General features: G+C 38.0%; 4 protein-coding genes and 1 pseudogene across 6 annotated transcripts; all 5 read left to right on the forward strand.

The window, feature by feature from the left end:
* Positions 1 to 5,221: 5,221 nt before the first annotated feature.
* On the forward strand, positions 5,222 to 8,883 carry NUDT8 (nudix hydrolase homolog 8). 2 transcript variants are annotated; one of them, XM_068461564.2, is made up of 10 exons: positions 5,300 to 5,907; positions 6,295 to 6,346; positions 6,443 to 6,590; positions 6,724 to 6,789; positions 7,032 to 7,169; positions 7,520 to 7,597; positions 7,708 to 7,758; positions 7,893 to 7,927; positions 8,175 to 8,283; positions 8,399 to 8,883. In XM_068461564.2, the coding sequence occupies exons 1-10, from the start codon at positions 5,757 to 5,759 to the stop codon at positions 8,603 to 8,605; spliced, it is 1,035 nt and encodes a 344-aa protein (XP_068317665.2). In that variant the 5' UTR covers positions 5,300 to 5,756; the 3' UTR covers positions 8,606 to 8,883. The 2 variants fall into 2 exon arrangements, with proteins under 2 accessions (XP_068317664.2, XP_068317665.2); XM_068461563.2 differs by having other exon boundaries at positions 5,222 to 5,907; positions 6,295 to 6,590.
* Positions 8,884 to 25,283: 16,400 nt separating this feature from the next.
* LOC137723331 (deSI-like protein At4g17486) lies at positions 25,284 to 31,130 on the forward strand. Of its 2 annotated transcripts, none has more exons than XM_068462497.2 (4): positions 25,284 to 25,738; positions 27,195 to 27,482; positions 27,724 to 27,804; positions 30,723 to 31,130. In XM_068462497.2, exons 1-4 carry the CDS (start codon positions 25,567 to 25,569, stop codon positions 30,857 to 30,859), a joined length of 678 nt encoding a protein of 225 aa, XP_068318598.1. In that variant the 5' UTR covers positions 25,284 to 25,566; the 3' UTR covers positions 30,860 to 31,130. The 2 variants fall into 2 exon arrangements, with proteins under 2 accessions (XP_068318598.1, XP_068318597.1); XM_068462496.2 differs by having other exon boundaries at positions 25,347 to 25,738; positions 27,195 to 27,488.
* A 1,173-nt stretch (positions 31,131 to 32,303) lies between these two features.
* On the forward strand, positions 32,304 to 35,374 carry LOC137722254 (phospholipase A1-IIgamma-like). The gene is made up of 5 exons (XM_088693212.1): positions 32,304 to 32,553; positions 33,073 to 33,264; positions 33,378 to 33,423; positions 33,535 to 34,003; positions 34,726 to 35,374. Exons 1-5 carry the CDS (start codon positions 32,304 to 32,306, stop codon positions 35,323 to 35,325), a joined length of 1,557 nt encoding a protein of 518 aa, XP_088549338.1. The 3' UTR covers positions 35,326 to 35,374.
* A 4,122-nt stretch (positions 35,375 to 39,496) lies between these two features.
* On the forward strand, positions 39,497 to 43,069 carry LOC137723474 (putative F-box/FBD/LRR-repeat protein At5g22610). The gene is made up of 4 exons (XM_068462669.2): positions 39,497 to 39,702; positions 40,617 to 41,641; positions 42,150 to 42,323; positions 42,576 to 43,069. Exons 2-4 carry the CDS (start codon positions 40,634 to 40,636, stop codon positions 42,891 to 42,893), a joined length of 1,500 nt encoding a protein of 499 aa, XP_068318770.2. The 5' UTR covers positions 39,497 to 39,702; positions 40,617 to 40,633; the 3' UTR covers positions 42,894 to 43,069.
* A 14,746-nt stretch (positions 43,070 to 57,815) lies between these two features.
* LOC148697339 (cyclin-dependent kinase F-4 pseudogene) lies at positions 57,816 to 58,764 on the forward strand (annotated as a pseudogene).
* The last annotated feature ends 8,857 nt before the right edge of the window (positions 58,765 to 67,621 follow it).

Below are 67,621 nucleotides of genomic sequence, written 5' to 3' on the forward strand. Positions count from 1 at the left end.
TGACATGATAGTAAGCAGGACAACCAAATATGTGTAAGAACTTGTAATCAGTACAAGGTTTACCAGACCATACCTCCATGGGCGTTTTGCCCTCATTCGCAGCAGCTGGCAATCGATTAATGAGATGGCTTGCATAAGTAATTGCCTCAGCCCAAAACGCCTTGCCTAATCCAGCATTAGACAACATACACCGAACTTTCTCAAGCAAAGTACGGTTCATGCGCTCCGCCACCCCATTCTGTTGCGGTGTCTCCCTAACCGTGAAGTGCCTCACAATACCCTCATCTTGACAAACTTTCAAGAAAGGATCAGACTTATATTCACCCCCACTGTCTGATCTGAGAGTCTTGATCTTTCGACCGCTTTGCGTTTCAATCATCTTTTTCCACTTCAGGAATATCTTCAAGACTTCATCTTTACGCTTCATGGTGTACACCCATATTCTTCTAGAGAAGTCATCAACAAAGGAGACAAAATAATGGCTACCTCCCCAAGATGCATTCTTAGAAGGTCCCCAAACATCAGTGTGAACATAATCAAGAATGCCTTTAGTGTGGTGAATAGCAGTGCCAAATTTTACTCTAGTTTGCTTACCCAACACACAATGCTCACAGAATTCCAATTTGCATGCCTTTGCACCTTTCAACAAGCCTTGCTTCACCAATCCTTGCAACGCTTTTTCACCAGCATGCCCAAGACGCATATGCCATAACCTCGTGGTGTCTGTGCTATCTGCGTCAGCAGCTTCGGTGACAGCTGCTTCACCAATAACTGTACTCTCCTTCAAGAAATACAAGTTATTTCGTCTTGTACCTTTCATCACCACCAGTGCCCCATAAACAGCTTTAAGAACTCCACCCATCATGGTGATCTTGAGACCCTTGGATTCCAATGCACCCAGTGAGATAAGATTTTTCTTCATATCCGGTACATACCGAACATCACTTAATTCTCTGACTGTTCCATCATGCATCTTCAAACAGATTTTGCCTATCCCTTGTGTTTTGCAGGCATTATCATTACCCATCAAAACAACTCCACCATCCAGCTCCTCGAAGCTAGAAAACCATTCTCGAATGGGACACATATGATAGGTGCAACCTGAATCCAAAATCCACTCCTTGGAGTGACCATCAGCAGATGAACTAGCCAAAGCAAACTCGAAATCATCATCTCCAGATTTTGCAATATTTGCTTCAGAACCCGCTTTCTCCTTCTCTTTGTTCTTCAATTTGGGGCAGTCTTTCTTCCAATGACCCTTTTGGCGACAAAAGGCACATTCATCTTTAGCAGGAAACTTCCCTCGTGACTTTGAACGAGATTTTCCCCGCTTCACATATTTTCTTTCCTCTGTTCGACCCCTTGCAACAAGTGCCTCGGTTTGTGAATTGTGAGTCTTTAGTTCCTTCTTTCGACACTCATGATTCACCAATGCCGCAGACACCTCATCAAGTTTCACCTCGGATTTTCCATACAACAGAGTAGTTGTCAAATGATCATAATCATCAGGCAATGAATTTAACAAACATAGTGCCTTGTCCTCGTCAGGAATTTTCACATCAAGGTTTGCTAAATCAGCAAGTATTTTATTATAATCATTGAGGTGTTCATGCATAGAAATACCTGGACTATACTGAAAACGGAAGAGTCGCTTCTTCAAGAAGAGCCGATTTTCTGCGCTCTTGGTCATATACTTCTCCTCCAATTTTGTCCATAACTCCTTAGCAGAAGTTTCCTTCATATACGGGTATTTCAACTCCTTATCAAGGAATGATCGAATAGCAGCACAAGCATGAAGATTAATTCGTGTCCACTGCTTGTCATCAATATCTTCTGGTTTATCTTCCAGAACCATATCCAACTCTTGTTGATACAACACATCCATAACTTCACATTGCCACATACCAAAATTATTAGAGCCATTGAATTTATCAACCTCTAACCTTGTAGTAGCAATTTGATGTCTATTGGATGTAGACGCCGACGAAGACGATGCCGACTCCTTCCCCTTCACAGATTCATCTTTATCTCCAGCCATCTACTCAGCACTATTCACGGGACTGTAGCGCCAACAAATTTTTCACTCCCACGAGAACGCCTAGTCGAAACACTAGGCTCTGATACCACTTGTTGTGCGGAAGCGTCAACCAAGTGTGAGTGAAAAATAAACCACAATAACTGACAAAAGATAAATGAAACAATACCAACAAGAACACCAAGATTTATACTGGTTCGGCAATGCCTACATCCAGTTTGGAGACGACGGAGTATTCCACTATAATCAATGAGAACATACAATAGTGTTTATCACTCAATTTCCCAAAGACCCGAATAACCCAAAGCTCACACACTTACAATAGGAAGAGAAAACCAAAAATACAAAGCAAGACAATTTGAGAAAATTCTTCTCTATGCCAAATGGCTTCTTGCTATTTTTCTTTCTTCCTTGTTTCCTTGGTGTTGTATTTGAGTTATGCCTACACCTCCTTTTATAGGCCAAAGGCCTCTCATCAAGTCAAAAGAATTAGGCATAAATGCATCCATTCTTTGACAACAAATTAGGCATAAGACCATCCATTTTATTTCCCACATGTAGCATGCCAACCATCAATTTTGACCACAAAAGTAGCCAACATCATTTGTTGGTTTTAGACTACATTTGGTTTGAGCCAACAATCAACAGCCGCCGCCACCACCACTCCCTCTACTCTCTCAACCATTGCCCTCTGCCCTGCTATTGCGACCACCTATATCTCACTATTATTAACACCCTTATTCTCACCACTACTCCCACCAGCACCACTCTTGTCTCAACCACACCATCCTTAACACCACCCCCACAATTACTACCAAACATAAATTTATACATATAGGACATTTGTTAATTGTCAAATAACACTTATTTTTAGTTGTAAATTTGCTAAGGATGTTTGGGGTCAAATTCGTGACCTTGCAAGTTCTGTTTTGAATAGTTGGTTGAACCAATTAAATACTAGTGAAACTGAAAGCCTTTTAGCCTTAAGCAAAACTTTAGTAATATGCGGGCAGATTTGAATGACATGAACAATTTAGTTTTCAAAGGATTAAGAGCTCATCCAGCTAAAGTACCTATGATTGCTGCTGTTGTTGGACAAGATTTATTTAAAGCCAATTAACATGACAGGAAAAAGGAGACTGTGTTTGGAAGAGAGGACTATTAAGTGGAAAGCTCCAATAGAAGGCACTTTGAAGATCAACTTTGATGGCTCGGTGGCTAGAGGTTCAGCTGCTGGAGGATTTGTCATTCGATACTCTGTTGGAAGGCCAATTGTTGCTAGAACTCACAATCTCGGATCAAATACTATTGCTGTTGTTGAGGCTCTTGCTCTTAGGGATGTTCTTCTTTTTGCAAACAGAGAAATATCAAGGATGTGGTGGTTGAAGGTGACTCCAAATCGGCTATAAATGGGATTCTCGACCGTTGCAAGATCCTTTGGAGGCTCAGAACTATCTTTGAAGACATCAAATGGCTGGGGACCTCCCTTGATTCTATTTAGTGGCAACATGTTTATATAGAATCCAACTTCCTCACAAATGCTATTAAGTCCATTGGTCACAATGTTGACAACATGTGTAGTTGGGATGGGTTGCTTCCTAGTGAGGCTCACCAAGCATTTGAATAACTGTATGGGATCCGGGTGCTCCCAGGGATTCTCTTTATCTTAATAAAGTTTCTTTCGTTGCAAACATTTGGTACTAAACGCGTTATCAATGTTTTCATTCTCTAAAATCATTCTCGAACTAAACTACCAAACGCATTCTCAAATCGCAAAAATGCAAGATCCTATTTGTCCTTTTTGTTTTGCAAAACAATTTTTCAAAAATCATTGTGTAAAACGTTACCAAATGAACCGTTAAATTTGTCCAAAAAAAAAATATATCTTCTGTAGCCTCTCTGTGAAGATATGACATATGTAGTAAAAACATCATTTTTACCCAATCTTCTTCAACCTTAATTTTAGTTACTCACATGTTTGATTGTTTTAGCTAGGGTACGCATATGTAGAACTTAAAGGTTAAGTTTTCTAGTCTGACATTGAGTAGTCGTTATAAATTTGGATTTCCACATTTGCTAATTTGGAACCTTTAAATGACCATTTTATACATTTTTAACAAAAATTATTATTATTATTCAGCAGAGAGAGAGAATTCAAAACTATTACATTAAATTTAGAGAATGGGGAGTTTCGAACTCGGGATACATAGGTAAAAGCTCAACACCCTATCCACTATAATATTGGATATCATGCATAATTTAACACACTTAATAATCAACGCTTAGTATTACGGTCTAATAGTATTCATCTTCACTGATAAGTGCTTAGGTTCGATTCTCACCAAAGGTGAATTTGAACTACATTATTGTTAGCCCATTGTAAGATTAAGATCATCCCTCCCCTTAATGTAGATAATATCGATTGTTAAAAATAATAATAATAATAATAATAATAATAATAATAATCAACCCTGTAAATATATGATATCAAAGTGGAATAAAATTGAGTGGAAAAGAAAAAATTCCAACACCACTTGGGATAAGATAAGATCTTCCTCCTAAATCGACACATTGCCATGTTCAAATTTTCTCCCTCTTTATAGTGTAGATTTTTATTTTAATACAAGTGGTATTGCTACTTTAATTTACACTAAATGAAAATTTTGAACTCGAAACACGATAGGTTAAACACAACTCTAACCATCAGGGCAGTTCATCAATGTGAATTAAAGTAAGGAATTTAGTTGTAGTACCCATATTTTGACATTCACTTTGTAGAAATGATCTTTTTAGTAATGACGACATAATATAACATATCAATATTATATAATAACAACATAATAAACACTAACCAATTATGCAAACAAATGTCAAAATATATTATGATAGCTAATGCGTAATAACATTATCGCTTGTCATCAAGAAAAATAAACGAAGGCATGACCGTTCTGATTTTTCATAGTTCGGTCCCTCAATTATAATGTGCGTGAACCATACACTTGTTTCAAACCATGGGCGTGGGTGACCGGGACCCGTACAGGGGTGCCTACCTGACTATTTCGCTTTCTCACCACACATATAATATATAAAATATATCAATTATACGATTCACATTTCTTTTTTTAATTAATACTTGATATGGTGTCATTTCACACCACAAAATTTAGGAAACACGTCCACGTAGGCACTTTAACCTTGATTTTTTCAGATAAGATTCATGCAATAAACATGGCTTTAATTTATTGGCTGTCCTCACTTTGATTTGTTCCACTTTCAGTCTTCATCTGTTTGTCTCTCTCCTTTGGCAATCCCCTAGTCCTCAACGCGTTTCATGAATTTTCTAATTACTTTTTTGAAATTTTAGTTGCTTCCCTCGTTTTCTCCATTGAAAACCTGGCATAAAATATTTGATATTCTTTTGAGCTGATCATTCTCACATATTTTAAAACGACTACGTTAAAAGATCATGTTTAGTGCTAATGTGCTTGCTTAATTGTCTCTCATTGCCTGTTCTCGCAATCTGTACTCTGCTGTGCAAGCGAACAAATTCTAGTTCACTCCGAGCCGGCGTCGAATCTTATGAAAATTTTTTTTTTTTTTTAATGATTAATTAATGTTGATTAGTCCAGGTTGAAGGTGGTGTTATATTTAAGATCATTTGGTTTTATTGGATGGTACAGCTGTGGTTAGTTTAAGGTCGTTAGGATTTTGGCTATCCCTAATGGAGATGAGTTTGTTTGAATCGAAGTCTATGTCTGTATCTGTATCTGAGACGGTTCAGATGGGAAGAAGATTGTATTTGAACCCGTTTTCGAGTTCCCGGCACATACCAGCTGCTGTTAAATTCTCTCCACACTTGTGTTCTTGCACAGGTAAGTGTTTTCAGACCATAATATGGATACAGGATTAGAAGCTTCTAAAATTTTATTTCGTTCCGCCACATTACTTGAACGGAAGTGATTTCCGCACTCCATTTTCTCTCCTGCAATCTCTCTGTTTCTCTAGCCCTTCGATTGAATAAACGAAAAGATAATCAAGAGACAGAAACAAGGGGAAGAGAGCAGAAGGAGAAAATGGGAGCATGAATATCACTACCCTACTTGGAATTCATTTTCCTTTTAAAAAGAAAGTTGGAAATTTATCTTAGTGCTCGAACTACATTTTAAGTTCATCTGTAGAAAGTTTCTTTCTTTCTGTATCTTTTTTTTTTTTTTTTACTGAATGATTAATTTCTTCTGTTTGCTCCATTTTTTTTCCAGGGTTCGGTCTCAAAGCTTGTTATTCTTCTGAGCCTTCTAGTTCAAGCAATAGGTATCTGTCAGTTAACGCTATTGGTTCAGTTGGTGGAGATAAACTTGCAGCTGATACTCGTTTGTTTCAAATAATTAATGGAACGAATGGCTCAAGACCGAATCTGTATTCTACAGAGATAAGGGTACTTGATGCTTTTGATGATGAGTATGGCGGAGTTATTGTTGATCCAGAACGATTACCAGAAAACGCAAATGCCTTTGCTTGTATCCTACATTCCTCACTCTCTCGTTGGAAAATGGAGGTATTTACAAACTTTAGTCATCGAAGGCCTTTGATTTCGTGATCCCTTCTTTTAAATGATCATTGATCTTCACAATTGATTCAAATTTTCATACTTGTTCATTTCCTGTGAAATAATTTGCATTTGACTGCAGGGAAAGAAGGGAATTTGGCTAAAGCTGCCGGTAGAAAAAGCTGAGCTTGTTCCGGTTGCTGTTAAGGTAACTTTTCTACACATGACTTTGAGATATGGATCTGTTCTTTCTTGAGCTGAACGTGAATGAGAAATGGGATTTAATCCTTTTTCTATCTGGAATGGATTGCACAAAAGTTAACAGAACAAGTAAAACACAGAAAGAATGTCTTAGCATCATCGAGTGCTAAAAATGCTATTTCTTCCTTTTACTTTGATCGTTACTAAGTGTTGCAGTCTGTATCTCTGAGATAAGCCGTTTGGTTGCAGGAAGGCTTCCAATACCACCATGCTGAACGAGGTTATGTGATGTTGACATACTGGATCCCGGAAGGACCTTGCATGCTTCCTGCCAATGCATCACATCAAGTAGGGGTTGGAGGATTCGTCATCAATGACAATAATGAGGTATAACATCCTTTGTTAACAGTAGAAGGATCAAGCTACTTAAATTGTAGCATCAGATATCCTTTTTCAGTTTTGGCTTTCATTATAAAACTGGCCAATTTCCTTGACTTTTATTTCAAAATCATAAAATAGTGTTTTACTTAATTGTATGCCTTCGGTAATCAGAATGCTAAGCAAGAAAACTACATACATAATCTTGTCATAAACAACCTAAATTGGCATCACTTCACCCCAATCTAATATGCGTCTAATATTAATTTGCGCCCCACAAATCCTATAGCTCATCTGCCTTTATAAATTTGCTCAGCTCCTCTGATTGAATCCGGTACTAACAAAATAATGACTTGCAGGTTCTTGTCGTACAAGAGAAATATTGTTCTCCGACATGCGAAGGCTTTTGGAAATTACCTACCGGCTTCATCCTTGAGGTAGGTTATCCAATTTTGGAGTATCTTGACCACAGTTCTTTTAACTTTCACTATGTTCAGCAGAGGCTTTAGTTCTTCGTCAACTTATTTATTTCTTCCCTTGGAATCAGTCAGAGGAGATATTCGCAGGAGCTGTGAGAGAAGTTAAGGAGGAAACCGGGGTAAGAATTTGTCAATTGATATGATGATATCTGTTCTAACATTCTATTCCATCTAGATAGTACTAATTTAGTCTTTTAGAATAGTTTAGAATATTCTTCTAAATAATGCTAGTTGCAATTTGTTTTTATCGCAGATTGATACCGAGTTCGTTGAAGTTATAGCGTTCAGGTAATAGTTATGTGTAATTGCTAATTTTCTGATCAAAGGTGAACAAAACTAGGATCCAACATTTAGTGTCGCTAATTTTTGTATCGCAGTCAGCATTGTTTAGAACGAATGCTGCATATTTCTGAGCGTAAAGTGTTCATAAGTGAAGAAGTTGAAACCAGTGCTATGGGACACTTCATATAAATTCGGATTACTAATTTTCTACAACAGCAAGTATCTAATAGTTTTGTTTAACATTTAACTCCAGGCATGCTCACAATGTAGCTTTTGAAAAGTCAGATTTGTTCTTCATCTGCATGTTACGACCGATATCAACTGAGATTATAGTTGATGATCTTGAAATTCAAGCAGCCAAGGTAAATATTTGCACTCAAAGAATACAAGCTTATGCAGACTCAACTAGGTTTTTTTTTCGCATTGCTGGATTTTACGATTTTCTCTAACTTGTGGCGTCTTCAATTCCTTGTGTAGTGGATGCCCCTAGATGAATTTGTCGAGCAACCACTGATACAAGAAGATTCCATGTTCAAGAAGGTCATTTCTATATGCATTGCGCGGCTGGGGAAGCATTACTGCGGTTTATCTTCTCATCAAGTGGTCTCCAAATTTGATGGCAGGTTGTCTTCCTTGTACTATAACGTTGTTGACACTCAAGATTCCAACTGTTCAACCTGTTGAAAGAAGGCCTGCTCAATCTCAGTACTGCCCAAAAATCTCAGTAATGCAACTAGTTGGGCATCATTATTGTAACAAAGTTTCAAACAAATGCTTCTTCATTTTTTTTCTTTAGTTTTCTGATGTATATAGAAAATGTCTTCTAACTAAATAAAATGCCTAACCCCCAAATGTTACTAAAAAATATTTGTAATTGGTTTTCTTCTTAAGTTCATGTATCTGTAGCGTTTGTATGTGACAAAAACAAATGAAAAAACCCTTCATTTGGTGTTGGGAGACAATTTGTTTTTTTTTTTTAACAAACGATATTATCTACACTAAGAGGGTGGGTGTGATAATCTGTTCCTAACTTTATGATTTTTTTAATTTTTAAATGAGTGAATTGACGAAAATGCCCTAAAGGCTAGATTGTTGACTTTCGTTGACCGCCTTTTGTGACACGTATGAGTTATTATTTTCCCGTACTCTCGAAGTTCTCAACGGGACGATGCTTAAGCGTAATTTGAATCGAAACCGAAGTTACGATAGGGGTTTTATGAAACTACAAATCTGAAAAGTACTTTTGTAAAAATTACTATTTATTATTTTATATATCTCTCATAGTTATTATTGGTTGAGAGAAATGAAGGAAAGGAGAATGATGAACGGAGGAAAGAAGAAAAGTAGGTGCTGCTGCCCAATCAGAGGAGAGAGGAAGAGAGTGAGACCCAATCGGAAAGGAGGAGAGGATGAAAGACCAACCAATCAGAAAGCAAAGAAAGGAAAGAAACTACCCAATCAGAAGAGAGGAAATGAGGGGAAAGGAGGAAGCAAAGAAGGAGAAGAACCAGCCCGGTTCCCTTTGACCCACGACTCGGTTATGACCGGTGAGTTTCTCCAGTCAAACTCATTGTTTTTTTGATGAATTGGGCCGATCCACCACTCCCAATCATCATCTCGGCCCTTCCTCTACCATTTCCACACCAAATTTGAGGAGATTGGGTTCAAAATTGTGGAAAATTGCACCGATGGGTGCGATGGGCTTCGGGGCTGCGATCCATCAAATCCGAAGGTAACTCCGCCAACCACCACCACTAATAGACTCCCTTAAACCCCAGGAACAAAGCCCAAACAACTATAGGGGCGGCGGAGCACCGGAGGTGACAGATTGAAGCTCACCCATTCTAGGGTTCTAGCGGGTTCATGGAAATTTGAGGCGTTTCTCGGCTAAATTGGACTTGTCCATAGTTATAAAACTTGCTCTAATCATTGAGATCTTTATTCTAGTAAAATTTGAGAATTTTTGGAATTAGTTGAATTTTCAGGCGAGTCGAGACGGCTGGCCGCCGCGTGCGGTGGGGCGTGGCGATGGCACATGGGCTGAGACCCCACCTGACCTTTCTAGGCTAATTTGGATGCCCCCATTCCATATTTGACATCCGATTAACAAAATTCCATTGTTTGGGTATAATTTCGCTAAGGTCCACCACTTAAACATTATAACAATTGACAATCCGACCGTTGGATCGGTACCAAACTTTTTTTTTTTTTTTTTGAACACCAGTTACCATATCATAAAAGGCCTACAGAGAGGCAAACATACATACAATAAACAGGCAGTGACAATGGGTAAACCACAAAGACCCCTCCACCAAGTAGAGGTGTCACCCCTAGCACCACCAAAATAACGCATGGATCTTCCCGACTTGGATTTGTAAGTTCATAAAATAAAACATTGACTGCCACTTGAATTGTGATTGGCGGAGATCCGACCGTCGGATCGTGGTAAGGTTTTATTATGTTGTTTTACAAGCATAATGTGGATCTTTGGAAGTTACAGATCAGAAATCTGAGACGTGGATCTTCCGAATCGAGTTACGTAGGGTTGTGGACCCTGTTGATGCAAATTTTTGCCTTCTTCTTCTTGGGAAAATTGCACCTACAAAACAATTAACACCTTAGGTCAAGGCCAAGAGCCTCACGAGCCCACGAAGAAGGGGGGGCTTTGGCCGAAGAACCTCCGTTGTCAAAGTTGGAATTTTGAGAGAAAAGTGTTTGGAGAATTTAGAGAATTTTGCAAGAAGATTGAACCTAGGTTTTTGGAGAAAATGTGATGGTATTTTATAGGGGTGTGGCTGACCCCTTTGGGAGATGGGAACCGACAACTTTAGTGGTTTTTTGGGTGTAATTTACAATTAATTAGCTAATTAATATAATTTAGGAGAAATAATTTGGGAGTTACCTTGTGAGGGATATTTGATGAGGAGGGATGAAATAGGTTTTGAATAAATACCTATTATGATCATTTTTGACCTTGATTAAGCCATGATTGTTCGCTAGTTGCACGTAGAAGCTTCGATGTGCCTCAAGGGTAATTTTGTCTTTTTCACCCTAGAATTCACGTGTTGCCTCCATATTTGTCTCGATTATTTTTGGCTCCATGAATGCCCCCACACCTACTGGGCTGCTCGCAGGTAAGGGCAGCAGATGTAGAGATCTCCAACTTTGATGCAGATTCCCACTTGGACTTGGAATTAGATTCTTCTAGGATAGGGAAATAAATTGCCTCCAAAGCCTAGTTAAGCCTACCTTAAGTAGGGGATTAAATCAACTTCGGAGGGCAATTATTTATCCCTACAAGAAAGAGAGAAAACTAAAGGATATTTGTTCCCCCTCCCCTAGCACTCTTTTTTTCTTGCTTGTGCAAAGAACCGTCTTCCGTTGATTTCTTTGTCTTTTCTATGCCACACCGATGTATGAAAAACTTAATTCTCCATGTCTTCTTCTTGGGTGATGTTGCCACGGGGTAGTCGTTAGGGTGGTACAGCACGTCGGTTAGCAGGGGCCAGGAGTCGGCTTAGCATGGGCTAAGGAGGAGGTGTGGCAGGGGCCATTTGGTTGTGTTACTTGGCTTGATTGAAGCCAAGGATTGGCTAGACATGCGCCGAGGAAGTGGCGTGGCATAGGCCACGGTTTGGGCTGCCACAGTTTAGGTTGCTTGCCAAAAATGAGGAAACTGCTTGAGTTTGATTTCTCAGTTGCCGTAGATGAAGCAGTCAAGGATGGAGCTGCTAAGATCGAAGCTGCTGAAGATGAAGTGTTGAATCAGCAAACTGTTGGGTGTAAAGTGGCTACTGCCCCCTGACCATTTATTTTTTAGTTAGTCTTCAAGCATTCGATCTTTTGAGCTTTGTGGCCTTCTCGCACTGGAGAGCTTACCCAAATGGGTGTCGAGGAATTAGTTTACCCTCTTGTATTGGAGAGTAATTAGTTTACCCTCTCGCACTGGAGAATAATTAGTTTATACTCTCGCACTGGAGAGCAGACCCATATGGGTGTCGGGGAATTAGTTTACCCTATCGCATTAAAGAGCAATTAGTTTATCCCCTCGCACTGGAGAGTAGACCTATATGGGTGTCGAGGAATTAGTTTACCTTTCCGCACTGAAGAACAATTAGTTTATCTTCTTGCACTGGAAAGCTTACCTAGATAGGTGTCGGGGGATTGGTTTACCATCTCGCACTAGAGAGCAATTAGTTTATCCTTTCGCATTGGAGAGCTTACCCATATGGGTATCGAGGGATTGGTTTACCCTCTCGCACTGGAGAGCATGGAAGTCATTGTCGTAAGTGCAGCTGAAGAAAACTGGATTGCTGGACAATTGAAATAATACTCAACTTGCGAGGTCTTGTTTGGCGATTTGCTTGAGGCTTTGAACTACTTGTTCGTGTGCCTTTTTTAGGCTTGGTTGGTGATCAGTTGAAAATCTGAATGGATTGCAAGCTTCTTCATTGCTAAGTATTTCACTAGTAGGGGCTGCTAATAAATCATTGTCTGCTCCGTCGTTGGATGCTTTGAAGTTTGAAGTGTCATGGGCTTGGTCGGCGTGAGCCACATGGCAAGATCGGCACGGTTGGGGGCCGTGGTGTAAGATCAGAATAGTTAGGAGCCATAGTGATAGAGTGTATATTATGATTACACCCAATCCTGTTCATGTCAGAATATCTCTGCAAAAAGTCATGTGTTAGCATGTGTCGATGAGCACCCGATATGATATGTTGCTTATGTGAGATTTTGTGATTTTGAATGTCATGCCCTTATTTACTAGATATTGTGCCGTAATGAATTCTTGAGATTTTGCAGGCTACAGTAAGTATTTTTATACTATACGTAGTAAGTATATTTGGAAACTATATTTGTTTTACAGCGAGGGGTTACAATGTTTTCAGAAAGGTTTTTATAAAACTTTATTTTCTGGCCACTCACCCTTGTTTTTTGTCCCTCCAGGTTTTAGTAGCTAAGCTTTCTTATCGACAATGATTCTTGGCAAATCTTGGTGTAGAAGATTACCTTCAACGGTATAATTCTCACCCTATCTTACTGTACTGTAATTATGCTCTGACATCACGTGTGAAATGGGTTCATTCCTGCTCACAACGCACTCTTATATTTAGGCACTTTTAGGTTTAAATTTATTCTCATATTCCACCACACTACACTTTATGGCTTCATCACCTTCCAGGTGTCGGCCAACACAACTCTATTCGGAATCCAAGTGGATATTCGGGGTCAAGGTATGTCAGTGGGGCAGTGGTTTAAGCCTCACAATGGGCTAGCAATAATGTGGTTCAATTTCACCTTTGGAAAGAATAGAACCTAATAACTCTCATTTACAAGTGAAAAGAAATACCACTAGACCGTAGTACTTAAGTGACTGGTGTTTTGGGACAATTAATTGAAATATTTATACAAGCACCCTATAAAGATGTGTTTTTTCTAAACCATGCCGGAGAGGGAAATTCAAATTTAAATATAAAGAAGCAAGTTCATTTCTATATCTACATCGTATAACACACATATGGACCATTTTGCGTTGTGTTAGTCATCCATATAGTTGGAATAAAAAAGTGGAATAGTAGTTGTCGAATTTGGTGCTGTCAATTGCACAAGCCATTCCCAATGAAAGAATACATTGCTTGTTGGCTAAAAGAAAACTGAAGGACTTTAGGGTTGCTAAGTCAAAATTATTGTCTAAATAATATATCCAGAAGTCAAAGGCAAAAAATAAACAATGTCACGCTGGTGCTCCTATGTTCCTAACTCATTGTTGAAGGTCAAGCTTTGTTGGACGGATTGCAATTTGCCAAAAAGGAATTAGAAGGCTTCGTATTGAAAGTTACTTTAAAATTCTCATCAACTCATCAAAGCAACTTCATTCTACTAAGACAATTACTATTCAGGTTATTGAATTAAAACAATTACTATATTAGTGAACAGTAATTGTCCGAGTGCATTTCTACCACTAATTAAATTGTCCAGGCAATTGGTATTAAAATATTAGTTTTTTTTATAAAATAATTTTATGTTTAATTTTTAACCAATCTTGTCATACCACATGTCATTAGCTAGAAATACAGTTTTTCTGGATAGATTTTCAGTAGATTTTTAACCAATCACGTAGGGCAACAGGTCATGATCTCATAAGAATTTTGTGGATAGATTGATAAGATTTTTAACCAATTCCATCACGTTATGTGTTACTAAGGCGTGCCACATGACATTATCTACAACATTATTCTCCATATTAACCTTACATCTGTAGAGAAGTCAACGATATCATTCTTGATATCTTGCCTTAGTTTAGGAAATAAATTTGTAATTGATTTGTATAGATTTATCTTCCTGTTGTATACCTAGAATGTAGGATAGTTTACTTCTCTGTCAAGAGTTCTTCTTTGTATAAATGTCTTCGTATTAATAGAAGAAAATCACTTCCGCAAAATATATTTTTACTCTATTTTACATGGTATCAAGAGCTAGGCCAAAATCCTAGTTCTTGCCGCTGCCCATTTTTTGCTATTTTTCAATAGCTTTTTCCATCGACTGTCATGGCCATTGACGACCTTTCCAAAGATGCCGCGGCTATGTTTTAAATCCATTGTTTATCCATCATTCAGATCACCTATCTATGATGTTGGTTTTGAAGCCCCTTAATGGGGACAATTCCTCTACCTGGTCACGTGCGATGAGGATCTCCCTAAGTGCCAAAAACAAGCTTGGCTTTGTTAATAGTACTGTCACACAGCCTTCTGAGAAGATCAAACCGAACGACCATTCTATATGGATTGAAGCAAGCATCTCGTCAATGGTTTGCAAAGTTTTCCGAAGCTATTCAATCTGCTGGTTATGTCCAATCAAAGGCTAATTATTCTTTGTTCAAACGTTAGCAAGGCAAGTCTTTTACAACCCTCTTAATTTATGTTGATGATATTTTGATCACTGGCAATGATCCTAATGCAATTGAGGCTCTCAAAACATTCCTTAATAGTCATTTCAAGATCAAGGACCTTGGTGACTTGAAATACTTTTTGGGCATTGAAGTGTCACGTTCAAAGAATGGGGTTTTCATTTCCCAACGTAAGTATGCTTTAGAGATTTTGAAGGATGATGGTCTCTTGGGAGCTCGCCCAGTTGAGTTTCGCATGGAACAAAACATTAAGCTTTCAAACAATGGTGAATTACTTAAAGATCCGGCACAGTATAGGAGGTTGGTGGGCCGATTGATCTATTTAACGATTACTAGGCCGGACATAACATATTCAGTGCACTTGTTAAGTAGATTTATGCATGAACATCGCCGTCCACATATAGAAGCAGCTCTCCGAGTTTTGAAATATACAAAAAGTTCTTCTGGACAAGGTTTGTTTTTCTCTTCTAAATATGACTTGACCTTGAGTGCATATTGTCATTCAGATTGGGCAGGATGCCCTACGACACGAAGATCAACTACAGGGTATTGTGTTTTTTTGGGCTCTTCATTGATTTCTTAGAGATCAAATAGACAAAAGACCGTATCTTTGTCATCAGCTGAGGCCGAATATAGAGCCATGACTGGAACATGTTGTGAACTATCGTGGTTTGATATCTTCTAAGGGACTTGGGTTTGTTGCATCCAAAACCAACCTTATTGCATTATGACAACAAAGCAGCCTCTTAATATTGCTGCTAATCCAGTTTTCATGAACGTACTAGACATATAGAGATGGATTGCCACTTTATTCGAGATAAGATACAAGACGGTTCTGTTGTCACACAATTTGTTACCTCTTCACACCAACTTGCAAATGTATTCACAAAAGCATTGGGGAAGGACACTTTCTCGAGTATTATACATAAGTTAGGAGTTATTGACATCCACTCTCTAACTTGAGGGGGAGTGTAGAGAAGTCAACAATATCATTCCTGATATCTTGGCTTAGTTTAGGAAATAAATTTGTAATTGATTTGTATAGATTTATTTCCTGTTGTATACCTAAAATGTAGGATAGTTTACTTCTCTGTCAAGAGTTCTTCTTCGTTTAAATGTCTTGGTATCAATAGAAGAAAATCACTTTCGCAAAATATATTTTTACTCTATGTTACAACATCCAACCTAAAGTCACATGCCAAATTCAAAATCTCTCTAAATCCTTCTTCATAATTTGTAAATCTTGAATTCTTATATTGTCTTCTTCAAGGAGATTGTTAGAAATCGAAGAGCAAGATAATGAATTGTTCGATCCAGTGCTTACTGGACTTGTAGATAAACATCAATGACATATCAACAACCATATTGACTACATATTGACCCTTAAAGTTCACAATATCAACGTGTGAATGTAATACATGCTTAGGTTGCCACTTAGTACTACGGTCTAGTGGTATTTCTCTTCAGTTGTAAATGAGAGGTCTTAGGTTCAATTCTCGCTAAAGGCGAATTTGAACCACATTATTGCTAGCCAATTGTGAGGCTAAGCCCACCCCCTCCCTTTTAGTGTAGATAATATCGTTTGTTCAAAAAAAAAAAAAAAATATATATATATATATAGGCTTGGGTTGAGACTTTTACCTTTAATGGCAAAGAGAGTTTGCTCCTACTCCAAAATAAAAAGTTTTATTGTGCTATTCATACTGCCACACCTACCAAAAAGAACAGTTTGTACATTGAAATCAAACTGGGTGTATCATTAGCAATACTAGAGGATACTTATCAGTTTAACATAGATCGAAAGGTCACAGATGACCCTTTCAGTGGGGAAATCCCAAAATCAACGATAAATCAAACCTCAAGTTGTATTATTCATGAACCCCTTTGTAACCATTGCCTAAAGATCAAAAGATTTAATATTAACTCATCGTACATCCCTACCAAAATTTGGCTTTAGAATACACTAGTTAGGCATCAAAGAAATAAAAATACGATGGTGTAAGTGATGTAGGCATCAGATTTATAAAAATTGAAATAAAACTAATAACATGCATTAATTAAGAGATTTTTTTTTTTTTTAAAGACGGCATTTTGAATTTCATTTAGAAGCCAACAGGCTAACAATTACAATGGAGTCGATCCTCCTTCACAAGATCATACACAATAATTAGAGGGTGATCAAACCAAGAAACCAAGTACATTCACCATTCGAATGGATGGCAAAGCGAGCTAATCTATGAGCAACAAAGTTGGCTTCGCAGTGGATATGGGAAGCAGTAGCTCCAGTGACCAAAAGAAACAGTGACTTTGTGTCACATCCCAGCCCGGGCCCCCACCACATCCCTGGCTCGACTCCACCGTAGCACGATATTGTCCATTTTGGGCCCCAACCATGTCCTTACGGTTTTGTTTATGGGAACTCACACGAGAACTTCTCAATGGGTCACCTATCCTAGGAATGCTCTCGCACGGAACTTGCTTAACTTCGGAGTTCCAATGGAACCCAAAGCCAGTGAGCTCCCAAAAGGCCTCGTGCTAGGTAGAGATGGGAATATACATATAAGGCTTAGAGGATCGACTCTCCTAGGCGATATGGGATTTTATAATCTACCCCCCTTAAGGGCCCGACGTCCTCATCGGCACACATCTGGCCAGGGATTGGCTCTGATACCAAATTGTCACATCCCGGCCCGAGCCCCCACCACATCCTGGGCTCGACTCCACTGTAGCACGATATTGTCCGCTTTGGGCCCCGACCACGCCCTCACGATTTTGTTTTTGGGAACTCACACAAGAACTTCCCGGTGGGTCACCCATCCTGGGAATGCTCTCACGTGGAACTCGCTTAACTTCGAAGTTCCGATGGATCCCGAACCCAGTGAGCTTTCAAAAGGCCTCGTGCAAGGTAGAGATGGGAATATACATATAAGGCTTAGAAGATCGACTCCCTTGAGCGATGTAGGATATTACACTTTGCATCCTCGATGATTGGCCCAACATGAGACAAATTCACTTAAGACACATTCAAGGCCAAAATGATCTAGTGAGAATCACTCTCAAAGACAATATTATGAATTCCCCTTTCAACCACCAGCTCAAGCCCAGGACGGATGGCCAACGCCTCTACTTGAACAGGTGAAAAGACATCATCAAAATTCCTCATTGTAGCTCCCACAAAGCACCCATTAGAGTCCCTAATCACAATTCATGCACCCCTAATCTTAACATTATGGTTCCACGTACCATCCACGTTAACCTTGTGATATCTTGGAGGTGGACTTGACCATCGTGGAGAGATAATTAGGCAAGTAGGAGCCGGAGGTTTGGATGTGATTTTTAAAAATTCCTACCACCAATTAAAAGCACATCATGTCATGATATTAGGCATAAGATTCAAAATCTCCCCCCATAATTTTGAGTTCCTAGCTAACCAAATAGCCCAAATCTTTATCAGGATCTTATTGAAGTCGACCTAATTCAAAGTTTTGTACCATTCGGAGTGCCCAATCTACTATAGATTTGTCGGCTAGAGGAGATTGGAAAGCACCCATAGGAGAGGAAAACCAAATAGCTCGGGCAAACAGACACTCTAGCAGAAGATGGCACGTAGTCTCACCCTCAGACCACATAAAGTACAATGAGGGTCAACTGGAATGTGTTTGCAAATAAGATTGGATGGTGTTGGAATGATATGAGACATAATTCTGCAGGCTATCATTTTAACTTTAGGTGAAATGTCGGCCTTCCAAAGTTTTTCCCAAAGACCATTGAGGAGACAACTTGGTGCCGATGAAGAAGCAGCCAAAGAGGGCACCAAAATCCAGTTCCTAATAACATGATAAGCATTTTTGACGGCGAATTGCCCTTTCTTGTCATAATGCCAGATGATTCTATCTTCCATTGGGCGCTTGGTCAGAGGCATAAATTGCACTACGTCTACTTCCTCCTTTGAAAGAACCGAAGATAGAAGGTCTACATTCCATTGGAAATCAATCGTGATGAAGTCGTGAACAACAGATATGGGCGTGTTCACAGGCCTTGGTGAAGAAACCTCAAAGGTGGAGGGATAGGGCAACCACTTATCACCCCAGACCTGCGTGCAACTTTCGTCACCAATTTGCCATCTTGGTCCTCGCATAATAATCTTTTGGCCTGCACAAATGCTACACCATACAAACGCGGTATTCAGCCACACCTTTGCATCCAAAAATGAGGAATGCAGGAAATACCGAGCTTTCAGTAGCCTAGCCACCAGAGATTGAGGTTCAACAAGTAATTTCCACGCTTGCTTTGCTAGCAGCCCAAGATTAAAGGCATAGAGGTTACAAAACCAAATGCCACCCTCTGATTTTGGTCGGCAAAGTTTGTTCCACGCCAACCAATGAATCTGTTTAAAATTACTTGTTTCATTCCATCAAAAGAATGCCATAATTTGATGCAAGTCATCGCATAAGTATTTTGGCAGTAGGTGACAGTGCATCGAGTATAGTGGGATTGCTTGGGCAACCATCTTCACTAATAACTCTTTCCCAACTGCACTTAGACATTTCACTTTCTACCCTTGGAGTTTTTTCCAAATTCGCTCCTTTATATGATTAAAGCAAGCCCCTCGGTTTCGACCCATAAAGGTAGGCAACTCAAGGTACTTTTCATGTATGTCTACCCATTCCACCCTAATCAGGTCAACTAGTGAAATCTGATCTCCCCTTCTAATGTTTCTACTGAAGCTCACTGCACTTTTCAATAAATTCACTTGTTGACACAATGCGCGTTCATAAGTGTTAAGAATCGATTTCACCCACAGCTAATCTTCCTAACGAGCTCGCACAAACACAAAGCAATCATCTGCCAATAGAAGGTGATGGATCAACAGGGCATTCTGAAAGATCAAAATTCCTTGGATAACATCGGAGCATTAATACTTTGCAATCATAGCCGAGAGGCCCTCGGCACACAATAAGAAGAGATATGGTGAAATAAGGTCACCTTGTCTCAGACCACGGGATGGCAGCATGTAACCTCTTAGAAAACCATTGACAATAAACGAGTATGACATTGAGGAGACACGCATCATGACCAAATTTCCCTATTTTGTATTAAATCCCAGCTTCAGCATAACACGTTCCAGGCAACTCTAATCGATTTTTTCGTAAGCTTTACACATATCTAGTTTTGGAGCGAAGAATCAAGAGATTAAACCTTAGCGAGAAAATTTAAACCTGGCAAGTTGGTCATATGTAAAGTGTAAACATACATCCATATTAAAACAAAAATAAATATGTCTTTATGAAACCATGAGAATGAATCCAACGTCATCGTCAGTTTCCCACTCAATCAGTTTCAATCTCTCTAGGGCAGTGAAAGAAGGGTTAGTATTTGTCATAAATGTCTTGGACTTTCTTGGCGAAGATGGAGCCGCTCAAGATAGGTCAAGAATGAAGACGAACTAGTAGATCCCACCGACGACGAAATACCTACTAAAGAAGAGAGCGAGAGAGTCCACTGGACTTGGGAAGGAAAATAGGGAAAAGCGAAGAGTTAGTGTGTCATAGCAGCTGGGTGGAGGTGTCACATGAGTAGGAGATAAAGATGATGATGTTTTTTTTCTTTCAATAGGGATTTTTTTTTTTAAGTAATAAAATAAAATATTGATTTTTGATGGTTAATCCACATGACGCAATATGGTTTGATCGATGGGCTTCATCCTTGTGCCACATAAACAAACTAAAATTTCCATGTCCATCGAGCTTTAATAAGAAAATAATTGAATCCATGAGTTTAATGGTGATTTAGAAGGGAAAACATTTTTAACAGGAGTGAATGGAATGAAACTTTTGTTACCAATAATTTCATTGTTCGCTTTATTGTGTTCTACTTATATGAGGTTCATTAAGCAACAAATACATAGTAATGCAAGTGTGAGAGAGTCCTTTTAGGATAGTAAATTTATATAGACAAGGAGAATCCTAGCAGATATCTAGCAATATATATTCTTTCCTTATAGTGTTGTGATTACTTGTGGTACAAGCCAATTCCTAGATTGTAAGAATCTCTAAGAAATAGGAAACTAGTTCATCGGAACAAGCCTCTATGTCTTATGGGGCAAGCATGGGCTCCTTGTCAAGACTTGCAAGCCTAGACAACCATTCCAGAGTCCAACATGGGTGCAGTGGCACCGTTGGTCCCTTTGTACGACCCAACCTAATTGAAGTTGGTTAGTCCATGACGGGACTTAGAAGTCATTTGTATTCTGATTTGCCTTACTCCACCTAAAAAAAAAAAAGAAGAATTCGTGGTCCACACTTATTTGCCTTATCCACATCTAGTGTAAATCGACTCGACTTCCGTTAACCTGTCATGTCTACCTAGTGCAATTTTGCTCCTTGCCGATGGAGTGTATGTGCTCATAGTGGTGGATCTAGGAAATATTATTAGGGTGGTCAATAAGAATAGCACACAGTGTGCAAATTTTTTTTTAACAATAATAGCATGCATATCGCCATTTCTTTGAGTCTTGGTAGGCCTAAAGTCATTTACAAAGGCATCATGTACACCTGTTAATGCCTCCTTTGCATGGGTAACTAACATGTCCAAGGCTGCTCCCATATGAATGCTTAAGAAAGGAACACACTTATCTTGAACACACTAACAAATTGATTGATATCATTGCATCCCATTAATATGTTTGTCCAAGAATGATGATGCTTTGTTCATTCTCTAATATTACCACTTCATTTATTTTGCATTTTTGGATAGTCTTTTACTTGGTTCTTTTTTTTCTTCCTACAACTATAATCATAACCAACAAACAAGCCAAAGGTAAATTATATTAGCACTAGACTGTAAAGGGGCAGCACCTCTCTAATGCATTTTATCAAGCAGTTGGAGGGCATATATGAAGGGCAACTCCAACTTTCAAAAGAGCAGCACTTAAGTCATCCATGGAGATTCACCGGAGTTCAGAAGGTCAGCTGACCCCTCTTGCCCCTAAGTCGATCAACCCATGTGTGCTCGTCCCACCTAATTTCTAACCTAGAATGGGTTTTCAGTTCTATGCAATTCCCTTAATAGTCTGCCGAACAAGTTCAGTTTCTACTACTATTCACAAGTTGGTTAGAGATGGCAAAACCCTTAAGTAAGGGTTTTAAAGGCATCACAAATGCCAATTAAGAAAGGGTATTCTAGTATTTTAAATTAGTTGTTCAAGGATGTTTACGATATTTAATGTAATATCATAACAAATGCCAATTAAGAAAGGGTATTCTAGTATTTTAAATTAGTTGTTCAAGGGTATTTACGATATTTAATGTAATATCATAACAAATGCCAATTAATGAAGGGTATTCTTGTATGGCTAAACCGAACAACCCCTCCCCTTAGTATAAAGGTAGGGAGGAGGTCGGGGAGTTGGGAGGAGAATAATTTTTCTTTTAATTTTTAATTTTATTTCTTTGTTAAATATTTTTAATTTTTAATTTTTAATTTTAACAAAAATTAGACGGAAATGTCTTTAATTGGCTAACAAAGATAAACACAAGGACCAAATTGGCTAAATTGAAAACACAGGGACTAAATTGACCCAACAACTAAAACACAGAGACCATTTTAACATTTAAGCCATAAAAGCTTGAAAAGTTATAGTTTTAATAAAAAAACCATGTTATAAGTTTTGTTTAATGATTAGTACATGACCCATATTAAAGTAGTCCAACTAAAAATGGCCCAACTATAATAAATTATGATTTGTCGATTTTACCCCTAACTTTTTTAGGTTGAGTTCCAGATTTTCGTCATTATTGGAGTTCATCATTGTTTTGCAGACTTTCTTCTTTTTCTTTGAAACAAAAATATAGATCCTCATGCTATTTAATTTATATTTTGTACTATTTCGTTGAAATGTGATCATCGTTATTATTCTTAGTGTATTCGAGGTACTGTTTTTCAATTTTTCATCGTTTGTTTCTCCAGAAAATAAATTTGAGATATGCATGCTATTCAATAATAACGACGAGTCATTATTTTTGGACTGTAAAAATAAACTGTTTCTGGATTTTAAGTAACACTGTTTATGGAATCTAAGTCACTATTTCTAGAATCTAAGTTACTATTTCTGGAATCTAAGTCACTGTTTTCTGGATCGAAATGAAATAGACACGTTGTTTCTTAAATGTAAGCTAGAAAAGAAATAGTGCAATTCACTGTATTTGGATTCAAAGCAAAATAAACACCATGTTTCTTAAATATAATCAACTGGTGCATGAAAGAAAAGAAACAGTCAAAAGTTAAAACATAGATTGTTTCTGGAACTAAGTCACTGTTTCCGGAATTTAAGTCACTGTTTCTGGATTTTGGTTCTTTTCTTTCCAGATACAGTGTTTGTTTGTGCATAGACAAAACAAACATTGTATCTGATTTTTTTTTCTTCCAGAAACAGTGTTATGTTTTGGGTTATCCAGAAACAGTTTTATGTTTTAGTTCTTTTTTTTTTCTTTTTTTTTTCCAGACACTTTTTTGCTGGTTTCTGCCATTAAACTTCTTTGAACTTGTTTCGGCGGCTTTGTTCCGATGAATGCTTCATTTTTCAATTTTGATTTGGTTGTTTTTGAAATGGGGGAATTCTATTTGATAGGAAGACAGAGAGTTATTATGGGGATTTCGTGCTGGATTGAGGTTGGTGAAGAGTCAAGACAATATCAAATCATTTAGGCGTATTTACGGAACTATAGATTTGTAATGAGTTGGGCTTGTAAGTTTGACCCGTGGACAATAGTTTTGGATGGTTTTTTTATTAAACTTTGAGCCCTTCTGGTTAAATAACATTTTGTGATTGTTTTTGGTTAAATATTTGTTGGACCAAGCCCTTTTCATTAAAGCTCCCTAAAAATAATGATGTACTTAACAAGAAAAACCCATGAAGGGTATTCTTATATTTTAAATTAGTTGTTCAAGGGTGTTTACGACATTTAATGTATCTCAGCGAATGGGTGCTTTTGGTATTTCAGTTAGTCATGTAAGAATTGTAGAACACTTAGTGTGCGTTTGTTGCACCAGACTATCTCAGACTGGACTAGCTTTTAGGACTAAACTGGACTGTCTTATAATAGACTAAGCTAGACTAACTTAATGAAGCGTATGATGCAGTGTCAGACTAAGAAGCAGGATAATTAATAAATTCTAATATTATATTAATTTATCTATATCTCTATTAATAGTTTATTCTTAATTCTCTGATTTTTTTTTTCCTTTTTTTTTTCTTTTTTCTAAAGACTCTTCCTCTTCTTCGAAACCCAATCCCACACTTTGAGATCAAATCAAAACCAACTTCCTACAATTGCATATCAAATCAAAACCAACTCCCCGCAATTACAGATCAAATCAAAATCAACTCTCAACAATTTTAAATTCCACAATTTTAGATTAAATCAAAACCAATTCCACATTTTGGCGTCTCAGGTTGCTTACCCCATCTTTATAGCCGGCAATCCCAAGCTGCTGTCGTCCCAATCCAAGACCTTTGCTATTTTCGTCACCGTCGCAAGCCCCGGCGTTTTGGCCTCCAATATTCCTTCATCATCGTCGTGTTCCTCACCCACCACTGGGTTCAGAAAGATCCCATGATTCGGGTTAGAATGGAGACCATCGGCGGTGATCTGTGCCCACGACAGTCGGAGGTGGTGCAGTTATATAGGTCTTGCTGAAGGAGGAAGAGACGGAAGAGAGCAGAGAAGGAAGACGATCTTAGCTAGTCCCCTCCTTTTCGAGGGCTCTCGCTAAGAACTTCTAGCGAGCCTGTTACTCCACAAGAGTCCCCTTTAGTTTCATTAAACATAATCTCAGTATCTAACAAACACTGGACAGTTTAATCCAGTGAGAGTTAAGGAAGCCAAACAAACGCAACCTTACTGGACTGCGCCATTTTGTGTCTGTTCCCAAAAATCAATTAGAAGCCCAAGTGGTAAGATGTTCATTTTCATTCCAAGGCTTGCGAGTGCTGCTTACTGAGTAGTTGTTGATCAATTTTTATTCCAAAGGTGAATAAATAGAAAATATTTTTACTCATCATCTTATATCGTTGTTTTATTTTAAATTATAAAATTTGTGATCATAGAAGATTAAGTCAAACTCATTTAATAGTTTAGGGGTTGGTTTGTAAACTTTTAATATGATCGAGAACGTTTTTAGATAAAATATTTTTGGTTTCTAAAATCACTTAAAATGTTTTTTTTATGTGCTTCTTGCATGAAACAATAAAGTAATTTTTTAGATCTTACTTACCATTTATTAAAGATTGATTTATAAAATAATTTCATGGTAAGCAGTTTCAACTATTTTAAAATACTTGCAACCCTTTATTTAAGAGGCAATGCGTATTACCGTTAAGTAACGATAGTGAAAAATAATGCTTTGTCGTATCGATCTAAGTTATAAATCCCAAATTCATATACATGACGGAATGTCGGCAAGAAAATGGTAAATTTTATTTTTGATGATATTCCACAAGACAACAAAGTACAAACCACACACAACCAATAACCAAAAAGTCGTTTTAAAATATAGTTTTGATATTTCTCCTGAAACTCCAAATTTTCTCTCTCAATCTTCCTCCCGTTTCTCGGCATCCAAACGGCGGAATAACTTTGTGCCGGGGTTCGTTTTGATCGGCGAGCGGGATGATCAGGCTGTGCTAATTTCCGAACTCAATTGAGGAGATTAGGGTTTACGAGTGACTCAATATACAATGCGGTTGTTTCCTTTGAGCTTAAGCCCAAGCTCGACCGCCAGAGCAGACAAGGAGCTTACTGATCGGAAAAAAAATCGCGCCCATTTGTACCTCAATGTCTACGATCTCACGCCTGTGAACAACTACCTTTACTGGGTTGGATTCGGGATCTTCCACTCCGGCATAGAAGGTTTGGGATTTTTGTGCCTCTTTCGGGTTTTTGAGTGATGCAAGTTTGAATTTTGAGTGTTTTATGTTTATTTTAGGTGTTATTGATGTTTAATTGTGGTTAATTTGGGTTTATTGTGATGCATTTTATGAATTTTGAGGAATTTCTACAGTGTGTTGTGTTGTTAGACTTTGCTGGTGTTCTGTAAGAAAAGAGTGACTGAAATGGTAACTAGAAGAGAGTGCCTGCGTCCGAAAGCATGCTGCTTAATTTATTATTGACAAGATGCAAACAATTATAACGTTTCTACTGAAGATTTCAGATAATCATGGGATCAAGTGAAACCTAAAACAGCTTGTGAACATTGATGTGCCTCTCTAAGAAATCTTTTTTTGTCTCAAATGAAAACTGCGTTTATACGTTTATATACATAATGAGACGCAGGTTTAGGTAAAGATTAGTACTTTAGAGTATTAATGGAACTTTATCGAAACAAATATTTGATATTTGCTACCGTACCTGAGGAAGATGAAATTTCAGTTCTTCTTCTCGTAAGTGTTAAGTAAGAAAAAAAAGTACCATTTTGTTACACAACTCCACAAATCAGCTGATTAACAAAGTAGGATTATTTAATGAGAGAATTGTAAGTTTTATATGTTCCTTACTAGAATATAGTAAGTCTGCAATGGTGGTTGTCGAATAAAAGCATCAAATCATAAAAGGGTTTTGTAGCTAATGTAAACATCAAATATGCAGATAGATAACAACCTATAGATTACAATATAGTATGAAATGGAGCAATCAGGATTGAGGTATGTAAACTCACCTGGTGGCAGCCATGATGAATAGAGCCTTTGGGATAGTCTCCTCCTCTCTGCATGTTCAAGGCTTCAAGCTATACAATAGGGCAAGCTCTGTATTGAACATGTAGTTATGAGATTAGGGACCGAACCTATATTAATACAGTCCAAATCCACCACCCCTATTAGAGAGAGAGTTAATATTACTATGCCATATCTAACTAAAAGTCCAACTCAATGAGGTATGTCAGAAATAATCATTCACATAAAGATCTATTACGCTAAATACATTGCAGCCTACGATACATGTGTGGCCAAACAATACTAAAAATATTCTAACTGATATATTATACGTAACTTTTAATTTGTGTGAATCATCAACCCACATAAGGGGTTATTGCAGCTATATCATTGCAGAACATATAATAATTATCTGTTGAATTTAGGTATAATGTTTCTTGAACCACGAGTAGCTAAATGTCACAAAGCTGGAATGGAAATCTTAGAAAAGTACATTACTTCTTGGATTTGTAGAATAATTTACTTATTATTGTTGATGATTTGCTTGTAGTTTTTCTTTATTTTGCACTGAGGTGTTTGACGGCATCCCACTGGCAGTAGTTATACAAAATTGTAGTTGGAAAACATGACAAAGTTCTACCTATTTTCGTTTACAGTTCATGGCTTGGAGTATGGCTTTGGAGCCCATGAGTACCCCAGCAGTGGGGTTTTTGAGGTAGAACCAAGAAGTTGTCCTGGCTTCATCTTCAGAAAGTCAGTCCTGGTGGGCAGCACTGATATGTCTCGCTCAGAATTCCGGTCATTTATGGAGAACCTTTCTGGAAAGTATCATGGAGATACCTATCATTTAATTGCCAAGAATTGCAACCATTTCACTGATGAAGTTTGTATGCGGCTAACTGGAAAAACTATACCTGGATGGGTAAATCGGCTAGCCCGAGTAGGTGAGAGTAAGATACTCTACTTCAATACTCACAAGACCTACACGCTACTTGAATTACATTAGGTTTTCTAGACCTTGTAAATGAATGACATATCCTCGTTTCGGATTATAAATGCACAATTGTGTGATTATTATATGATTGACTTGGCTCTGTGTGCCTATAGATTCTATACCCTCGGCGGGTCCACAAATGTTTAATGAGCTTTTCCTTTTTCTTAGTAAAGGTTTCTCTTAATTTTCAGGTTCTTTCTGCAACTGTCTTCTTCCAGAAAACATTCAAATTTCAGCAGTGAGACATCTTCCTGACCACCCGACATATTCTGGTATGTTCCCGTCCATTGGGAAAAAAATTGTTCTATAAAGAGTTTTGAATCACAATCTTGCATATTTTTCTGACTTCCTTTTCTGCAATAGAGTTATACTTTCCTCTTATAGTCTTATGGTACTCAAGCTTCTAATGTTTTAAAAGGCGAAGGCGTGAGTGAGGCATTTGATGGATAGCCCCGTCTAGGCGAAAGCCTTGAAGCGTGAGGACTTAATTTTTATACCATATATTATATATATGTATATATTATAATACTTTGTAAAACAAATATTCATTGTCATTCAAAAGTGCACAAATTATGTGCAAGTATAACTCACATGACCTAGTTTAATCAAGCAATCAAATTAATCAATATTCAAGCATCTACTTAAGAAAATGCCTATATATATATATTATAAGGAGAAAAAGAGAAATAAGGATAAATATAAAGACTTAAAAAAAAAAAGAATAATATAACATTAAAAAAAATAATAAAAAGAGGTTTTTTTCTACCGGCCAATCATAGATTCATAAGCATATTTAGGAAAATAATAAAACCGAAAAAAAATAAAAATGGTTATCTAATATGTATCTTGTATATGAGGAAATAAATATTAAAAGCAAAAAGTGAAGAGTAAGGAGATGGTGGGTAACAAATGTCAATAAGTGAAGATAGTGGGGTAACAAATATTAACGAAGTGGGGCAGTTAAAGCTTTAAAGACAAAAGTAGAAAATTAAAAAACAAACTCAGCCTAAAAAACCCTAGCCGTCGTTTTCATCTCCTTCATCTCCTTTGCTGCTTTCTTGGTCTGCAACTCAAAAACAGCCCTGCAACTAAAAGAAATCCAGATTTCTACAACCTAAAAATGAAAAAGGGACGCCTAGTTCACGCCTTAGGCGCCTAGGCGCTCCCTGACGAGCCTAGGTGATGGAGGCAAAAAATGGTGAAGCCCCGCCTCCAAGGCCTCTAGGCGTGCCACCCCGAGGCGAGTTTTTTAACACACTTTACAGATATATATATAAAATAGGTACAAGGAAAAATAAACTGAAGCAGATATTCTTTTCCTCGTACCACTAAAAGGTTCATGAACATGTAATTTGCGTGTGACGTGGTGGGAGTTGAGGTGAGATGAGAGAGGGCTGAAGTGCATAGAAGGAAAGTCGGTTGGTTAAAAGAAGGGAGATCAGAGTAAAAATAGGAAACATTGAATTAAAGTGAGTTAGACATAATGCATATAAATAATTTTAGAGTTGTTGGGTATATATAAAACCGACAATAAAGAGAGTTAGACATGATGCTTCTTTCTGATCAACTTTTACAATTTTAAGTTTACTTATCTAACCCAATACCAAAAGTGCTCAACTAATCCACTACCATATATTGCTCATCAAAATTTCAACCCACCAATTTCTCTCTAAACCAGAATAATCTCCACCTTAAAGCCTAAAGTTTCTGATTGATTTGTGGCTTAAATTCTTGACATTTGGAATTCCCTAGAACTGAATTTATGAATATAATTAGTTTGTTTAGACTTAGGGTCTGCTTGTTTGTTTCACTCTTTTGTTTCAAACTTTTTGGTAGTCTTATGTCGATTAGAACGAGTGTGATAATAAAAATATGATATCAGATGTGTATGGGTTTTCTTAATTCTGTGTTTGAACTTGTTCCGGCCGAGGTTGAACAAATGAAATATATTAAGTTGATTATAATTGGACAAGCATGATATGTCTGAGCGACTGTGGACATCGATTGAGCATATGGAAATTAAATAAAATGCCATTGACTTCTCCTCTAAATGCTTTTGAAATTTTTCCTCCCAAAAGCTTTTTCAACACAGTTGAATATCATTTGGATGGCTGAAATTGGCTTGCCTTCTGCTTTAAAAGAGCTTTAGTTGCAAGTTCAGCATTTGGAGAGCATAATTACATGATACCGTGAAGACCACCTATTGGTCATGAACAAGCCATGATAGGGTGGTACAAGCAACCCAAATTCCTCTTTGACTCTGTCATTCAGTTTTCTTTTACCATGCAACAAGGTTCTGGAGAAGATGGGTTAACAAATGAAGCAAAGAACACAACATGGAGTTGTGGTGCAGATGTTCATAAAAGAAAATATCGAACAATAGTTTAGAGTAGTTCATCACACAAAACATTTCAACAGATGTTCTGTTTTTCTTCTCTGGATGGTGCTGGTACTAAGCTTACCAAATGAAATGGGGGTAAGATTCAATCCTTAAATTGAATCCAGCTTGTTAATATGATGGAGAAGCTTAGGGAAATGGAGAAGAGAGAGAGACAATAGGTTTTTTATCTGAGAGAGGGTAAGAGGGAGAAAGTTGATACGATACAATACGTTGCTTTTGTGTTCCCTACAAAGTAAAATAAAATGTGGTTTCAACCCATGAATGGTGCACCACCTCATGGTGTACAAATGTTTGTTTTTTCTGTTCCATAAACAGGACGTTTAGTTATAACACCGAATGTGTTTTTTATTGTTGTCTTTTTCATACCATGACTTGTGACCATGAATTTGCCTTGCTCTTTGATTGCGTTTGCGAGAATATTGGAATAAAATAGAATCATTTATCTTTTTTCTTCTGGAAAGAAACAGAATAGGTTGAATCATCACTCTGATTGATCGGCTCAACCTCCCCGGCATACTTGCCTTTGGTTAAGATATTTGTCGTGGATGTCTGATGGTATTTACCGGATCCTGCCATGCAGGTTTTCCCATCAATTCTTAGAATCTAGGTTTACAATTTGAATTAGTTCCTGTCCTTCGTGTAACTTTAATTGTTTAGTGAAAAGGATTTGAATCGTGTGTGTATACAGATGAGGATGTATGATGTATATGCTAGAGGTGGGGGGTTTGGGAACTTGACATATGTTGTGATGTGTCTTGCATAAACTTTTTTCCCCTTTACTGTATACAGACGAGGATGGTGACGACGGATCAGAATCTATTGCATCATCTGGAACAGCAGCAAGTGAGGAGGGGCCAAATCATCATCTCCTGAATGTACCGAGTGGTGATGTAGCTTTCGTGAAGGAAAAACCTCCGAGGTTATGAAGGCAACTATAATTTATTCCGCGCATTATTATTTGTGGTATCCTCGTGTCTCCGTTTGTACTTGTACGTAGTCTATGATTCTAAACGTATCACCAAGCCGTATTATATGATCATTCAAGACCTCGGATGATAGTTCCTGGTACGGTGATGATGCTTGAGAACTGCTGTGTGTCGTTGAAATGTATGTATACGATTCAACTTATATCCGAACTGTAACATATGTTTGATACATAGTGATTAGTTATTAGATACACTGTTTATTTAAAAAGAATTCACAGTGAAAGCGTCCGTTTGTCCCGTCGGGAACATCCTAAAAAAAAGTGTGTCCGCTTCTTCGTGTTGAAAATCCCTGAATCAGTTATATTGACTCGGGTGGCGCTAGTATGTAGCATGCTTATGTAACTAAACATGACATTAAAGTGATTATATGATGACGTTGAGCTCGAAACTGGATCCATACGGCTCACCATATGTAGGGGGCATAAAAACTTAACATTGAATCATTTAATCTTAGCTCCTCGTCCAATGACATGGTGGTTTTGGCACGACTTTATTTGCTTTTATTTTTTTTTCTCTTAGTGTTAGCCCAATTGGTGGGAGGGAGCTTTGACACAATGGAAATGTTGCTCATTTGTGATTGAAAGGTCATGGGTTTGAGTCGTGAAAATAGCTTATTTGCAAAGCAAGCGTAAGGTTGCGTACGATAGACATTCTCTTAGACCGTAGCAAAGTGGAGAGCCTTATTGGCTTAGGGTTGCCCTTTTAGTTTAGCCCAGTTGGTCTACAATGTTATATAATTTCTTTTAGTTTTTAATTCTCAATGCTTGCATGAGAGCTGTTATTGGCATTTCATAAATGTAAAAACAAAATAGTTGAATACGTGTGTGTCTGTTTATATTTACCAATCATTGTTTTTACTTTTCTTTTATACGCAAAATACTGGGGAGGAGAGGTTACATCAAATGTAAGGGTGAGTGATCTTAACCAAATAAGTAATAAACTCCTTATGTCAGTCATTGTTTTGGAAGGAAAAAAAAATCACAATGGCCTACTTTTTGTTTTTTTTTTTTATTTTTAACAAATGATATTATTTTGGGGGAGTGGGCTAATAAGTCTCACAACGTGACGAAAATCAAACTTATGACCTCTCGCTTATAATTGAAGAGGAATATCACTAGACCGTAATACTGAGTGGCCACACTAACCTAATAACTTAGAATTTTTTTATATATAAGAGTATGAAAAACATAAGCAAAAATGTATCGTGAAGTATGAGGTTGGATCACGGATAGTACATGAGTCATGACACAAGCATGCATAACCAATTCCTTAGAGTTGGTTAAGCGTGCAAGAATATCAATCCTAATTCCAAGTTGGCTATAATTAAGCAATTAAAATATCTATCGATTTTGAGTTAGTCTATTAGGCAAGAGAGAAGGAGATCATGGATACCATAGCAACAAGGTGGAGGCTTCTTGGTGGCGAAACTGATTGGGAGGGTCTACTTGACCCTCTCGACATTGATCTACGTCGCTGTATCCAGGGACGGATCTACAAAGGGTCCTGGGAGGTCCCAGGACCCCTCGGCCATCCTAAAATGTTGCTAGAAATTTTCCGGAGGACCCCTCGTACTCGAACACGAGGGCTGTGCAGACTGTCTGTGTTGCTGCAGCAGCAGGTTGCAACTGTTGCAGGTTGCAACGGAGAAGAAGAAAACAGGGGAGAAGAAGAAAACAGGGGAGAAGAAAGAAAACAGGCATTAAAAAAATTGGTCCAAAACGCAGTGTTTTGGCCCTTTTTTTTTTTTTTTTTTTTTTTGTTAAACCAATGAAATCAACGTTTGAAATTGGTCCACCAATTACATATTCTTTTTGAAGGGCCATCTTTCCTGTCGTCCCTTTCACTTCTCCTTTCCCCGTTCCTTCCACTGCTTTTCCCCCAAATCCCCCCATCTTTCTTATATTCACCCAAAACCCTAAATTTCTAATCCCACCCAATCCAATATTATAATTACATTACTCCAATACTATACCTCTACTTGTTTCAATTCTCCAAGACACCACTATTTGGTTCCAAATTCAAGTAAGTTTTTTGGTATTTTAATCTAATCTCAATTAAATTATATTAGATATTGGTGGAGATTTTTAGTCTATTATTGATATGATTGGTGATGTGTTTTATGTTTGTATACTCATTTTATAATTGAAATTTAGATGAAATTTTTGTGCGTTCTGATAATGATTTTTCTCAATTGCGGGGAATTAATGAGCTTGCTAAGAAAATGGTGGAGAAAGGGTTGCATCGAACATTTGCATATGTATATTTGCTTGTTCAGTTGGCTTTGGTTTTACCGGTTGCAACTGCTTCAGTGGAGAGGGCATTTTCCGCTATGAATATCATTAAGGGTCCACTTCGCAACAAAATGGGAGATCAATGGTTGAGTGACAGCTTAGTTGTTTACATTGAGAAAGATGTTTTTTCATGTATTGGTAATGAAACTATCATGGAACATTTTCAGACCATGAAACCTCGTCGTGGACGCTTGAATTAGGATTTTATAGCTTGTAATATTGTTATGCAAATGATTTTTGAATAAAATGTATTATATTTAACTTTTCAATGTTATTTTTGTCTATAAATTTTTTAACCTTTACTATTGGGACCCCCCGAGTTTAAAATCCTGGATCCGCCACTGGCTGTATCCTTCACTATGGCGAAAGAGTTGCCACCATTGGCGACTCCTTCATCAGCGATCCAAGATCGAAGAATTGTGGACTTCCCCGTTACACAAAGGCACATTTGTTCTCTAAGGTGGGTTTGGAGAATTCTAATCCATACAAGTACACTGTGAATAAATATATATATGCAGCAACAGAATTTTTACCCGGGAAATCGATCTGGTTAGGTTATGTGGCGGTAACAACGGATGAGGGAAAGGAGGTGTTAGGGAGGAGGGACATTTTGGTTACATGGAGAGGAACTGAACTGGATGCAGAGTGGGGTGTTGACTTACTGTTCGATTTAGTGTCAGCTTCTGATATTCTGGGAGACAAGTATGATCCTAAGGTGCACCATGGTTTTCATTCCTATTACAATTCTGCCGACCCTGAATCTCCATACAGTAAAACTAGTTGTAGAGCACAGGTAACTTTTTTTTATTTGTATTTTTGTATTTATGGGGGTTATTACGTCCATGGTTGCTCAACACATGTACTCTTTACCTGCTTATGCGTTCATAGCACAAGACTTTACTACTTATCACCGATACATCGTAGGATTCTATATCAATAGAGCACTTGTAATTTGATTTCTTATTGCTTTGGTTCTTGCATCTGTTAGCATGCAAGTTCATTGGAATAACTTTTAAATTTAAATTTCATGGCATGATAATTTATTGGATCAATATTTAGTTTCAACTTTTATTGCACATATACACACACATACGACATCTCTTTGGTATGAAAATTGTAATTTGTTCATCTAGAAACAAAATACGATAGGATAATGGATCGTGGACACCATCTAACGAACTACAAGCACTCGAGTACATGCGAAATTCTGTTTATAGAGGACATTGTAACAATATGCAAGCCTCTTTCTCTTCATATATACTGTCAAATCATCAATATTCGCAACTATCGTTTAATACTATTGTTCTGCTTTGCTGTGATGCATTACTTTCGTATATATTACACAAATTTGTTTATATCAGTTGTTAGTTCATGTTTTATCATATTGTTTTTTGTTATATCGTTAGATAAAATTGTTATAGTGTCGACTGTTATACTGAGTTTACTGTTGTTACAACGCTTTTGTTATCGTTATATCGGTTCATATTCTGATTGCATTCCAAAATTACTTTGTAGGTTTTAACTGCAATTAAAGAAGTGGTGGATCGATACAAGGATGACGAAATCAGCATAACTGTTTGTGGCCACAGCATGGGCGGTGCATTTGCAATTTTAAATGCTACAGACATAGTTTGTAATGGGTACAACAAACCTACAGACCGTCCAGATAAAGCCTGTCTTGTTACATCCATTGTGTTTGCTAGCCCTCGTCTTGGAGATCAAGGTTTCCACAGCGTATTCTCAAGTCTTAAAAATCTTCATGTTTTGCGAGTCACAAATAGCTACGATATAGTCCCTTATTTACCACCGTTAGAAAAGTATGTTGATGTTGGAAAAGAGCTGAAAATTGACACTCTTAAGTCGCCCTATTTGAAGAATGCAAAAAAAGACGCGCACCGTTTGGAGATTTACTTACACGGAGTTGCAGGAACACAAGGGCAAAATGATTTTCAATTGGTAATCAACCGTGATATTGCATTAGTAAACAAAAAGTTGGATGGTCTAAAGGATGAATATAATGTAATTGTTAATTGGTGGACTGAGAAGAACAAGTCTATGGTTCAAATGGATGATGGCTCTTGGGTGCTGTTGGATCATGAAAAGGATGATGTTTAAAGAGCCTACAATTTGAATAAATTTGATATAAAGTATAGTTTGCCTTCCAGTGTTCGTCGTCTGGCATTTCGTGTATTCACTAATGTTCTACGTCAATTATAATGTATTGTCGTACAATAATGCCTTATGCAGGGATCATGACACGTGTGCACGACGCGGCCTAATAATAAATAAATGTAACAATATATTAGCTAATTTTTTTATAAGGAATCTTAAATGAAATTGCACTAAAGTTAGGTCGTCATCCGTACGTGGCGCATTGTGTGGCTCGAATATAGTGATAAGTGAGTAAGGGTTGTTGTATCTCCATTGACACCCGGATGCATTTTTAAATGAGCAAGGGGGCTGTAGAAACTTCTTTTTGTGCGACTCACTAAAAGTTGTTTGGAAGCATATGCTCACATCAACTTTATCCAGGACATGCAAAACAAGTATTTTGGCCTTACTAGTCAGGGCAAGGTAAACATGTTAGGACAGGAGGGTAGGGTTCAAGAGAGGAGAATGTGTTTAGGAACATGGATTATAGGAATCTTAAAGGGAAATATATGGAAGTAGTAGAAGTTCTGGTGAGGAGAATGATAAGTATTATGTGCCTCCAAGAAACTAAGTGGGTTGGTCTTAAGGCAAAGGATCTCGAAAATTTAGGTCTTAAGATTCGGTATTCGAGACAAACAGAACAAGGAATGGTTTGGCATCATCACGGACAAGATCCTAACATAAGATATTTGATGAGTCCATATTATACCATATATTTTACCCTAATCTTAGAATTAATTTATTGGTTATTTTGGTGGAATTTTGATACTTTGAGTTATATTTTTAATGTAGGACATTCGACTTCCTCTGGAGCAAAAAGTGACGGATGAATTTTGGAGTGATTCCAATTGGAGGATGTTCGTGTGCCTTTCAAGATGATTGTGTTAAAATTTCAGATTTTTCTACTAAGCCGTTTGACCGTGGTGATGAAATACAGGCCCAGCTCACAGCTTTCCCAGATTGACATTTCTGGATGTTTTGGGTATTTTGGAGGTTATGGCATATTTTGAGAAAGATTCATTCTGAGGATTTGTAGGGGACGTCTCCAGCTTTCAAACGAGACCTTTGGGGATCACCTTGGAGTTGATTTTGTGGGTCAAAAGTGTGATTTTCTAAGAAGTCCGAACTTTATTCAAATAGCAAACCTTTTATTTTCTGTTTTATTATTTTACTATGTTTCTTAGTTTTATTCTAAGACCTTTTAGGGTTTTATTTTGTAGTAGTATGGGTTTTATTTTGTAGTAGTATAAATAAGATATTTAGCCATTAGGGTTAAGGAGGAGAAGAGTGGAGGAAACGCACGCACTACTTTAGAGGATTTTTGAAGTTTATTTTCAAGGTGTTTTCTATCCTTGTTTTTAATAATATTTTGTTTATGGTTGTTAGTAACTAATTCTTGTTTCCTAGGGCGAGGCCACGAGCCTTAGTAAGAATATGTAGTTTCTTTTCAATCTACTTATAATATTATGAATGCATGTTTTGAATTATTAATCACTGTTTTAAACTATCTAAGTGTCTTAGTGATTTGCGACCATTAGGATATTTAGAAAAGTAATTTGATGCAATTTTGGTCAGAAGGTTCCCTGAAATTGGTGCTGGCTTTTTATGGTTAATAATTGTAATTTCACTTAGGATGAACATCACATCTTAAGGGTTGCATGATTTTTCAAAGGGTTTTCATAAAGCATAATGAGTCTTTCTTGTTCATATTTGATCCGAACGTCTAGACGAGTTGCATATTAGATGTACGTTCTATATTGGAGGTTCCAAGTAGGATATATATTAGAAAAACCTAACCTTCAAATATATGCATGGGCAATTAATAAGTAATTGAAATAACTATATATGATTGTTAAGGTGACGGCAGAACCCTAAGCTTTTACAATTTTAATTTTCAAAACTTGTTTTCTTTTAGTTTACTTTATTTTATCACTTTATTATTTAATTAGTTTCTATTAAACTCGTTGTTATTATTTGAATTCAAAAATCAACTTTTTTATCAAACTTTGTTTTAAATAATTAATTAAGATTTGATTTAACACAAATTATTCATTTAATCCCTGTGGAGAACAACCTTGTTAGAGCCATCTATAGTACAATTACCTTGTACTCTTGCAAGTATTTTAAGTGTTTTTATCCCTACTTTTGTAGAAGGTAAAAATCCTATCAATATTGTAGATGTTAAGAGGATTGAGGATAGAATTATAGCAATCAAGATTGTGATAGGATAAGAACTCGTCAATGTGATTAGTGTGTATGCACCTCAAGCTGGATTGAATATGAGTTTGCAGGAGAAATTTTAGGAAGATCTTGGAGAATTGGTTCAAGGGATCTCTCAGACGGAGAAGTTCTTCATAAGAGGAGATTTAAATGGACATGTGGGCAAGGAGAGAGGCAACAACAGAGGTATTCATGGTGGCCATGGTTTTGGGGAGAGAAATGAGGATGGGAAAGTCATCTTGGATTTTGCAATGGCATACGATCTCTTTTTAGCCAACATTTTCTTTAAGAAGAGAAAAGAGCATGTGAGCACCTACAAGAGCGGGTCATAGAAAACACAACTAGCTTTCCTTTTAACGAGGAAGGAGGATCGTATAACTTGTAAGAACTATAAAGTTATACCGGGAGAGAGCTTGGCTAACCAACATTGCTTGTTGGTGATGAATGTACATATAAAAAGAGATAGAAGAAAGAACAAGAACTTGAAGTGTCCAAGGACTAAGGACTAGATGGTGGAATCTAAAAGGAGAAAAACAAGTCTTTTTCGAAAAGAAAGTACTCACCCAATGTGTTTGAGATATAGAAGGGTACGCTAGCCAAATGTGGGATTCCATGGTTAGTTGTATCCAAAAAGTGGCAAAATGGGTATTAAGAGAGTACAAGGGTTTCGCTCCACATTAAAAGGTGTGGTGGAAGGAGGAGGTATAAACAAAAGTTAAGGCTAAGAAGAAATATTGTAAAGCCTTATACAAGGATAGAACAAAGAAAAATGTGAAAGTATAAAATAACAAAGAATGAGGCGAAGAAAGCTATGAGAGAAGTGAAGGTAGTAGCTTTTAGCGATATGTATAAGCGATTCGATACCAAAAAAGGAGAGTTAGATATGTATAAACTAGCTAGAGCTAGGGAAAGGAAGATAAGAGACTTGAACCAAGTAAGGAGCATAAAGGATGAGAATGGAAATGTCCTAGTTATAGAGAATGGGATTAAACATAGATGGAGAGGGTATTTTCATAATCTTTTCAATAAGGGCCATGAAGGGAGTACTTCTTTGGGAGAGTAGTAACTTAGAAGAGTGTAAAAATTACTCCATTTATGACCGAATCAAAAGGGAAGAAGTGGTTATGGCTTTGAAAAAGATGAAGCACAGGAAAGCAGTGAGCCTATATGATATACCAATCGAAATGTGGAGTGTCTTGGGAGAGGGTATAGCATGAGTTGCAAACATTTTCAATAAGATTTTGAAAAAGAAGACGATACCAAATGAGTGGCGCAAAAGCACTTCTGTGCCTATCTACAAGAATAAGGGCGACGTGCAAAATTACATGAACTATAGGGGTATTAAGTTAATGAGTCATACAATGAAGCTTTGAGAGAAAGTAATTGAGCATAGATTGAGGCAAAAGACGAGTCTCAGACAATCAATTCTAGTTCATGCTTGGCCGCTCAATCATGGAATCAATCCATCTCTTACGACGATCGATGGAAAGATAAAGAGATATGAAAAAAGATTTGCACATGGTCTTTATATATTTTTAAAAAGCTCATGATAGGGCCTCAAGAGATATTATTTGGAGGATTTTAGAGAAGAAAGGAGTATGAGGTATCATTTTTATTACTGTTTTTTATTCTAAGTATATTTGTTATAGATATGAAAAATAAATAATGTAATAAATAGTAATTTAATTTGACATATCAAATGAAGAGGAAAACAATAAAAAAGATTCAAGTACCATATAAACTCTCAAAGTTAGCGAGCGTCCCTTATCAAAATGGTGAAAATATGTTGAGTCCTTACACGACGGCTAATATAACATAATCCAACAAAATCTATTTTTTTTGACAAAAAAAAAAAAAAAAAAAAAAAAATTTATAACATCTCCTTTTTAAATCATTTAAAATATACTTTTCAAACGAGTCTTATTTATTTTTGTGGCTTTTCAAATTCGGCTTTACCTAGAGGTTTGAGCCAAAGGGAGAAGAAAAACCCCAACCCGCTCTTACCTCGTTTCCCCTAACCTTCAAAAATCCTTGGCATTCCTCTCCGGCCAGGATTCTTGTGTGTGCCGGCCTATGAGAGTTGGAGCAGACAGAGGCCTGTCGCGTTGAAGGAAGTTTTGGGTAAGCCCTTCGCTACTGATATTTTCTTATTTGTTTTTCTTCAATTTTATTTTCAATTTTTGGTTTGGTGATTGGCAACATTTGAAGATTTCAGACTCAATTTATAGGAATTTCGAGGGACCCTTTTAGTTTTATGCATATATAATTGTTTTATTTTCTTTTAAAGCTCTCTGTAATCTGTCAACCGTCTGGTTCTGTTAACCAACAGGTCACCCATAAGAATTAGTTGCAGAAAATGCCTTACCAAGTTGTAGTTTTTGCACAATTTTTTAAGGGTCCGTTTGATTATTATTTCGGCCTGTTTGATAGCCATTTCGTTTTAGTTTTTAGTTTTCATTGTATCAAATGTTTGAGATAGAGGGAATATATATGGAGGAACGAGGAGGAGGAGGAGGAGGAGGGAGGAATATAAGAGAATGTAGGAAAAGGAAAACTAGAAATGAAAGTTTAATAAAATAGTTTTTAGTTTTCTTTGTGTACTCTTCAATGTACCTTTGTTCCGCTTCCTTTCCATCACCCATTCTCCAACTTTGATCATCCCTCTTTTCTCCCGTATTCCTAACAAAAGAGTGAAAACTAAAAACTAGAAATGAAATGGTTATCAAACGACAAAAAACTAGAAAATCAAGCCTACTTGAAATTGTATTCAGTTTTTGGTTTTTGGTTTTCATATTGTGTACCTTTCTTCCACAGGACCACATCCTTCTCAACACCACCCATCCTCTATCCTTATTCGATCCTCCTTTATCGCTTGTATTTGCTCTTTATATCTAACCAAAAAGTGCAAACTAAAAACTTGAAATGAAATAATTACTGGGTCCTTAGTTTAGAAAATGGTATGTGTAGGTCTTTGGCTTGATGCTGTTAATGATATGTATATTTACATAACTTTGTTTTCATGTTAATCGTTGTAGAAGAGCAACCAAGTATCATGGAACACAAACATAAGCTTTTCGCTACTGAAAGTTCTCAAGCTCAAGGAACTTGTCCCAACTATATAATAGATAGATTAAGTAATCTTCCAGATGAAGTGGCTCATCAAATTCTAGCATTCCTCAATTTTAAGGAACTCATTCGAGTGGGTAGCGTTTCCAAAAGATGCAGAGAGCTCTTTCTTTCTACCCCTTCATTGGTAATTTGTTCACCAGACTCAGGAAACAAGCAGAAGCATTTGAACTTACTGAACTCTTTTGATAGATTCTTGCTTCATCGTGGGGATAATAAGATACAACGCCTTTCTGTTAGTTGGTGTATCAGTTCAGGCCTCGCCAACAAGATTTTTCGTATGATCAGGTGGATCCATATTGCGGCAAAGTGTAATGTCGAAGAGCTTGATTTTGCGTTGAATGGTAAGCATACACCTGGGACATTAGAACTCCCAGCTTGCATCTTTCTTTGTGGATCTTTGAGGTCACTACTGGTGTACGTGGATACAATTCTTAAAGCGCCCTCATTTGCTTGCTCAAGTAATCTCCAATGCTTAACGTTAAAAAGTATTACGATGGATGAAGGGTTTTGCAAATGGATCTCAAGTTCCTGCAAATGCATTAAGAAATTGCAGCTTAGTTATGTTTCAATAGAAAATATCACCATTGAAAGCTCATCTTTGGAATCATTTAGTTTGGTGGGTTCCTCTTTACATGGCATTCGCTTACGCCATCTTAACATTTCATGTGAGAAGCTTATAGATATACATATAGAGTTTTATAATTTGGACAGCAGCAGCAAGTCAATGAATATTTTTGCTCCAAATCTGAAGTATTTGACATGGATCGGAAGTATATTGAATTACCATAATCTTGGGAAATTAAAGTGTTTAGAAAAAGCTGAGATTTTTCTGAAGCGTAAGAAAGATGACTATGACTTTGACAAAATATTTGAGGTTCTGTGCAGCATCCGCAAGGTTAAAGCTCTTATTCTAAGTGAAGATACCACACAGGTAAAGATAAGTATCCTTTAGAAATTCAGGATGTTTTGCAATATGAACTTATGTATGTTTATCTTTCTGGAATCTTTTAATAGATTTAACAAGGCACATCTCTTGGTATGAGGCCGTGTCATACTAATAATACGGATGCCTGATTTTTGCTTCTTAAACTTTAAAATTTCTTTCTAGTTGTATGGAACCAAATTATATTGGTGCTGGAGTTGTTTAAAAGACGTAAACATTACAAGAAATATAAAGACATTGGTTAGACATATGAAGTTGGCAAACTAAGAAGCACCATCATGGTTTTAACTTTTGAGGAATTACTGATTATGTATGTAGATACTGGAAATATTTTTCATAACGCTCAACTTTATTACATTTTTCTCATAGGGTGTTTGTGTACACATACTGGAAATATTTTTCGTTAGGCTCAACTTTATTACCTTTTTCTCATAGGGTATTTGTGTACACATACTTTTCCATATAAGAAATTGATTTAATATTTAAAATAATGCAGGCACTGTTCAGGGAAGGTTCCATGCAACTACAGTTCGATGATATTTCTTACTTGAGCTTGCATGCTGGGGGCGTGTTTGATGACCTTGTCCCAGCTATGGTCTCTCTTTTGAGAGGAATGCCCAACTTGAAAACTTTGCACATAAACTCTTACCCTCGATTCTTTGGCTCAAAAGTAAGTTAAAAGTCTCTCTCCCCCTCTCTCTCTCTCTGCCATACACATACACAACACAACAGAAAATCTTATACGATCTGAAATTTCTAGAATTCTAAGGCAGAGATGTTAAAGCCATTATTCCTAGACGAGCAGTGTATAACCCTCATCTTCTTAAGATGTATCCTGTGTTCCTTTTATTTGGGAAGTAATTTTTTTTATTTTTGGTATGTTACTAACCAAATTTACTTGATTTGGTTGTTGCCTTTCCAGTCGTGCAAGTTTAATAGGAAATATTGGAAATCCCAAAACTTGGACTTTGTTCATCGTCTCGAGGAGGTAAAAATAGAGCTTTCCAACGGGTACAATGGAATGGAGTTTGCAAGGTATATTCTGGAGCATGCTCAGAATTTGAAGAAAATGGTCATACATTATCCACCTCAGCAATCATATGTTGAAGGGAGGTTAAGCAAAAGCGAGATGATTTCTACTACCTCCATTGACTATCAGAAAAGAGATCTGCATAAACTACAAAGCTGGTCTGAATCTGGTACTTACTATAGGTATTTGATTCAGGGAAAGTCGGCCTAATATTGTAATGTTTGTTCGTGACTGTAATGCGGATTATTTTCCTCAGAACCTAATATTCTAAGTTTCGCTTCTGTTCTCAACAGTTGAGCTATATTGTGTTCCGTGTGCTGTTTCAAATTTGTTTACAGAAGTACTAGTAAGCAAGAAATCTAGTTGCCGATGAATCGGTTTTTTCCCGGTGTCGGAAATTTCTCTTATTTGGACAGAGGCCTAACGGATTGGAAATTTGAAAGGTTGAAGTGAAAATATGTTGGGGTGTTTGTGCTTCTGTTCATTTACATGATTAAAGGAACTTTCTATAAGCAAAAAAGGTAGAAAATTACGAGTTAGGAAACTCTTAAAAGGGATTTCCATTTTTTTTTATAAAGATGGGGATTAGTTGTAGAGTCCAAATCACATCAAATTTTAACAATCTGAACCGTCTATTTTCAAGTTGCATCTCATAGATCATCCTTACAAAATATTAGCCAAATCGAAAATGTTTAAGACATTTGATTGAGTTCAAAGAAATTAACGAATACTTTATTGTATAAGAAATAATGAAATTTTATCTTGATGGTTAAATAGACAAATGGTTTCGGATTGAATTGAATTTTTGCAAGGATGATCTATGAATCGAGACTTAAAAAATAGACGGTTCGGATCGTTAAGATTCAATGTGGAGTGGGCCCCACACTGGGAATCCCTTTGCATAAAGGGCTGTTACAAGATATATCCCGAAAAAGTAGTGTATATTTTTGTGAAATAGAATTGGTGAATGAGATAGGAATGCAAAAAAATGAGAACGAAAACTATCTATCGAACAAGTTATTAGAGAAAAAAAGTGAGTAAGAATTGCAAACGAAATGGTTATGAAACGGATCTTTAGAATCTTGAAAGAGTAAACCAATTTGACGAAGAAACAAAAAATATAAAAGGCTTAAGAATGGAGACAGTAACACAACACATTGTTGGAAATATATATTTATGGGTAACGAAAACACAAGACGTGTGGCTTCAACCCCGCCAGCTTCCTAATCTAACGTGTGGGTTCAACACCGCCTGGCAATTCCTGATACGATCCGATAGCCCAACACGACACAAAATTAACAAGTGTTCGGGTCGATACGATAACGAATTAGGTAACTCGATAAGCACTTGTTAAGATAACGGGTTGGTTCAAGTATACACGTGGATAACACGATATACGATAAGAAAAATATTAATTTTATAATTTTATAACCTTAAAAAAGTACTATAATAATTATATATATTAATTTAACAATTTTATACCTCTAAAAACTATAATAATTATATATTTATATATATATATATATATTAAATTAAATTTAAAAAATTGGTGACCATTGGATCGATTGAGATTTAATCTCAGCTGTCCATTGTGCATTAGGTTGGAGGCTAATATATTTTTATATGGTATAATACTATTGTTTTATTTCTTTTCATAATTACTTTGGTAAACTTCACATAATTTGAATGGTTTTCAATGTTTGGTTTTTCTATATTTAGTTTATGCGGAAAAGAGTTCTGACGTGGAAAACCTTACTGAAAATATCATCAACATAACTCTTGAAGGCAATAGATCAAGCCAAAGTTCCAATACAATTTCCTCATGATGATCGATGAAAATTGAGGATTTTGTAAAAGAAATAACAAGCAAGCTTTGAGTTCCATTGGCAAGGTTTAAATTTTTGAGAAAAGCTTCACAACCTTGAAAACAAAAACTCTTTCATTTTGCAAATATTTTGTAATAGACTAGTAGTATATAGATGCTTTTTTATTAGGCTCTTATTTTCAAGTTTAGATATAGTACTTAAACGACAAATGTGTTTTAATGTTTTGAAGTAATATTTATGTGGCAATGTGTGGTATGTGCAAATTTAAGAAAATAAATATATTTTTCTTAATGGGTCATAACGGGTAAAGTGACCTGACCTGTTAAGGACCCGTTAAGATAACGGGTGTGACACGAAACGACTCGTTAAGATAACAGGTGTTACACGAAAACAACACAAACACCATAGACACGACCCGTTTGCCAGGCCTACATCTAACCACTAATGTTTTCATCTTATTAAAAAAAAAACATAAGACGTGTTGTACCATTACACTTTTATGTGTGAAACAATACCGGACTGTCTAAGACTGGATTAGCTTCAGGGACTAAATTGAACTGGCTTAGACTAGACTAAGCTGGACTGACTTAGTGAAACGTTTGGTGCAGTTTCGGACTAAGAAGCAGGACTATAATATTATATTATTTAATCTATATTTATTAATATTTTATTTTATTTTTAATTTAATATATCAATTAATATTTTGTATTACTTTATCTTTTTCCCTATTTTTTTAGAACCATCTTCCTCTCCAATCTCTTCATTCATCTTTTTCTCCGCCACTCCCTCCCCATTCCCCTTTTTCTCCCATTTTTCTCCCTCCTTTTCTTTGTACCAATCTCCTTCCCCTCAATATTTTCTTCGGTTTTACTTCTGTACCAGTGTCCCCTCTACCCTCCTTCCCTTTGTATTTATTTTTCTATTATTTTTCATATTCAATACCTGTATTTTCTGGACAAATCATAGTTGTGCAAGAAAAATCACTCAAATTCTCTTCACCCGTTGCTAAAGTTTTCAATCTTGCACCAATCCTTTGCACGAAATTTCCCTAACTATGTTTCCAACCCAACCCTTTGCACCCAAAACTTTTTAATTTCAAAATCCCAGGTCACAATCTCTGAGCAAATATAGGTCACCATGAGCAACAAGGCTGTTGTTGTCCAGCCACCATGGCTGATGTCGGTGGTGAAAGAATCTGGGTCATCACCTTTGATCAATGATGCCAAGCAGCCTAGCCACCATGAACGTCTAAAGCTTCAAGCAGAGAGAGAGAGAGAGGAAATACATAAAGAAAGAGAGAAGTGGGGACTAGGTAGGGGCGAAGCAAAGAGGAGAGGGTCTTAATAGTCCGCTCCTTCTCAAGGGGTCTCTCGCTAAGACCACCTAACGAGTGTTTAGTCATAGTGAATCCTACCTAGTCTCATTAAACTTAGTCCCTCTTGCAAACAAACACTGGACTACACTAGCTTTTAGTCTAGTCTAGTCCAGTGAGGCCTAGTGAAGCTAAACAAACACGCCCCTAAAGTATTATTAAAAAAGAAAATCCTCATGTTTGGGGCTACTGTAATATGAAATGATAATACTAGTATGTCCCCCATTGGGATGAGCTCATTTCCTCCTTGCGAATAACGTATCTTGATTGTACAAATTTTATATTTGGTCAAGATATAGGAGAAGCAAGGCTAGCCCTTATTAGTAAAGCGTCGGCCTTGCCTTTCTAATCGGCATTTTTTTTTTATCGTTTCACTGTCATAATGGGAAAGATCCACTACACTGGCAAACGGGATGTAAGTATTATCCAATATCAGATTATGTACATTTGGATTTGGTTAAATAAGAAGCGAAAAAACAGAGAGCAAATATCAAACTTTTGAAGAACTAAAAAAACTAAAATAAGACTTTTGAGTTTTGAAAGGGAAGTGTTATTGGCACTCTAAAAATCTCATTTTACACTCCTCATAAGTGTATTTTTCTTTCCTAATATAGAAAGTTTGGGGTGTAGAATGAGATTTTTGGAGTGTTAATAATAATTCTCTTATGAAAAAACTTAAAAACTAAAAATCAGACCTTTTGAAAAACTAAAGTCTGACTTTTGCAATTGATGAAAAATCCCTTTACCTTTTACTACAACAGTTAAGGATTGCTAGACTAGGAGCGAAGTGAACATGCAACTGGGAGGTTATCTGGATTACACGAATCCAAGTAAAGTAGCAATCCAATTCAACTAATGAGTTGCTTGCCGCCTTTCCCATTCGATGGGAAACCTATAAATTGCAACCCTCCTCACATTTAGAAGTTTAGAAACTTGCCCCTCTCTCCGATTAAAACGCCCACTAGTTTGTCAAAACTAGTGCTTTTTCCTGAACTTTGTCACAAATGTGGAGCAAAAAATAATTTTAAAAATCATGAAGTTGATATGTGGATTATTTCTCAAGAAAGACAAAATTGTCCCTATTAAATGAGCAAGGAGCAGTCTCATTAACGACGCGCAGGTGAGGTAGAGGAGGCAGAAATCAATGATTGTCAAGGCACCCTTGCCCGTAGGAAATGTCAAAGGTATTTATGATAGAATAATTCATTATTCTTATCATAAATATATTCCTTATAAGAGAAAATCTCTTTTAAGTAAGTAATTATAATCGCATTTATTTTGAATATTTACCTAATTACTCCAAGATATTTATTTACACAAATATTTTGGAATATTCCCACTTAAACACAAGCCTAGGGCTGGCCACTCCTAAACCCTAGAGGGCCAATCCATACTCCTCTTATCTCCTATAAATACCCACTTTATCTCAAAAATTCGGAGAAGCTTTAGCTACCCCTAAAGAGGCCTTTTGCTTTCCACGAATACTTAAACACATTCATTTCAGAATTCTAACTTTGGCATCGGAGATTCTTCGGCCAAAGCCCCCCTTCATTGTGGGCGCCTGAGGTTTTTGGCCTTAATCTTAGTTGTTATTATTTTGCAGGTGCAGATTCGTCAATCAAAGGAAGATGGAAATTTGCATCCACAAATTGGTGATTTCATTAAGAGCTCTGATCCGAAGACTTAAAGAAGACTCTCGCTTTCATCTTCCTTCGTTCGTAGATCCATGACTACAATGGCAGAAAATTCAGAAACTACAACCAATAAAACCTCATACGTTGAAGGACATGGACCAACCAATGGAGACAACGTGGCTCCACGCCGTCACCTGAGGCTTACCACGGTAAAGACTACACCTTTGCCACCACGAGGTACCATGGCTATGATAGCAGCGGCAACCACCGTTGTAATGACCCATAGGGCAACCTTTGGCGCCTACCATTTTCACTTGGACACGAACTGCCTAGACCAAGGCAGCCCAAGCCATGCCAACCTAGGTGGCCTAGCACCCATGCGCTCAACCTGCTCTTGCAGCCCTCCAGACAGTCCAACTTGGCAGTTCAACCAGCCCAGATCCAGATCCCAAGATCGATGGTTGAACCAAGGGTATTTTCACCCTACCTTACTGCAGATCTAACCCATCCTGGCTCAAGCTTTGCACCCAAAGTCCACAACACTTCCATAACTCAAGCAAACGTCTACCGTCCTAGTTCCTCTACTCCAAATGATGAACAACACTTATCCCGACAGGTCGTCGAATTGACAAGCACCATTGCATAATAGACTTCTTTGGTGAGTCAGCTCCTACAGCGCACCGAGATGCAGCTTGCCCAGGACGAGTTGTCTAGAAGTAGGACAAAGGTAGGCGATGACATTTCTCACAAACGGCATCCCAGCAAACAGCCTCTTGACCAGCTATTTAGCGTAGACTCTCGTCTTAGAGTGAGGAGGGGCATGCACTCTTGGTTAGGCCCCCATAAGAGCATACATTCATGGTTGGGGCCACTCTAATAATCAACCCGGATGAGCATACATTCACAGCTAAGCCTAAAAGGAGAATCCTCCACCTCACATCAAAGTAGGTAGCACGATGGACAAAGAGAAACAATTGCACAATCCGACTCAAGTTTAACCAGTAGCCTACGAGTAATCCACTTGCCTGCCAGGAACGTACTACATGCATAACAGCCGCGACATAAAAGAGTTGAGCATAGGGAAGAGCAGCCGAGACCAACAGGTCATGATCGGGGGTAGCCTGAAGCTCTACTGCTCGGACATAGATAAATTCAGAAAGAAGTAGAGAGGCTTCTGACTGAGCGATTACACGGATTTCAACGCATCGAGACCACAGACGAAGCCCTTCGTAGGGACATAGCACACATGGGCAGATTACCTTTCACAGACGCGATTGAGCAAATGGAACATTCATGTAAGTTCAATATGCCACATTTCACCCTATTCAAGAGAGATAGAGACCTAGAAAGACACTTAAAGCATTACTACAACGTGATGATCTTATACAGGGCTAACGACACCTTAATGTGTAAGATATTCGCCACTACTTTGCAAGGCGAAGTGCAAGATTGGTTCCATACCCTGTCTCCACAAACCATTCGGAGTTTCGAAGAGCTTTCCGTAGTTTTCACTAAGGAGTACTCATCATAACCCTCGATCAAGAAGAAGTTTGATCATCTCTTCAACATCAAGAAGAATCCAAAGGAGTCACTCCGCCACTATGTCAATAGGTTTAAGGCGAAGAAGGCGAAGATAGTCGATTGCAATGACTCGATTGCCAGCACAGCCTTCCAAAAGGGACTCCCAACAGATTATCCTCTATTTGGAAAATTGATCATGAAAGAATACCTGACTCTAGCAAACTTATTCACTCTGGCAGAAAAGCATGAGCTTTAGGAAGAGGCCCGACGAACAATCAAGGCACCTGAGCAACCTCAGAAGGAGTTCGAGGCAGCCCAGAAGAAAGTGGGCAAGAAGCAGTCCAACGGTCAAAGCAGGCAGAGGGCCAAGCGTAGAAACCAGTCCCCGGCAAGAAAAGGACAAGCCACCAAGAACTATACCAAGTTCTTGATCCCGGTCAACCAGATCCTCTGCAACCTTAAGAATTAGCCTTGATTTAAGCTGCCAAGACAATCTAAATGAAACACCTTTAAGCTAAATCACACCAAGTACTGCGTGTTCCACCGAGGTCTTGGTCACACACCGACACTTGTTATACCTAGAAGGAATACCTAGAGAAGCTGGTGAAAGAGGGTAAATGCGATAAAACGATGAGCAGTCTACCAAGACCATCAGAATCAAAGGCATCTTCGCTGAGTGAATACTTGGGGGCCATAAACAACTCCAAGAAGAGGAAGATAACAATTTCCCAGGTTCAGGCTGCCTACACTAAACCTAAACCCATTGTTGGTTTCATCGAGCAAGAAGCTGAGAGAGTTGACTTCCCACAAGACGATGCTCTAGTAGTGTCCATTCAACTAGCACACGTTATAGTCAACAAAGTTATGGTAGAGAACGACAACATAGTAAATTTACTTCAGCTATCCGTCATTTAGAAGATGGGCCTGGAAAACGCGATAATACACCGAGCAGAGGTACTCATCGAATTCAACGGATACACCTCAACTGCTATTGGAAACATAACACTTGATGTTCATTATAATCAGCGACCCATCTCCTTATAACGAGATTCTAGGAAGGCCCTGGCTAGTGAAACTGGGCATCGTAACTTTCGTCTAGTACCAGAAAATTCGATTCATCATCCTAAGATGAAGAGTCAGAGATATCAAGTCTGACTAGGCCGTATCTCAACGATGCACGGTGTAAATGTTAAATGAGTCAAAAAAGAAGTCATTCACCCTTGTAGAAGCTACTGAGGTTGAGAAGGACGAGCCTGCTACCAAATAGCAACTACAGCAGACGAATCATAATGATGCTGTTCAGGAAGGCAAATTGACAGAAGAAAAAGATGGAAGTTAATAGAGGACACGAATACATCATTCTTGATCCTGAGCAGCCGGAGAAGACGGCTAGAATTGGCTCACGACTGAGCCCGAAGGAAAAGGAAAACTCACAGCCTTTCTTAGGGAAAACCATGATGTATTTTCATGGTCACCTTCCGAAATGCCCGCTATTGATCCCAAGATAGTCTGCCACAAGCTATATATCAACCCCGCTGCCAAACTGGTGATCCAGAAGAGAATACACTTCACTCCATAACAAGTAGCGATCATTGAGGCAGAGACAGATAAGCTACTGGAAGTCGGATTCATCAAGGAAATGGCATATTCAACATAGCTAGCCAACGTCCTATTGGTAATGAAGAAATAGAAGGGCAAGTGGAGAGTATGCGTAGATTACACTGACCTCAACAAGGCTTGCCCAAAAGATCCGTTCCATGTCCCCCAAATTGACTATCAAAGCCGGAAGCAGCCAAGAAATTATACATCTACTTGCCAGTCTTAGATGTAGCAGTAATCTCTGCCCTCATACAAAAAGAGCTAAGAGCCTAACTGCTAGTAATTTACATTTCTAAAGCTCTCCTCGATGCAGAAACAAGATACCCGAGGATTAAAAAGCAAATTTTGGCACTAATTGTGGAAACCACGAATAAGCTTGTGGAAACCACTTAGGAGTTAAAGCTCTCCTGATGACTTAAAAGTTATGATCTCGATCCATGAAGAAGTTTGTGGAAACCACGCATGAGGCTGATCCTTAGCATAGAAGGTCTTCAACGCCGGCTACTACTGGCCCACCATGCATCAAGACGCTAAGGAATTTGTTCAAAAGTGTGACAGATGCTAACACTTCAAGCCTGCACCTGCATTGCCTGCCAACGATCTCTACTCACAGACAAACCCATGGCCAATCAACCTAGTAGGGCCCAAACTGCCCGCTACTGGGGGCAGGGGCATGATGATGGTGGCTACTGACTACTTCATCAAATGGGTAGAAGCTGAGCTATAACAACCCAAAATTTCTTATTTGGAAGCTAATATCCGGTGATAGGCCAAAATTAAAATCATGGTTAATCTCTACGCTGTTAACCATAATAAATCTCTTTCTTTAAAGAAATCAAGTACAATATTAAATTTGGGTTGTTTTATGGCTACATCTAACTGTCTCGTTAGACTGCCTACGTACCCTACAAAGGGATCAAGCTAGTCGTAGTTCACAAATCCAATTTCTAACTCATTTCCAAAATCTTTCAAGTGACTAACAATCACTAACTAAGTTCAAACAAACAATTGACACCAATTGCATATCAAATATAGATTTAGAATATCGAAAGGCAGTGTCGGCTCATTGTCCACGCGCTGCCGCGCGTGGCGATTTCTGGCGAACAGAAACTCCAAATTTCGTCGAACTCTAAAAATTACCAAATTTTACAAGGTTGTAGAGTTCAATGAGAGGAACAACTTTCATACCTAGGCCAAAGTCTAATTCAGCCGGGAAGTGGCTGGAAAATCCCTCGAATCCATGAAACCCTTAATTTGGGTAGTTGTCGATTCGCCACCAAAACGAACTCCGACGCCTCATCCAAGGCTTGGGCCATGTCCCTGGGGTTGAGAGGAGTCTTTTGGTGGTAGTCATCAATGGCAATCGTTGTTGGATTCACTGAAAAAAAAGATAAAACCACCGGGACACCTGTGGGTTTTGTGGCTTCGATTTGTGAATTTGGGTTAGAAATCTAGAAATCTAACACCACAGAGATGTTGGGCTCAACAAGAGCTTTCCATAGAAACCTAAGCCACCTCGAATAAAGGTCGGACCGAGCAGATAAGACTGGGTCATGGAACCGGGTCAGGTCGGTTGCACGGATCCAAAAGGATCCGATGCTCCCTCACCTCCCTCATTTCTCTTCCTTCTTCCTCTGCCCATTGGTCTTCTCCCCTCCTCCTTTTGTCTCCCACATCCCTCATTTCCCTTCTCTCTTGCTGCCACCTGGCAGCTTCCAACCCCATTTCTTTTATTTATTTATTTATTTTTCCAATAACAAAAACATCTCTAATTTCTTCATTACAAATCCGTTTCACGAACGGTTTTCGCCTACACGCTCGTAAGATCGAACTTCATCCTTATATGTCAAGAAATATGATAAAATATATAAGGATAAAATACATCCATGTAAAATTATGTTTAATCAATGAGGGGCATTTCCACTTATCGATAATTTTTCTACATTTTCATATATTTTAAATTTTCTAGGGTATTACACGAGCCCATGACCACCATTGCTCAATCAAACATAGAGCGCTTCATATGGAAGAACATCATCTACCGATTTGGCATCCCACAATCTATCATCACCGACAATGGCCCGCAATTCTTAGGCAAAGACTTGGCGAAGCTCTTCCAGAAATATGGTATCAAGCAGCACATGTCTACGCCTAGATATCCCTAAGGTAACTACCAGATGAACTTCTTGATGTCCTATGGGCATATCGCACAACCAAACGACGAGCAACGGATGAAACTTTTTTCTCCTTGGCATTTGGTTCAGAAGCAATAATCATCCCACCCAATGTTATTGCGCCGAGCATCAACACCATACTGCCAACTTTGGAGTAGAACATAAATGAGATGGCAACAAATCTAGGTTTGCCAGAGGAGGAATGAGAGAAGGTTATCACCCGTATTGCAACCTACTAGCAGCAACTCCTCTCTAGCTACAACAAAAGGGCAAAGATCCAGCAGTTTTAGCCTGGAGATCTAGTCCTAAGAAAAGCATTCATCACTGCCCGAAGAGAAGGCTGCAAAAAGATGAATCATATCTAGGAATGTTCATACAAAGTCAGTAGAGCAAGCGGCAAGGGTAGCTGTGGAATGCCTACAACCTGCGTAAGTACTACGTATGACCTCCCACTTTTCCCCGAGCTCTACTAGGACAAAATAAAGCTCGAAGACTTAAGCAGCTCGACAAGCCCTACCTCGCAGGTCGAAGACTATCATATTGTTATGCAGTTTCTACTTTTCAGATATGTTCGATTTCCTTCCTCTTGTTTTTCAATGAAGATTGCCGAAGTTAGTCATCACTTGGCTCGATCGCGTATCTACAACAATTGTTTACTCATGCTCTCATTGAAGATCATGCCCAATTAGGGACTTATCACAAGAATTGTGCCCCCCCTGAGGACCAACCTTGCTTTCCTCCCAGGAGTGGGTAAACTATACACTCCGAATATCCAGACGTAGATAGGTCGGGCTACCCTAGTGTAACTAGAGCACAATGGCTTGCATCGGCATCCTTAGAAGTAACCACAATAGTCTTTTTCAAGGCTTAGCTAGATTTGAAGGACTTGGGCCTCATAGACGGAGGAGGAACACTACGCAGCTTGCCCTTTGGACGACTGCCCACGAAGATGGATTGCAGTCAAGCATCCTTGATGTGACCAGTTGCTGGCAACCCCGACTGAGCATTTTGTATATGACCAACTAGCGATCTTCATGTTATGGAATAATATTCCCTCTACCCATTAAAATAACATTTCATTTGAGCATCAACGATGTGACCAGCTAGCATTCACAACTAAGTATCCCTGGTGTAATACATAGGTGATCTCTGCGAGGATACGAAATTCTAGCTTCGGCTACACATATGGGGTGCACACGGTTGAGCATTCTTGATATGACCAGCTAGCGTAAGGAGCTAAGCATCTTGTATGTGACCAACAAGTGATCTCTACATATCCCTGGAAACCTAAAGTCGCTGCTAATTCAATGAGCAGCCTACTATCTCTGGAATGTCTCTGGGAACCTAAAGCTGATGCCTATTCAACAAGCAGCCTACTATCTCTAGAAGGTACCTAGGAACCTAAATGCATTGCCAATTCAATGAGCATCCTACGGATTCTGGAAGATCCTTGGGAACCTATAGCCGTTACCAACTCAATGAGCAACCTACGATTTCTGGAAGACTACCTACGGTACACCTTTCGAGCAGTTAACCGTACAAACCTATACAACCATACAATCTTGTAAACATTAATAAGTTACTGTGAACATGCACTGCCTAGCGCAGAACAACCTTTTGGGTTTACACTGATTCCTAAAATGATGTGCTAGTTGCTACGTAACCTACGAAATTGGTTACATAAAGTGCAAAGAGTTATTTTGAACCAATGCCCATGAAATTCCATACAACCACACACTTTTGATGCTCAAGGTTAGCGAATTTTGCGTCCCAGCAATCTTTAGTATGTTATGATGCAGGCCACGCAGATTAAAAGATTGGAGAAAAGATGACCAGCAAGACAGCCTATGGTTAGGGGGCAACAACGCGAGATAAAGCTCAGCAGTTTTACCCTAGAAGATCAAAGTTAACAATCAAGCAGTCATGCAGACTTGACTGCTTATGTAAGTAAGGCGCTTGGCTGCTGACTCTCTGGTGAACAGCTTTGCAGAGAGCCTAAGCCTAGGTCAGCGGTCACATATGTCATACAAGCCCGCCTGCTTATTAAAAAGTAGTGCGCTTTGCTAATGACCTTGTGATTAAAGATCTAGTGGACCACCAATACGAAAAATGAACCTACAAAGGTCATTCGGCCCAGCAAGTTAGAAGCTTCAAAAGATACCTCAAGCAAGCGAAGATTCGCACCCAACAACCTGAAGTTGGCGTGTAAAGCAATGAAGATGAGTTTGATTGCTTTGTTCAAAGCAATCTGCTTGATTCTTCATTCTACGACAAAAGCTTGAAGCAAGGCAAAAAGACAAGGATGAAGTAAAGCAAAGAAAAACAGTTTATTTCTAGCAAATTGGTAAACTGGCATGAAGGCCAACAGAGTTCAAGCAAATGAAAAAGCAAAGTAGGAAAGAAAAAGAAAGTATATCCTAAAGTTTATCTAAAAAGACTACTCCTCAGCAACTTGGACATCTTCAACAGCTGCATCACTCCTAGCAGCACTAACCTCCCACGCTTCACCTACAGTTGCCTCATCTTAGGCAGCACTGTCATTAACCACCTCTACCTGGGTGGCACCACCTTCAGTCGCACCTATCTGAGTAACTTGATCCTCACATTCTCCACCAACGACACTCTTGAAGGAAAATTTAAGCAGATTTTTAAAAGAAATAGCAAAAAGCTCGAGGTCCTTATCAGAAAATGCATAGTTAGATGGCATGCCAAGGAAATGATCTATATAGCCAAGCTTATAGAAGTCAGCTTGACCTTGGGCAAGGACAACCTCAAGACTGTACTTCTTGTTTTTCGGCTGCTTATTCTCTTCAATCAAGTCAGTATGAGCACTCTGCAACTCATTTAGTTCCTTTTTCAGGTTCTCTTTGATAGACAACGTTCCTTGCAACTCTACCTCATTGGACTCAAGTTTAATGGCAGCGTTCTTGAGTCGAACCACGTCATTATGCATGGCGAGCATCTTCACATCCTTGGCATCATGAGCAGACCAAAATTCTGAAATGGCACACTCAAGGTCCTGCAGTAGCAAAGCTTCGACTTCAATCTCTTTCTCTGCAACGCCATGCTTCCCTCGAATCGCATCAAGCTAAGCCTTGAAGTTACTAACCTTTTGGCTAGCGGTCTCAAGCTGCTGAGCAGTGGGGGCAGAGACATTAGATCTCTTCAAAAAGGCAAGTTCAGACTCCAACTCTTTAATTTAATCAGTAGCCGAGCAAGCCTCTGCTACCATGGATGCCGCTATCTCCCTAGCAGCCTTGGCGTCATCCTATTCCATACGAGTGTACTCAGCTACCAAGATCATAGATTTATGCATCATAGCAAACAGGGAACCTTATCGCGACTGAGCCTCATGCCTCGCAAACAAACTAGAGTCGATAAATTTGTTCATGCCATCAAAAAACTTGGCACATGTTTCCGTGTCCTCAAGCAGATGGAATAAATTCATCAATCTTGTGGCTCGAGGAATACATGTTCCAAAATCCTACAACAATGCAAGGAAAAATTATTAGAAGACTGCTCGAAGAAGAAAAAGAAAAAAGAGCCACAGAACCCAACGTCCCCTACCAGGCCCCACGACATAACCCTCACGGCCCAGCAGTAGAAAGCTTAGCTCACGCTGACTCCCCTGTCTCTCTCAGCCCAGCAGACCCTTGCGGTCCAAACCAACAGGAAGTGGGCAGGCACGCATGCACCCCCTCTTTCTCTCTCGCATTTCTCCCATGCTGCATAGGCCCCAGCCCAGCAACCCAAGCGAGTCCACGCACCCCAACATTGACCTTCTCGGCTCAGCAGAGTCGCACCTGGCCCAGCTAGCTGAGCTGCGCCATGCAGCAGCCAAGCTGCCACATGACAATCACATTGCCATGCACCAGCCTAGCTGCCATTTTTTGCCACCTTCTCGTCCCCTATTAAGCCAAAATTCAAGCCCCGAGGCTCCCAAAAATCAAGAAGAAAGAGATTTTTTTTTTCTTACCTTGGAGAAGACGAAAAACAACAGAACATAATTCTTTACATGGGCAAGCGAAGAAGATTGCTAGGGGAGGGGAACATATATCCTCTGGTTTTCTCTCTTTCTTGCGGGGTTTTAATTGCACTCCAAATTAACCCCCTGCTTGACCCAAACTTAAATAGGTTTTGGTGGCAGTTACAATCCTTTTCCTAGAAGAATTTAAATTCCAAATTAAAGAGGGAATCTACCTAAAATTGGGACATAACTGCATTGCAGCTTTGGATTCCTACACCTCATGCTCTTTCCTACGAGCAGCCCAGCAGGTGTGGGGGCATTTATGGAGCCAAAAATAATCCAAAAAATTATGGAGCTAACGTGGATTATTTCCCAAGAAAGACAAAATTTCCCTTATTAAATGAGCAGGGAGCAGTTTTATTCAACACACACAGTTGAGGTAAAGCAAGTAGAGATTAATGACGGCTCAAGGCACCCCTACCCGTAGAAAAAGTCAAAGGTATTTATGATAGAATAATCCCTTATTCTCATCATAAATACATTCCTAATCAGAGAAAACCATTTTCAAGTAAGTAATCCTAATCACATTTATTTAGGATATTTACCTAATTACTCCAAAATATTTATTTACACAAATATTTGGAATATTCCCACTTAAACACAAACCCAGGGCCGACCACCCCTAAACCTTAGAGGGTCAGCCTATACTTATCTTCTCTCTAATAAATACCCATTTTATCTCCAAAATTCAAAGAACCTTTAACTACCCTTAAAAAGGCTTTTTGCTTCCCATAAACACTCAAACACATTCTTTTCAGAATTCTAACTTTGGCATTAGAGATTCTTTGACCAAAGCCCCTTATTGATCGTGGGAGCATGAGGCTTTTGGCCTTAATCTTAGGTATTATTATTTTGCAGGTGCAGATTCGTCAATCAAGGGAAAGCTAAAATTTGCATCCCTAGCAGAGTTCTTTGGCGTCAAACGATTTAGTTTACTTCTTCAAATACTCATAATTCCATCAGTTCCCAGAAACTGATCATGGAAAAGTTCGAGATGATTAAGAAACTCAGGAATGGTGCGTTCGGGAGGTATTTGCTACACACCACAAACAAATGGGTGAAGTTGTTGCAATCAAGAAATTGAATGGGAGGTACAGTTTGTTGTAGCAGTGTATTAGCCTACTAGAAGTTCAGTCATTTTCCAAACTCAATCATCCCAAGATTCCCAACATTGTCCAGTTGAAGGGTGTGGTCGTCGAATATGAGTATGCTTTCTATGTGTTTGAGTCCATGCATAGCAGTTTGCTTGATCTTATTGGGGGGGGGGGGGAAGGCAAACCGGATTCACGAGGATGGAATTAAAAACATCTACTATCAGATGTTTCAGGGCCTGGCCTACATGCACAAAACTGGCTAATTCCACCGTGATATGAAGCCAGAGAATGTGTTGGTTAAGGAGGGTACCATTAAGATTGGGGATTTGGGTTATACTAAGGAGATTAATTCACTTGCGCCCTATACAGACTACATTAGCAATATGTGGTATCAAGCTCCTGAGGTGTTGCTTTGGTGAGACCGCTATTGTCCTAAGGTCGACATATGGGCAATGGGTGCTTTCATGGAAGAGTTGTTCTCACTCCGGCCTCTATTTCCTGGTGGAAATGATGCTGATCAGATATTCAAGATTTGCGGTGTGATTGGTAAGCCAACTTTAGGGTCTTGGAGCACGGGGCTTCTTCTTAGATGCAACGTGAACTATCAGTTTCCACAAATTGACGGGATTGGTCTATCTGCAATGAGTCCTTCCGCAAGTAGATTGGCCATCAAGCTAATTTCTTCCCTTTTTTCTTAGGACCCTTATGCGAGGCCTACTGCTGCTAATGCACTCTGTCATTCTTTCTTCATTGGCAACCACAAGATTCCATGCGCCATCAACTTTGAGATAAAGCAATATTCTGCCTGCATCGAATTCTCTTATTTTCGTGTGAATTTAAGACGAGTAATGTGGGTAGTTAACTTCTTTTGATTCATTAGCTTTCAAGAGCTACAGATTTTATTTTAGCGATGGTAGTTTAATTAAGTAAAGTGGCAGTAAGCCAACTCTAAGTAATGTATATATGACATAGTTTTTATAAACTCCCACTAATCTGCAATATATAGGTACATATATTCCAGTGTATTGTGTCACATTGTTTTGTTTGGTTCAAATTTTGTTATTTGAAACATATGACAAATTAGAGATTGACGACTAGTAAGTTGTTCTATTGAAACGTCCTGGTAAACCATAGCTTGAGAGATAAAACAAAAAACACTAAAATACAATCTTTTACTGATAAACTCTTGACATCCCAAACGATGGTTGCAAAAACACTTCTTGTTTCAAGTTACCCACCGAAATGAAACCTCATATTACTATTTCTGGAAGTAGCCGTTATGTTTAAATGTTCAAAGGCTAACATAGTTTCTATTTATAGTAAATGCACAACTATATTTTGTTCTTATCTTTCTATTGTACTATGTTGCCGGTTTATTCCCAAGTGAAGTAATCCTAGCACACGATGTAGTGAACGGTTGTGAATGATCCCAGAAGTAGGATCTCACTAGTCCTCTTTATGCTAGGGTTTGTGAGTGAATCACATAGAAGTATTACTGAAATAAAAAAAACTATGCCTCTCTCTCTAAGTTTATGCAACATTTTCAGTTTTCAAACCTTCGATCTTTAGCTTTAATCAAATAAGAAAAGCCTATGGCCTGGTACCATTTCAACATGGTATCAGAGCTCTGAGGTTTGATACCAAAGAAGGGGCATAAACTGTGAGCAAGGTTCTTCCTTTCAAAATCCTCAGAAAAGGGTAAAGGTGGTTCCTTTTTCAAGTTGTTGTGCATAAACAACTTAAAAAAGGTTGGATCAAGCTCTTCCGATGGAGATCTACGAACTCCACAGTTCAATGGCACCAACTAAGACTTTTGGGCATTTAAGATGGAAACCATCCTCATAGCACACGATCTACGGGATGCGGTACAACTTGGAATATTGCCGCAACAAATACTCAAGGAAAGAAACTCTAAAAACGATGAAGATGAGTTAGATCAGATTTCAGTTGAAGCACCAGCAGTTTCTCGAGAAGAAAGAATCAAAAACGCCAAGATGTTGTGTTTTATTCAAAGAGCAATTATTGATGAGCTCTTTCCTTACATAAAAATAAATAAATAAAAAGGCTGCAAAAAGGTCATGGAAGATTTTAAGAAGAGAGTTTAGAGGTGACAAAAAGGTACAAGCTATAAAACTTCAACCAGTTAAGGCTAAATTTGATTACTTGAGAATGTCTGAAGGTGAAATCCTAGATGATTACTTAGCTAGGTTTTTCGAAATTATGAATAATTTGAAGTCACTAGGGAAAGATGTACCTGAAAAACGAATTGTGCAAAGAGAGAAGACATACATGATGAAAGAGATAGGTTCACAGGCACTGAGAGAGCTTTTAGCAGTCTTAACTCTTAAGGTTTGGAATAACAACAGTGATGTTGGAAACTATAAGGGTCCTCAAAACAAACAAAATCAGAGATGGGGCCAAAACAAGAAAGGGAAAATTTGGTCTCAAAACAATAACTGGAACAACACCAATGATTCTAACTGGAATAATTAGGGTGAAGGAAATTGGAGCAACAAGTTTACTTCTCAAAACAGACAAAGAAGCAGCAGCCAATGAGGTGTAAAACCATAGTGTCAAGTACGTGAGAAATATCATTTTGGGGTTTGTAGATACAAGGGCAAACCAAAGTATGGAAAATGCAGCAGGTTGGGCCACTCTACTAAGAATGTGATAACAGCAAACAAGTTGCAAATTGTGCCAAAGAAGAATAAGTGATCACAGGGACAATGTTCTATTCTTGTCATATAGCCTCAATCTCACAAGATAAGTCTGTTTAGTTTGTGGATAGTGATAGGAGCATATTTATGCGACTTAAATGGCTTGTTCTCGTACATTTATGTTATGTTTCTTTAGTTAGTTTAGTCCTTTATGCTTCTTTTGTGTGTTTTCAGGATAATAAGACGTGTTTGACGAAAGGATGCATTGTGGAGTGTTTTGGAGCACTAATTGGGCTAAGGATGGATAGCTTATGCTTGGAGCCCAAGTGTTGGATGAAATTGAAGGCCTTGTATGCACTTGAGGACACAAAACAATGGCCCTAACCCAATTACATTCACCTTGCCTTGGGCTTAACACAAACACCATTCCTTGCCATGCAAGGGGGAGCAATTTGGGTCCATTTCATGTACTTAAACCCTAGCCCAATCCACAATCACTTCAAAGCCATGCAAAACCTTTCAACATCCTTTAATCATTTCCCTTTAAGTTATGATTTTATTTCCTAACCCTACATGCATTATTTATTAGCATCTTCACATGCATTCACACACACTTCACACAAACAAACAACTCAAAACCGTGAGCTCCCATTCCCTTATGCCATTTTCAGATTTCCACCCACTAACCTAGTCATCAACACATGCTTTCCCTTCACATTCACCCACATGCACTCCCACTCTTTAATCATATGCACTCCCATCATAATTCCACCACCAATTCAGCCACAAAACATTATCATTGCACCACATTCAACCACTCCACATCCCTCACTAAAGAATCATTCAACTCATGCATCCATAATCAATTCTCCAACCTTTGCCGTGGCCTTCATTCCCATTTCCAACATCTTCACATGCATTTCCAGCTTTCACATGTCTTCACATTCATTTCCAAACAAGCATTCATTCTTTATTCCACATACACTCATCATCACACACCCTAGCTATCATTCATATCCATTCCACATGCATTCTCCATCATTCCTCCACACAAACACCTTAAACAAATAGCCATATACACCTCCACTCCTCCTATAAATACCCTTGCATTCATTCACTCCTCATATCATCTCATTTCATACACAACACATTACAAACACATTCTCCCTTCCCTAGCCGTGAGCTTCCCATCCATTCCCTTATAATCCAAACACCACTCCTCATCCATTTCCATAATCCCCCAAACCTCACCTTAGACCTTGTGCTACAACAACGAGGAAGAGAAGAGGACCTAAACGTTCATACAATTCAAGTTTGAGTTGTTGGAATGTTTAGGTGTTTCTTTGATTTCAAAGTTTAAATTCAATTCTCTTTGTTTTGTACGTATGAGGAATGGAAGAGAAGAATGCCTAAACGTTCATACAATTCAAGTTTGAGTTGTTGGAATGTTTAGGTGTTTCTTTGATTTCAACGTAATGAGGAACTAAAACCCCCTTTAGCTAGGGGGTGATTCGAAATAAATGTTTATGCTTGCATTATGATTTGATTACTTTTAATTACGTTTCATAAGTTGTGAATTCAATTTGTTTAACTATTTGATTGATATCCTATTTATGTATGTTTATTAAGAATGAACGCTTAATTTTCATGCATGAATATGACGCTAGAATATAAGTGAGTTTCACGTAATAGTTATGAACTTATATTCACAAGTAGTGGAGGTTGCTTATAAACAATCGCGTTAAACAAATTCTTGGCATAAGTTTCATGCAATCATAGTAACGAATGCCTCGTCAACACTTATAGTTTTCATGTTGCTTAATGATTCTTGCTTGTATCTCTATTATGCAATTCATGTAGGGAACTTGTGAGGAATGCTTTGGATTGTCGTATGCAATCATCCAATTCATTAACTTAAGGAAAACTTGACGGTTAATTTAAGCGGACCTAATTAACCCGGGGCGTTGAAAATTCATGGTTTATTGAAAAGCAATTAGAAATCGTTTTGTATGCAAGTATAACATGTATAGAGATGAACCCCTTAGCTAGCTTCCCATCCATTCATTTCCGTCAAATCCATATTTACAATTTGTTTTGTTTCCAAGTATCCATTTTAGTTTAAATTCGTCCAAATCCAATTCCCCCCTATTTCGTTGAAGTCTTAGTCTTAATCTTTCTTATTTTTAGTTTTGCTTTCTTCGAGCATTAAATAGTGTTTTATATTGTGTTTTTACGTTTTTAAATCAAATCCAAGTGATTAACAATCCCTCCTAATCCCCGGTCCAGAACGATCCCTACTTATACATTTACTACAACTTGACGAAAAGAGGGTTTAATTTGTGTGCGTATAAATCTCGCATCAGATAGTGCCTGAAACAACCATATGACCTGAAAAGAGTCCCTACTTATCAACCTTGACATAAATGTAACTTGCAAAGTTAAAATAGGAACATGTGATCTAGTACAAGCTACTTTAAAGGGCATACTCATAGTAGAAACAAAGCATGGCAAGAGATACATAAAGGAAGTGTTATTAGTTCCAGGACTTGATGAAAACTAACTAAGTGTGGGACAAATGATGGAGCATGTATACTATGTTTGATGTGAAATATTCTAACACTCAAATTAAACCCTATTTGTGACAATTGTAGTATATATGCAAGTAAGGATCGTTCTAGACCGGGGATTAACTAGGGATGCTAATCAACACAATTAAGACTTAAAAACATTAAATTAGACTCTATAGACTCAAAACTAACTTAAAACACTCAAAACAGCAACAAACAATAAAAAAGACTCAATTCTAGACCTAACAAGTGATTTAGACGAAAATACAACTTAACTTGACTCAAAGGACTAAAAGAAAACAGATTTTGACTCAAATTACAAGACTAAATGAAAGGGGGATTGTTTTTGACGAATTTAAAACTTAAAACATAAACTTTGCATAAAACACTTTGTAAAAACGAATTTAGGTGAATTAAATGGGTGAAAGGCTAGTTAGATGGTCATTCTCCACACATGACATATGCATATAAACCAATTTCTAGTTATTATTCCTTTAGACTATGAATGACAATGCCCCAAGTTAATTGCATTGCACAATCAACCATCAGATTTTCCTTATTTCATTGAATTAGATGGAATACGCATCGCAACCAAATTATCTTTCTCAAGTTCTTTATATGAAACGCATAATAAAGATACATATCAAAAGTCATTAAGTTTTGTGCAAATCATAAGCATTGACAAGGCATTCATCACTATGAAACGCATGAGACTCATACCAAGGATTTACTTAACACGATTGTGACTAGCAACCTCCACTACTTGTGAATATAAGTGAATAACTATTACGTGAAACTCCCTTATACTCTAGCATCAAATTCATGCATGCAAATTAATTGTCGACCCATAACCAACATACATAAACAAGTTTTGATAACTTAGATAAGCAAATCACATTCAAGACTTAAGAAACAATAACTGGATGTAATCAATTCATATAAAACATATAATCATGGCTTCGAATTCACCTCTAACTAAAAAGAAATTAGTTCCACATGTTCATCATAATTGAAAACCAAATTAATATAAACATTGAACTAAAACTAAGGATAGAATACACCTAGAAACACTCCACACTCCAATGGCAGATTTCGAACCCTCCTTGGATGGCAGATTGCACAAGTCTTCTTCTCCTTCTTTCATTGCTTGCGGCAATAGGGTGATGTGGTGTGAATTATGTTGTTTGATGGTTGAAAGTATGAATGAATGAATGAATGAATGGATGGTTAAATGGTGCGGTAAACACTTGTATTTATAGGCTAAGTTATGCACAATTTCTGAAGGAAAAGGACTTCACAATCCAATGTGAAAAGGAATAGGTTTGGCAGAAACCAAAAGGGAAATGGATAGGGAATTTCGCCAGAAATTAGGGCTTCTAGAAACTAGGTATTTTGTGGCAGAAGACTTCTAGAAGGGATACAGGGCAGATTTCTAGAAGAACTTAGGCTAAGGGGTGCGACACCTTTGTAGGAGAGGGATTACAACTCCTAAACCTTCAAGGAATGGCATATATGCGGCACATAAGGGATTAGGCTTCTAGAATCTGAGTTTATGTGTTTAAATGTATAACTAATCCCTTCTAAATAGCTAGATTTAAGGCAAAAACTGATTTGGATAAGATAAGATAGGATAGGATAAGGTTTAGGAAAGGATAAGGTTGGTTAGGATAGGATAAGATAAGGTTGGATAATGTTCCTTATTTCTTGCTCTTTCCTTATCTTCTTTGTATTTTAACTTCTTTCTCCAGATTTGTAGCCTTTCCTAGCCTCTCTTGACTTCAATTTCGTCCATCCACTTTGCTCCATAGTTAAGCTATCCAATCCATGCCCAAAACTGCCCCAACTGGCTCCAAAATGCACTTTCTTGCTTTTTTTGCCATTAAGACCTACAAACATATGAAAATAGCTTAAAAGAGTATAATAAGTAGTAATTAACTAACTGAATGCAAGGAAACAACATAACTAAGTAGCATAAATATGCTCCTATCAATGTTCTATTTGGAGGAAACATGGCAGTGATATTTGATGACAATAGCCTTGAGAATGTAGTTGCCAAGGTTATTATGACTGGAAACAGATGTTTCCCATTGCAGTTGGAATTCATAAACTCCATGGCAAGAAAATCATAAACTGTTGATGATTCTTAGAACTGGCATAAAAGACTAGGACACCTAAGCTTTGACAGTATGAGAAAGATGATGCAAAGTGAAATGGTACTAGGCTTGCCTGAGTTCTCAAAAAAGAAGGAATTGTGTGAAAGATGTGTATCTGGAAAGCTTCACAGAGAACCCTTTAATAAGGAAAAAGGATGGAGAGTAAGCTACCCACTTAAGCTTGTACACACTGACCTATGTGGCCCTATGCAAAATGAGTCGGTTGGTGAAAAAAAATACTTTGTAACATTCATTGATGATTTTTCAAGAATGTGTTGGGTGTACTTTCTTAGAAACCAATAAGATGTGTTCAATGTTTTCAAAAAATTCAAGGCATTTGTCGAATTGCAAAGTGGTTTCAGTTTAAAAAGGCTAAGAAGTGATAGAGGTGGGGGGTATACATCTTATGAGTTTCTAAATTATTGCACTGACATAGGAATGGAGAAGCATTTGACAATTGCCTACTCTCCTCAGCAAAATAATGTTGTTGAGAGAAGGAATAGAACAATTAGAGAAATGGCTAGGTCCATGATGGTTGAAAAAAGGATTCCTATTTTTTTGGGGGGGGGGGGGGAAAGCTATTGCAAATGCAGTGTATTTGCAAAATAAAAGTTTTAGGCAGGAAACTAGGCATAAAACACCTGAAAGTGTAGACTAAAGTTTGATGAAAAGGCTAACAAGGGCATATTTGTGGGATATGTTGGTTGTGAGAAGGGTTATAAAATATATGGTTTACAAACAAACAATATCATCATCTCTAGAAGTGTTGTATTTGATGAGCTTGGAACTAGGAATGTAACCAAGTTAGGTCATTCTCACTACCTCCCAACCTTGTAGTGAAATCCTTGAAAATGAAGTGCAAAAGGGATCAACGGATAAACCTCTTGTTAGTGATTCTCATAACCTGCAGCTAAGTTCAAATTCTGGGAGTTCAATAGAAAGTAACTTAGAGAACTCAAGTTAAAACTCAACTCTAAGTTCAACTCCTATGAAGTTGAGAAGTTTAGAGGAAATATATGCAAGATGCCATATGTGCATCATTGAGCCTGAGAGTTATCAAGAAGCTGCAGAAGATCAAGCCTGGCAAGAGGCTATGAACTCTGAGATTAAAATGATTAAAAAGAAAGATATTGGGCAACTGATTAAGTGACCAACTAATAAGCCTGTCATAGAAGTAAAATGGGTATTAAAGCCAAGCTAAACTTGGATGGAACTATTCAAAAGCACAAGGTTAGACTTGTAGCAAAAGGTTATTCACAAAAACCTGGTATTGACTACAATGAAACCTTTGCCCCAGTAGCAAGGTTGGATACAATTCGAACTCTCATTGCTTTAGCAGCATAAAAGGAATGGAAATTGTTTCCACTAGATGTTAAATCAGCATTCCTGAATGGGGTACTTGAAGAAAAAGTCTACGCTAAGCAACATGAGGGCTTTGTGGTGAAAAATGCAAGTAACAAAGCATATAAGCTAAGGAAAGCATTGTATGGCTTAAAGTAGGCTCCTAGAGCTTGGTACAGTGAGATTAACAATTACTTGATCAGTTGTAAGTTCAAGAGGAGAACCAATGAAGCTACCCTATATACAACATCTGATGAAGAAAAAGGATTGATCATTGTATCAATATATGTTGATGTTATTGTGTACACATGAAGCAGTGAGAAACTGATAAGTGAATTTAAAAGGGAAATGATGCAAATATATGAAATATCTGATCTTGGTTTACTTCACCATTTCTTGGGAATGGGATTTTTTTTAAACTAAGAAAGGAGTGTTCATTCATCAAAGCAAGTATGCAAAGTCACTGCTTGTGAAGTTTGGACTCAAAGACTACAAACTTGTGTCCATTCCTCTACCCACTGGAGAAAAACTCAAGAAAATGGATGGAAGTGAACTAGCTGATAAGGGTCTCTACAAGAAAATTATTGGGAGCCTCCTTTATTTGATAGCAACTAGGCCAGATCTAATGGATGCAGCTAGTTTGTTGTCTAGATTCATGAATTCCCTTACCAAAAAACATCTGGGATGAAAGAAAGGTTCTAAGGTATGTACAAGAAACTCTAAGCTATGACATTGAGTATATGAAAGACAAGGCATCTATTCTTGTTGTTGTTGTTTTTTTTTTATTTTTTTTTATTTTTTTTTTATGTTGACTGGGCTGGAATGAAGATGATAGCAGGAGTACCTCTGGCTATGCATTTAACTTTGGAAGTGGCGTGTTTTCATAGGCTTGAGGGAAGCAAAACACAGTGGCTCTATCCACTGTTGAAGCTGAGTATGTCTCAACAGCAGAAGCAACATCTCAATCCATTTG

This window comes from Pyrus communis, chromosome 4 (assembly GCF_041283825.1).
Source record: "Pyrus communis isolate YQ-2024b chromosome 4, ASM4128382v1, whole genome shotgun sequence".
Classification (NCBI taxonomy): Eukaryota; Viridiplantae; Streptophyta; class Magnoliopsida; order Rosales; family Rosaceae; genus Pyrus; species Pyrus communis.

Coding starts and splice junctions, on each gene's coding strand:
- NUDT8 (XM_068461563.2), top strand. CDS start 5,757: ATGGAGATGAGTTTGTTTGAATCGAAGTCTATGTCTGTATCTGTATCT. Junction 5,908..6,294: donor ACACTTGTGTTCTTGCACAG/GTAAGTGTTTTC, acceptor TTTTTTTTCCAG/GGTTCGGTCTCAAAGCTTGT. Junction 7,598..7,707: donor CTACCGGCTTCATCCTTGAG/GTAGGTTATCCA, acceptor CCTTGGAATCAG/TCAGAGGAGATATTCGCAGG.
- LOC137723331 (XM_068462496.2), top strand. CDS start 25,567: ATGCGGTTGTTTCCTTTGAGCTTAAGCCCAAGCTCGACCGCCAGAGCA. Junction 27,489..27,723: donor GCTAGCCCGAGTAGGTGAGA/GTAAGATACTCT, acceptor CTTAATTTTCAG/GTTCTTTCTGCAACTGTCTT. Junction 27,805..30,722: donor TGACCACCCGACATATTCTG/GTATGTTCCCGT, acceptor TACTGTATACAG/ACGAGGATGGTGACGACGGA.
- LOC137722254 (XM_088693212.1), top strand. CDS start 32,304: ATGGATACCATAGCAACAAGGTGGAGGCTTCTTGGTGGCGAAACTGAT. Junction 32,554..33,072: donor GCAGGTTGCAACTGTTGCAG/GTTGCAACGGAG, acceptor ATTGAAATTTAG/ATGAAATTTTTGTGCGTTCT. Junction 33,424..33,534: donor GAATTAGGATTTTATAGCTT/GTAATATTGTTA, acceptor CCCCCGAGTTTA/AAATCCTGGATCCGCCACTG.
- LOC137723474 (XM_068462669.2), top strand. CDS start 40,634: ATGGAACACAAACATAAGCTTTTCGCTACTGAAAGTTCTCAAGCTCAA. Junction 41,642..42,149: donor TAAGTGAAGATACCACACAG/GTAAAGATAAGT, acceptor AAAATAATGCAG/GCACTGTTCAGGGAAGGTTC. Junction 42,324..42,575: donor CTCGATTCTTTGGCTCAAAA/GTAAGTTAAAAG, acceptor TTGCCTTTCCAG/TCGTGCAAGTTTAATAGGAA.